At 42.3% G+C, this 72089-nt stretch overlaps 1 protein-coding gene across 2 annotated transcripts; it reads right to left on the reverse strand.

Annotated features, from left to right (window-relative positions):
- Positions 1-18252: 18252 nt before the first annotated feature.
- Positions 18253-56052, reverse strand: tmem231 (transmembrane protein 231). Of its 2 annotated transcripts, XM_072279802.1 has the most exons (7): positions 55830-56052; positions 42079-42245; positions 38737-38865; positions 26864-27007; positions 23973-24054; positions 23763-23868; positions 18253-21879 (listed from the first exon to the last, which is right to left on the reverse strand). In XM_072279802.1, the coding sequence occupies exons 1-7, from the start codon at positions 55966-55968 to the stop codon at positions 21717-21719; spliced, it is 930 nt and encodes a 309-aa protein (XP_072135903.1). In that variant the 5' UTR covers positions 55969-56052; the 3' UTR covers positions 18253-21716. The 2 variants fall into 2 exon arrangements, with proteins under 2 accessions (XP_072135903.1, XP_072135904.1); XM_072279803.1 differs by lacking the exon at positions 38737-38865.
- Positions 56053-72089: the final 16037 nt, after the last annotated feature.

The following is a 72089-nucleotide window of genomic DNA, read 5'->3' on the forward strand; positions in this document are numbered from 1 at the left end:
TATGGCCCTGAGAAACATTCTTGGGTTCTGGGTCACGACATCCTGGACAAGTCCATCATCCCAAACTTCCAGCAGACACAGATCTCTGGCGCCTCAGGAGTTGCACCTGGGGAGGGGGGGGGGGCGCGGTCTGTCACAACCATGGACTCTGCCACAGAGTCTGGGTGCTCTTTATAGGTGGGCAGCTGAATAGGGTTGGCGATCATGCCCGTGAGTATGCACATTCCAGCCAATTAGTGTTTCATTATGATTGTATTTAATTCACTTCCTTTTGTTTTAGTCTTGTCGAGTCTTGACCAAAGCATAGTGATTGCAATGCTCTCTGCTTACCTTAGTCCACCTTCCGGGAAAGATATCAAGTTAGATTGGCGGTGCAAAGGAGCACTATTAATTTACTGAGCCACAGTGATTAGATTTTAGTTTGTGGCCCTGTTGACCTAGCGTTTATTATTTTTCCTTTTAGTCAGTACAGTTCTTAGTGAGCTGTTTATTCTGCTGCCGTGTCTCTGTCTCTGCACCGAACACCGTGTCACTTGACTTCCTCATTTGCAACGGAGAGTGTTTACAAAGTCTCCTCCTCATTGTTCATCAATATAGGTGCACCTCGAGTTGCACACTTAGCTCCCTAATCTACTCTCGGTACACCTATCACTGGCAGGCTGAGCATAGCTCCAAGGCCATCTTCAGATCTGTTGAGAATACTACTGTTGTTGGACGAATTGCAGCTGGCAATGAGTCAGCTGACCAATATGTCACGGACACGACTGATAGCATCTACTGAGACACTGCCTAGAGCAGGCAACATCTATCATCGAAGTTCCCGATACCCAGGCCTCACAACTCCATCAGGCAGGAGGTACAGAAGCCTGAAGTCCCACACCACCAGGTTCAAGAACAGTTAGTTCTATTTAACCATTTGCTTTTCACTGCAGTTCAGCAACGCTATGAACACTTGGCACTAAAATTAATTTTGTAAAGTACAATGTATATTTGCTTTCTTGTGAATATTGCTACATGTTTGGGGTGCTGCTTTCATTTCATGCACCTGTGCAAACATGTACTTATGCACATGACAATAAACTCATCTTTAATTTTAAATATATAAACAGCATTCAAAAGAAGGGGTTGGCGCGTGGCCGAGTGGTTAAGGCGTCCGTCTAGTGATTTGAAGGTCACTAGTTTGAGCCTTGGCTGAGGCAGCGTGTTGTGTCCTTGAGCAAGGCACTTACCACACATTGCTCTGCAGCGACACTGGTGCCAAGCTGCATGGGTCCTAATACCCTTCTCTTGGACAACATCAGTGGCGTGGAGAGGGGAGACTTGCAGCATGGGCAACTGCTGGTCTTCCATACAACCTTGCCCAGGCCTGCACCCTGGAAACCTTCCAAGGCGCAAATCCATGGTCTCATGAGACTAATGGATGCCTATTCAAAAGAAAAACATAATTTTTTACAAAAATAAACACAATTACAACAAAAATACATCCAATTTTAGTACAATGTGTTCAAAGTGGTTTTAGTTCTTTTTGAATATAGGCATTAACATCATTATACATGTAATACCCTGGTTCATATCTTTTACTGTTATGCTGTATGTATTTCATTTCATGCTGTTCTGTGCGAGCTGCTTGTTTTCAGCTTATGTTTGGGTTATTGTTGAAGATAAGAGAGAGGAGAAATGTGTGCCATCCAATTAGGATGGTCGGATTAAGGAGAGGTTTCTCTGGCAAGGGACACTAAGGTTGGGCTTGGAGATTTTGTTCAAGAGGAGATGAAGAGAGAAAACACTGGGGAGAACTGGCCGTGACATACGATCCGATGGGGGACGCGTTTGTTCAAGGTGGATTGCGAGCGACGTTCGGAAGGTGGGGTGTGCTTTCACATTGTCCGAGGGCCCAGTGTGTGAGTGACAGAGAAGTTCAGCATGAGCTCCAACTTGTACACATTTGACTGCTTAATTAGAATGGGGCCTTTTCTTTTTGTTATTCTTTACTAACCCTTTAGTTTAGTTAAGATTCATAAATATAATTCCTTTAATCGTATGCAGTGTAATGTCTGTTATTTTGTGGCATTAACTTGTATCAGGGTAGCAAGTTATACAGCCTCCACACAAGCCGGGGTTTGGGGTGGGCTCACATCTCAATCTCACGAGTTTGGCAGGGCCGGAAATTGCCTTCCCTAGACCTATGCAGCCGAGGAAACCAGAGTGTTTCATTGTGAGGGTTCATCCGGGATCGATTTCGATGGATGCAGTGTGATTGCCTTGAGCATTGATCCAGCGAGTTGTGTGTTAAAGTCTGTGTTGAACTATTGTTCGGTAAAGTGATTATGATACGTGGTTATGGATGCTGCAGGGGTTGAGCGGAGGTTTGATAAAACGGCGGGCAAAGACTTTGTTCTAGTTCAGACTAGCGCTGACGTGACAGCAGTGGAACTGCCTGGTACTATCAAGGCCCCAGGAGAGGAGGGTCCGTGGGCTGTCCGAGAAGAGGGGAGTGAAGGCGAGTGGACCGAATCACAAGCCAAGTCTCCCGTAGCTGGGGGTGGAGACTTTAAAGACAAGTTGCTCTGCGGAACGAGGAGAAAGAGTGGTCTGATGTAGAAGTCTAATGAGTCCCCCAAAGAGGGCTGAGCATTCTGTGTTGATAGCGGCCCTTACCTCCCTGGCTTCAAAGTCCCAACTATTCACAGGAACGAAGCCCACCCCTAAAAGGGAAGAGGAGTATGAGACTTTGGCAGAACAGACCCCTCTGTTGCTGGGTGAGTGGCAGTGCTCTGATGACAAAAAAAGACAGCGATTGGTTGAAAGTTTGAGGGGCCGGCTGCTGATGTAGTGAGATCCATAAAGACACAGAACCCCTTTGCTACCACTACGTGCTACATGAAAGCGCTGGAATAGGTTGCATGTAGCAAGCAGACGAGAAGGCCTTTGGAGCTTATGACAGGGTTTCAGAACATGTTTCAGGAGAAGGGGCAGAAGCTTTCGGCCTACATTTTCCAGCTAGAGAGGTGGCTAAAATGCTTGCGGCGGAGAGGGCCCAAACAAACAGCTGAGGTGATTCAGTTTAGAATGGACCAAGTGGCGAAAGGTGCCCAGTCACCAGACCTGATCGCTTGGGGTCTCCAACTGTCTCGTAAGGTGCGCCCCCTCCCTTGTTTGTCAAGCTGATCAGAGAAGTAAGAGAGGAGGAGAATGCGGTGAAGGCGCGGGAGGCCTCCATCAGCAGGGTATAGTCCTTGGTAGTGGTCCCCTTAGCTGGGACCACTCACCCTGCGGAGTGGTGAAGGAGCTCGTGGCAGAGTTTAGGACTGAGATGACCTGGTTGTTATCGGCGGGTGCAGCCCCCTCCCCGCCCCCCCCGGTATGACAGAGCTGACAGGGAGGTGGACGCCCTGAGGGGATGGACTATGCAGAGGGGTGCAAGTGAATGGGGTCCCACGGGGAGGGAAGCGAATGGTATTGTCTGTTATGACTGTGGTGAAGAGAGACACGTCAGGCAGGAGTGTGAAGGATGGGAAACCCCTCGGAGAGTGAGCCCCAGGTACCTAAATGGAGAGACCCAGTGAGGGAATGGCCTGGCATCTCTGGGGGAACACATTCCCAGCAATACATCAAGGAACACCCTAAAGCAAAATACCCTATTCTTGAAGGCTTAGTGGGGCCAAGCTCCAGTGTATCACTGCGGAGTGAGGGTATTTACGCAAGAGCCATACTTGTCTCCGGCTCTCAGGTTACTCTGCTGTACCGTTTATTTTACAACCGGTATTAGACGCATTTACCTTTGACGCCACTCAGAGATCCTGGCAGGTGGAAGGTGAATCAGGGGATTTGGGGTCTTAGTGCATATGACTATCCATACGACAGTTACTTGTCAATGAAGCTGGAGTTTTTGGAGGCAGGTGTGGGAGTGGCTGAGGTCCTTGATACATTAGTGCTGGTTTGTCAGGACCCGGTCGAGAGGGACGAAGCTTCAGTTCTCCTGGGGACAAATACTCCCATTGTGAGAACACTAGTGGGAACCTGCAAGGAGAAAGTTTGAGAGAGTTTTCTGAAAACATTGTCCATTCACCGTGTTCTGAGCTGCTTTTGAGGAAATGTGTGGCCGCACTGGGCTGGATGATGAGCGTAAACGAGGGACTGTGTGGTTCACCCAATCAGATCCAGTCGTGTTGCGGCCTGGGGAAGCAGCGAGGGTGATGGGAAACCGCAATCTTCCCAGAATGCCTGAGGCCGAGGCCCTCTTGGTGGATGTTCCGGAAGACCACGAAGAGGAGTCAGGCTTACCTGGTGAGGCCCGAACTGCAAAAGCCCTCGGTTGTACAGGTGAACAGGATGACAGTGAGTGTCAGGGTACGTCAGAGCGGGAGGTCACCCTCAGGCGGGGATGGTAATGTCTAGTGTCCCTGTGAGACTAGCCAGGGAGAAACTCACCAAAAAGAGGAAAGTTGACTGCCGAGTCAATCAACTTTGGGGTCTCCCCGGTACCTGGAGGTTGGAAGAAAGGTTGATAGAGAAAACATTGAAGCTGGAAGATGTCTTTTCAACTGACGAGTTTGATGCAGGTTGTTCCAAGAACACTTGCCACACCATCCGGGTGACAGAGGACACCCCGTACAGAGAAAGGTCGCGGTGACTGGCATCTGCAGAGGCCGAAGATGTTTGACAGCATCTGCAGAATTTGAGGGAAGCTGGGATCATCACTGAGTCCAGAAGCCCTCATGCGTCTCCAATAGTGGTGGCCAGGAAGAAGAAGGGGAAGGTATGGACGTGTGTGGACTATCGGACTCTGAACAGGCATACAGTCCCGAGAATCGAGGATGCGCTGGCCTGCCTGAGTGATGCGACGTGGCTCAGTGTGCTGGACTTGACACTGGCCTGCCTGAGTGATGCGACGTGGCTCAGTGTGCTGGACTTGACACTGGCCTGCCTGAGTGATGCGACGTGGCTCAGTGTGCTGGACTTGACACTGGCCTGCCTGAGTGATGCGACGTGGCTCAGTGTGCTGGACTTGACACTGGCCTGCCTGAGTGATGCGACGTGGCTCAGTGTGCTGGACTTGACACTGGCCTGCCTGAGTGATGCAATGTGGCTCAGTGTGCTGGACTTGACACTGGCCTGCCTGAGTGATGCAATGTGGCTCAGTGTGCTGGACTTGAGGAATGGGTATTACCAGATCCCCATGAGTGAGGCTGATAAAGAGAAGATGTAATAGAAGTCTGTGTCTGATACGAGAATGGAGCTGAAAAGGGCTTATGAATTAGCCGAGGTCTTGGCTGTCAAGCAGAATCAAAGAAATAAGAGGAGGTATGTTCAAAAGTTTAGGTTCTCCTAACTCATGCCTGGAGACCGAGTCCTCATAATGAATTTGGAGCTACCTGGGAAGCATAAGTTCGCTGATCACTGGGTGACTCCTCCCTATGTGGTGGAGAGTCAGGTGCCAAATGTACCAGTTTTCTGGGTGAAACCAGAGGATGGGAATGGGACTGTCAAGGTTCTCCATTGGAACCATCTTCTACCTCTGGGACAAGAGGTGAGTATTGACCCTGAGTCTGACCTGGACCTTACACCTAGTCAGAGGACTCGGCGATGTGGAGAGACTGAAGGACCAGCAGCAGGAAAGATTGGACTGGCCCCCGCCCCGAATGGGGTATGGGTTCGGAGGATGAGGAAATGGGGGTGTGGTATATGCTGCCTTTTGCTAGATCCCCACTAATTGAGGAAGAGATTCCCAACCCCCTCTCATGCTGAGGCAGGTGAAATCGGGGGGCGGAGGGGGGGCTATCTGTGCACAGGCAGATTTGCAGCTGGACTACAAAGGGGCGCTGGGCTCGAAAGTAACTGGGAACGAAGCTGAGCTCAGCCCAGTGGCAGAGGGATCTGAGTTGCTGAAAGGCACGAGTAAATACGTAGACAGGGGGAGGCCTCGCTACATAATATGAAACTGAAGGTGTAGATGATGGGATACGGAGGTCTCAAAGAGTCAGGAGACCTTCAGATAGGCTGGCCCATGTAGCTGGCCAGAGTGGTACGTCTATCCCCTCTAGTAAGATATGTTACTACCCTTTACAAATGGATTGGAGATTCAGACATCATAAAATTCCTTGAAAGCAGTGTTATTAATGACGGGATGACAAATTATTTCAAAGTCATGGGGACATAACTATTTTGGTGGAAGAAAAGTGTAATGCCCTGGTTCATATTTTTTACTATTATGCTGTATGTATTTCAATTTGTGCTGTTCTGTGCCAGCTGCTTGTTTTCAGCTTATGTTTGGGTCATTATTGAAGACAAGAGATGAGGAGAAATATGTGCCATCCAATTAGGATGGTCTGATTCAGGGGAGGTTTCTCTGGTGAGGAACACTAAGGTTGAGCTTGGAGCTTTTGTTCGAGAGAAGGTTCAGAAGGTGGTGTGGGCATTCACGTTGACTGAGGGCCCAGCGTGTGAGTGACAGAGAAATTCAAGATGAGCTCCAACTTGTACACATTTGACTGTTTAATTAGAATGGGCCTTTTTCTTTTTGTTATTCTTTACTAACCCTTCAGTTAAGGTTTATAAATATAATTCCTTTAATTGTATTGCAGTCTGTTATTTTGTGGCATTAATTTCTCACAGGGTAGCGAATTACACAGCATCCACACAAACCGGGGTTTGGAGTGGTCTCGCGCCTCAATGTCACAAGTTTGGCGAGGCCAGAGATTGTCTTCCCTAGTCCTATGCAGCCGAGGAAACCAGGGCGTTTCAATTACTTATGCGCTGGAGGAAGAGTAGAGGGAACTAAAACAAACAAGAAATGCCACACAATTTAGAATATCTCTTTTCAAGCAGCTAGGATTTAGAACTGGCATTTCAGGATAGACAGGTGGTGGGAAGAATCATTTAGGAAAGTCTGAAATCAGTATAACAGAGAGATCTGACTTTGGCTTAAATATCAACATGCAGAGAGTAGCAAAAACAGATAAAAAACGTCATTGGATAGATTAAGTGATAGGCTCCCTGCCAGTATCTACACAAAGGACAAACAACAAAGCAAAAAATATTGGGGCTTGTAGGAAAGGACAAAACACCTTGGCAACCTTAATCTTCATACAGAGTAGGACTTGTCAGATTAGCATGGTAGCGTTGTAGCCCTGAGAACATTCCTAGTGTGTTCAAATAAATTTCTTAACATAATATGATTGGAACAGCCTTGGAAATAGCTATTTTAGTTCTGCTGCATACAATGAAGGAGAATTAATCACTGATCTTATAGTAAACAATCCTCTGGAGAAGAATTATATGATAGAATTTCCAATGAGATTTACAGGAAGATCGATTCAGTTTGAAAGTGAGAAAGTTCTGTCTTCAACTGCCATCTTAAATAAAGCTAATTACACAAGCTTGAAGGCAGAATCAGCTAATAATGGACTGGGAAAATAAATTAAAAGGTAAGATGATGTACAATATCACATATTTAAGGACTATTTCATTATTTTTAACAGATAAATTCCATTGGTAAGTAAAAACTACATGAAGAAATTATTCTTCCATGGCTAAGTTAAGGAGAGCATTAAATTATAAGAAAAGTATAACAATATTGTGAACACAGGTCAGAAAATCAGGAATCTTTTTAGAAGCAACAAAGAATGACTAAGCAAAATAGAAAGAGAAAGTAAATTATTAAATTAAGTCAGTAAACATATAGCATATAGACATTAAGAAAGAGGATGTGCTGGAGCTTTTGGAAAGCATCAAGTTGGATAAGTCACCAGGATCGGATGAGATGTACCCCAGGCTACTGTGGGAAGCGAGGGAAGAGATAGCTGAGCCTCTGGCGATGATCTTTGCATCATCAATGTGGATGGTAGAGGTTCTAGAGGATTGGAGGGTTGCAGATGTTGTTCCCTATTCAAGAAAGGGAGTAGAGATAGCCCAGGAAATTATAGACCAGTGAGTCTTACTTCAGTGGTTGGTAAGTTGATGGAGAAGATCCTGAGAGGCAGGATTTATGAACATTTGCAGAGGCATAATATGATTAGGAATAGTCAGCATGGTTTTGTCAAAGGCAGGTCATGCCATTCAAACCTGATTGAATTTTTTGAGGATGTGACTAAACACATTGATGAAAGTAGAGCAGTAGATGTAATGTATATGGTTTCAGCAAGGCATTTGATAAGGTAGCCCATGCAAGGCTTATTGAGAAAGTAAGGAGGCACGGGATCCAAGGGGACCTTGCTTTGTGGATCCATAACTGGCTTGCCCACAGAAGGCAAAGAGTGGTTGTAGACGGGTCATATTCTACATGGAGGTTGGTGACCAGTGGTGTGCCTCAGGAATCTGCTCTGGGACCCCTTCTCTTCATGATTTTCATAAATCACCTGGATGAAGAAGTGGAGGGATAGGTTAGTAAATTTGCTGATGACACAAAGGTTGGGGGTGCTGTGGATAGTGTGGAGGGCTGTCAGATGTTACAACGGGACATTGATAGGATACAAAACTGGGCTGAGAAGTGGCAGATGAAGTTTAACCCAGATAAGTGCGAGGTGGTTCATTTTGGTAGGTCAAATATGATGGCAGAATATAGTATTAATGGTAAGACTCTTGGCAGTGTGGAGGATCAGAGGGATCTTGGGGTCTGAGTCCGTAGGACACTTAAAGCTGCTACGCAGATTGACTCTGAGGTTAAGAAGGCATATGCTGCATTGGCCTTCATCAACCATGAGATTGAATTTAGGAGCCGAGAGGTAATGTTACAGCTATATAGGACTCTGGTCAGACCCCACTTGGAGTACTGTGCTCAGTTCTGGTTGCCTCACTACAGGAAGGATGTGGAAACTATGGAAAGGGTGCAGGGGAGATTTACAAGGATGCTGCCTGAATTGGGGAGCATGCCCTATGAGCATAGGTTGAGTGAACTCGGCCTTTTCTCCTTGGTGCGACGGAGGGTGAGAGGTGATCTGATAGAGGTGTATAAGATGATGAGGTTTTGATCATGTAGATAGTCAGAGGATTGTTCCCAGGGCTGAAATCTGAAATGGCCAACACGAGAGGACACAGTTTTAAGGTGCTTGGAAGCAGGTACAGAGGAGCTATCAGGGGTAAGTTTTTTATGCAGAAGGTGGTGAGTGCACAGAATGGGCTGCGGGCAGAGGCGGATGCGATAGGGTCTTTTAAGAGACTCCTGAATAGGTACATGCTTAGAAAAGTAGGTTTACCCATAGAAAATAAGGCTATGAGTAAACCTGGGTAATTTCTAAAGTAAGTATATGTTCGGCACAGCATTGTAGGCAGATGGGCCTGCATTGTGCTGTAAGTTTTCTATATTTCTATGTTAAACAATGTAAATGGTGTTATAGGTAACTAGGATCATAAAGAGAGTTTTTGGCACATAGGCTTCCATAAACTGAAGTACTGAGCGCAGGAGTTGGGATGTTATTTTGAAGTTGTAGAAACCTTTGCTGGTAGCAAATCTGGAGTATTATGTGCTGTTCTGGTCACCTGTCTACGAGTGTTGGAGCATGAGGCACAGGATTATGAAGGGTATAGACAGGATAAACGCAAGCAGGCTTTTTCCACTGAGGATGGGTGAGACTAGAACTAGAGGTTATATGTTAAAGGTGAAAGGTGAAATATTTAAGGGACATTGAGGGGGAACATCTTCACTTAGAGGGTGCTGCAAATGTGAAATGAGCTGCCAGAGGAACTGGCAGATGCAGGTTCAAATGCAACATTTAAGAGAAGCTTAGGTAAGTACTTAGATAGGAGGGTACGGAGGGCTAGGGTTTAGGTGTGGGACAATGGGAAAGGCAGAATAACTTCAGGGCAAACCTGATGGGCTGAAGGGCCGGTGCTATAGTGCTTTATGACTGTATGACTCGAAACATAGACCATAAGAAAATATGAAAGGTACATAAAAAGGAAGTGGGTGCCTAAAAGAAATGTTGGACATTAAAGGATGACCTTCAGAGAATAGAAATTAATAAAGGGAACTTAGATTAGTAATAACGTTTAGATTCTCTTGTGTTGAGTATGGCAATTACTTTTGTAGTGTCAATATTGCTCTCATGTATCAGCCCACACTTGAATGTTGCCTTAGTCTCACAACTTCTCTTGTTGAGAGCAAGCACCACTTGGTTTGTGTGTGGTATCAGTTCAACCATTCTTTTCAGTTTTACTGGGGCTCCTCAATGCCTACTTGGCACTCTCATCTCATCTCTGGAATTCAGCCTTCTATCCCTCTTTGGTCCAAGACTACGATGAAGTCTAGAGCGACAATAGCAATACCACAGGCACAACAGCAGGAGAAAGGCTGGTTATTCTGTAGCGAGTGACCCACCTCCTGAAATCTCAAAGCCTTTCTGTCATCTTCAAGGTGCGTCAGGAATGTGATGAAATACTAGCCGATCTTTTAGGTACAATATTTATGATTTTCCCAACGGCTAGCTATACCTCCGGCTGATTTATTCCAGAAGAGCATGAACATTAACCTACAAATTGAAACATAACCAGCTATGTCCTATCTACAAAACACAGGTCAAATCCAATCTTGCTCATCCCACCCTATTAGTTTTCTCTCAGTCATGAGCAATACTGCAATCAGGCTGTATTCTCCTCCTCATCTATACAAATCACTTTTTCCAAGACCAGTCAGATTCATATATCATTAGTATTGGTCCACACATAGACAAAATAATTGAATTCCAGAGGTGAGGTGGGACTGACTGGCTGCACTTGTCATCAAGGCGAGGGATTTTGACGCAAGTAGTCATACATTGCATAAAAATGGATCATTGTTGGTCATTTGAAGCCACCTAATTGAATCACAACGCTTCACTGCATGGGCTCAACCATCTTCAGCTTTGCCCATAGGTTAGAAGTGGAATACTCAACTCCATTTGCAAACCTAAGCAGTTTATGAGTATAAGCAACATGGCCCAGATAATATTCAGGATGAATGATACTTGTGCTACAGGAATGCCACACAACAATCATTTCCCCACAGCCTTGATTACTCTATGTTAATTACTCTATCTTTCAAAAATTATCTGCCGCCATTTGAATTATTTCCATTGATGTGGCCTTCAGAACTCTCTTGAGCAGACAATTGCAGAAATTCACTGTTCTCTGTGGTAAGAAAATTCTGTGTGTCTCTTTAATCTTCTTTTGGACAGTATCATGGATCATTTTATTTCCAAAAAAAAAGATACTGTTTGGAATTTGATCATTAATATTCAGAAGACTAGAATATATGTCCATTGCAGTTATAAATGATGTTATGACACAAAAATATTAAAATATAAAGATTATATTTATAAAATAGGGAGTAGCCGGTGGCAGAAAATTTCTCAATTTTTTCAGGAACTGGTGAATCATGGAATTTGAGAATATCCAATTGAAGAGGATGGGTATCTCCAATGACAGCTCCACATAAGCCAGAAAAATGGCTGTTTAGTCATTGAATTTCACCTTGATTGAATGATATATCTTATCTGTGGCCTTACTGATGTCCCTCAAATGTGCCTTGTGGCAGAGGAGCTGGAGTGAGGTAGTTACTCCAGTTTCTGCAGCTTCAGAGCTGTGTCAGAAATGGTTATAAGCAGCACAGGGGACTGTATTGGCTCCCTTCCTGTTTACCCTGTATACCTTGTTTAGGTACAATACTGAGTCATGTCTTCTTCAGAAATTCTCTGATGATTCAGCAATAAATAGGTGTATAAAAGGAGGACGGGAAGATGAATACAGGGCCTTTGTCAAAAGGTGCCAGTTGAATCATCTGCAGCTCAACATCAGTAAGACAATGGAGATGGTGATGGACTTTAGGGAGACTAAGCCTGCATTGCTCCCTTACTCTTGATGGTGAGGATCTACAAGTACCTGGGGGTGCACCTGGATGACAGATTTGAGTGGAGCACCAACACAGAGGCAGTGTGCAAGAACAGCCAGAGTCGCCTCTACTTCCTGAGGAGACTGAGGCTCTTTGGAGTATGCAGGCCTCTCCCTCACATGTTCTACCAGTCTGTTGTCACCAGTATAATCTTCTGTACGTTGTGTGCTGAGGCAATGGCATCAACACGGGTGATACCACAGGCTCAATAAACTGAAAATCCTGGTAGTTCTGGACCTCCGAATGCCTCCTTGGCTGAGCAGAGGAGCAGTTTTAGTAATAGGCTAAGACAACTGCGCTGCTCCAAAAAGTGCTATATGAGGTCATTCTTACCCTTGGCCATTAGGCTCTATAATGATTCAACCTATAGCTGAGGAAGTGATGATCCCCCCTCCTGTCAGACTGTTTGAGATAACTTATTTTTTTATTCTTTCTTACTTCTCTTCTAATATTTGTATATCTGCGCACTTGTAATGCTACTGTGACACTGTAATTTCCTTTGGGATCAATAAAGAATCTCTCTATCTATCTTATGCACCATGAGAAAGATCTAGTAGAAACCAACACTCACTCCCTCCCTTTTGACCTGCTCTACTTGCAGTTCCTGTCATATCCCCTCAGTCTCAGTTGCCTTACCCCCTCCTCATCGATCTTGGCTCCCACTCATTCTTCAGATCCCCTTTACCTTGTGGCTTTCTTCCATGCAAATCCATTCTTTTGCTCACTTAATACTCTTCCTCTCACTATTCCACTTAACTCACTCACCCTTCTCAAGTTTATTCCAATTCTGTTTTCTATGTGGCAAGTAACTTTAAATCCATGTTAACACACTTTCTAAAATACCTTAATTTATGCAGCAGCCTCTTATTTGGAATGATGTCAAATAGTTCTGTCTCCCTAAATGCACTCCATCTGCAAGCTCCCCTCTAGCAATACACCCTGTCACGTTGCCAAAGAATTAAATCAAATTTGACAAATATGATTTCCCTTTCATTAAACCATGTTAACTAAGTTATATTATAATCATCTTTCCAAATTATCAGTTATTTCCCCATTGATTACTGATACTAGCATCTTGCAAAGTGTAGGTGGAAAGAATCACATGGAGTCTGGGGTTTACCTTTATTACAAATAGGGGTGGAGGGGGGTGAGTGAATACTCTTCTGGAACAAATGTTCCCCGATTCAATGTGTTCATAATTCTTGTACTATCTCTTATCTCTTTCCCCACCAGCAATCTCAATCCTGCATGTGCTGTGTTTACAGAGTGGGGTAAGCCTTTTTGTTGTGTCAACCTTCAATTCCTTTACTATTGCACAGGTAGAGCGGTGAGAATGGAACGCAGGGTAATTATGTGCTCCTCTTGTATGGTGTGGGAAGTCAGGGTGACCTCCAGTGTCCTGGATAACTACACCTGAAAGAAGTACACCCAACTGCAACTCCTCGCAGACCACACTAGGGAACTGGAGCTGGAGCTGGAAGACTTTCAGATCGTTCGGGAGAATGAGGAACTGATAAATAAAAACTACAGGGAGGCAGTCACGCCCAAGTTGTAGGAGGCAGGTAGCAGCCCTGTGTGCAGTCTCTTGTCATAGGCTTTTTGAAAATCCAAACCATGCTAACTTCCTCCTATTATATCATATATTTCCAAGTACATGATTGATAAATTGATCCATTTTTGACAGGCATTTCTTTGACTTGGGTTCAGTTCCCACTGCTGTCTGCAAAGAGGACAAAGATGAGGAGGAATTTCTTTAGCCAGGGGAAGTGAATCTGTGGAATTCATTGCCAGACAGCTGTGGAGGCCAAGTTACTGGGAATATTTAAAGTGGAGGTTGATAGATTCGGATTCGTGACTATTAAGGTTATAGGGAAAAGGCAGGTGAATGAGGTTAAGATGAATAAGTTAACGAGGATGGAATGGCAGAGCAGATTTGATAGGCTGTACAGCCTAATTCTGCTCCAATGCCGTACAATATGTTCCTATGGAATCCACAAAAAAAATACACACAACAAAGACCAACAAACGTTCAATGTGCAAAAGAGGACAAATTGTGTAAATAGTAAAGAATAAAAGCAAATAGTACTTAGTCAGTCCACAGCTGCAGAGTCAGTTCTGAGGGTGGCGAGTGAAGCTGGTCAAGGAGTCCGATGGCTGCAGAGCAACAATTGCTCCTGAAACCCACCTGCATTCTCTGCAACTGCCTTGAGTAAGTAAATTGCTCCATGTTAAGGGACTCTGTGGCCAAGCCAAAATCAGTATGTCACCACTGTCACAGACTTTAATTAAAAAGGGTGTTGAGGAGTGTGTACAAAAGAAGATACTCTGTGTGTTACGAAACTGTTAACCACAGATGAACTGGGAGATCCAATCCTTACTGAAGTACAGGACTGTGACATTGAAATTAGTTGACTCTGACCTCACCAAGAGATTGAGATATAACCTCCATAAAGCTATCAAGGAATGCTGATAGACAACACCAGTACAAGGCTTACATGCTATAACAGGCTACAAAAGCCTGGCATCATTGCCAAACACAGCAAATCCCTTCCAGATGGCTTAATACATTTTCTGCATGTTTTGAACAGAAAGGGATTGGAATGTCACCACCCAACCCCAACGCACCTGAACCCACAGTGACCATTTCAGATGAAACTGATAGGACTATTAATTGCCTAGAGAGGGAACCCATGCAAACCACCTGATCTGGATTGTGGCTATGTCCGTGTCCTTAGATCCTGCACATATCAGCTGGTGGTGGTATTTGCATACATCTTTACCCTCACCCTCCTTCAATATGAGGTTCCACCTGCTTTAAGACCACTATCATCCCGGTACCTAAGAAAATACAGGGTAACATGTCTGAACTACCATCCAATAGCCCTGATATTCACCACTATGAAGTGCTTTGAGATACTGCTCGTGACATGCATTAACTCCAGCCTCCCAGACAATGTCAACCACCAGGCAATTTGCCTCCCAGCAGAATAAATCTATGACAACTGCCTTCTCCCTGGCCCTACACTCATCTCTGGAGCATTGGGACAGTAAAGACACCTACACTACACTATTGTTTATTGACTACAGCTCCACCTTTAATACTATAATTCCAAGCAAACTCATCTACAATCTCCTGTACTGAGGACTCAACACCTCGCTTTACACCTGGATCCTTCACTTTCTGACCAGCAGATCACAATCAGTAAGGATAGGCAGCAATATGTCCACCGCAATTATTCTCAACACTGATGCCCCATGACTCTGTATCTTCAACCCCCTATTCTACCCCTTATACACTCACAACTGTGAGACAAGATTCTACTCTAACTCAATCAACAAATGTGCAGATGATACCACTGTAGTAGGTTTTATCTCAAATAATGATGAGTCAGAACAGAGGAAGGAGATAGAGGGCCTAGTGACATGGTGTTAAGATAAACACCTTTCCATCAATGTCAGCAGAAAAAGCTGGTTACTGACTTCCAACGGGGTGGGGGGGGGAGGCAGAGGGTGCGTGGTGGTTAGTGTCCCTGTTTATATCAACAGTGCTGAGGTCGAGAGAGGTTCAAGGTCCTAGGAATATAACCCAGGATATGGCCTATACAGTAAATGGCAGGGTGCTAATGAGTGTCGTGGAACAGAGGGACCTGTGAGTACAAGTGCCCAGTTCACTGAAGATGGCTGTGCAAGTACACAGGGTGGTGAACAAGGTGTTTGGCATGCTGGCCTTCATCAGGCAGGGCACTAGGTTTAGGATTAAATGCATTACGTTGCAGTTTTATAGGCCATTGGTGATACTCTACTTGGAGTATTGTGGACAGTTTTGGTCTTTTTGTTATGGAAAGGCAGCATCAAGCTGGAGAGGGTGCAAAAGAGATTTACAAGGATGTGGCCTAGACTAGAGGGAGAAGTTGGTCACACTGTATCTTTATTCCTTGGAGTGTCTGGAATGAACTACCAAAGGAAATGGTTGAGACAGGTACAATTGCAACATTAAGTAGTATTGTATAGATACACGGATGGGAAGAGCTTAGAGGTTTATGGGCCAAACATGGGCAATTGGGTCGGCGTGGACCAGTTGTGCCAAAGGACTTGTTTCTGTGGTATTACTTTATGGCTCTACAGCATCACCAATGGCCTATCCTGGTCCAACCACATAGATGCACAGCCAAGAAATCGCACCTCTACTTACCTAGGAAACTAATGAAACTAGAACGCGCCTTTGACCCTCATCAACTTTTAATCAAAGCATCTTATCTGGATACCTTTGGTATGCAACTGCTCTGCCCAAGGCTGTAAGACAGTCTGTTGTGAACGCTGCTCAGAACATTACAGTAACCAGCCTCCACTCCATGAACTCTGGCTACATTTCTTACTCGGTAAAGCAGCCAACATAATCAAAGACCCCACCCACTCTGGGCATTTTCTCTTCTCCCCCCCCACCATCAGGCAGAAGATAGAAAGCTTGATGCCACGCATCATCAGGCTCAAAGCCAGCCTCTACCCCTCTCTTACATGACAATTAAACAATCTCCTAGTATGATAAGGATTCTTGACCTCAATCTACCTTATTCTTTACCTGCGAGGCACTCTCTCTGTAATTATATTTTTACAGAGAGTACCTTGCAGGTAGATAATAAGGCCACAATATTATTCTGTATTCTGTTATTGTTTTACTTTGTACTACACAATGCACTGTTTGAATGAAATAGACTGTATGGATGGTATGTAAGACAAGTTCTTCACCTTACATTGGTCCCTGTGGTAATAATAAATCAAATTACCATTACTTCAAAGTTTACTTCTACCATAGTCTGAATTGTTCAATGCTGACAGTACCCAAATTTAGAAGCTGCCAGTTTGCAGTGCTCAATTGTTTATATATTAGTACAAAGTTGACCTACATGTTGACCCTTACAACTGTACCATTTGTCAAAAAAACCTTACTTCACAAATAATTTCACATATAGGATTTATTACACATAGAATAATTAACAACACATAAAAAGAGATACACAGGGTCATGTAATTTCCTATAATATGAAAGCAAAACTTCAGTGATTTGCATCACTATTTAAACCCTCAATTGTGCTTTTACGTATAAAGATATACCAACTTGAAAATCCTAAAAATTTGTCCTTATGCAGAATAGAAATCGATGTATAAAAGCATAAATTTTGCTGAGTTTTGCTATAGTTTGTATTCTTCATAAATACTATACAAATATAGCATTTTCCCTCAATTATTTGCTAAGCATAGTCAGCATCCCAATCCACTGTAATTTTGGCCAGGAGTACATTTTACACGTTCAAACACACTGACAGAATTATGTATCTTGATCAGTACTTTCCTTTGGTTTTTGAACAATGAAGATCAATGTTGCAAAGGTTTATATTTTTTGTAAATTTTTCATTTATAGCACTACAGATCCAAACATGTTCATAAACTGGTGGCAAATTAAATAAAAATTACATTTGTTTACTCTTTTCTCCAGTTACATCTCCTAAGGACCCACAAGTGTGGGGTAATATCCAGGCTGCAAAGATCGCACCATCATTAATTTTCAGCCAGAGGTAAACAACAGTTTAATTTTATATTTCACTATATTTTTCAAGGTGACAATTAAGGGAAATTGGTTTGGGGAGACCATTATGAAGCAACAAAAATGGAAGAAAAGCAAAAATAAGTTACAGTTGTGGATAGGACTACCAGTTAATTCATTACACTTAAAGGATGATATGTGGTAAAGTGAAACCCAAATGGATGATTAGATTTTAATTTGTAAATGCATATTTAAAGAATAAGTTAAAATCAGAAATTATGTTCATATGAACTTAAACTATTATTCTAATCAAGGAAGTAAGAATGAGGATTGGAGAGAGGTGATAGGAGGTCAGAAAGTTCTACATTGTTTATGGTGGAGAATTACGAGGGGTGATTGATAAGTTCGTGACCTAAGATAGAAGGAGTCAATTTTAGAAAACCTAGCACATTTAATTTCAACATAGTCCCCTCCTACATTTACACACAGTCCAGCGGTGGTGGAGCATATGGATCTTGGACCTCCAGAAAGTGCCCACAGCAGGGGTGATTGATGAGATCGTGGCCTAAGGTAGAAGGAGATGAGTTATACAGCGTTCTTTACATGCACGTGCAGTTCAACTCTTTGAGTGATTATGCAGAAAGTTTGAAGTTAATAACTCATCTCGCTCTACCTTAGGCCACGAACTTATCAATCACCCCTAACGAGTTATTAACCTCAAACCTTCTGCATAATCACTCAAAGAGTTGAACTGCATGTGCATGTAACGAGAGCTGTATAACTCATCTCCTTCTACCTTAGGCCACAAACTTATCAATCACCCCTGCTGTGGGCACTTTCTGCAGCTCCAAGATCCGTATGCTCCATGACCGCTGGACTGTGTGTAAATGTAGGAGGGGACTATAAGACCATAAGACAAAGGAGCAGAAGTCTGCTCCGCCATTTTATCATGAGCTGATCCATTCTCCCATTTAGTCCCACTCCCCCGCCTTCTCACCACAACCTTTGATGCCCTGGCTACTCAGGTACCTATCAATCTCTGCCTTAATTACACCCAATGACTTGGCCTCCACTGCCGTCCATGGCAACAAATTCCATAGATTCACTACTCTCTGGCTAAAAAAATTTCTTCGCATCTCTGTTCTGAATGGACGTCCTTCAATCCTTAAGTCATGCCCTCTCGTACTAGACTCCCCCATCATGGGAAACAACTTTGCCACATCCACTCTGTCCATGCCTTTCAACATTCGAAATGTTTCTATGAGGTCCCCCCTCATTCTTCTAAACTCCAAGGAATACAGTCCAAGAGCGGACAAACGTTCCTCATATGTTAACCCTCTCATTCCTGGAATCATTCTAGTGAATCTTCTCTGTACCCTCTCCAACGTCAGCACATCCTTTCTTAAATAAGGAGCCCAAAACTGCCCACAGTACTCCAAGTGAGGTCTTACTAGCACCTTATAGAGCCTCAACATCACATCCCTGCTCCTATACTCTATTCCTCTAGAAATGAATGCCAACATTGCATTCGCCTTCTTCACCACCGACTCAACCTGGAGGTTAACCTTAAGGGTATCCTGCACGAGGACTCCCAAGTCCCGTTGCATCTCAGAACTTTGAATTCTCTCCCCATTTAAGTAATAGTCTGCCTGTTTATTTCTTCTGCCAAAGTGCATAACCATACACTTTCCAACATTGTATTGCATTTGCCACTTCTTTGCCCATTCTTCTAATCTGTCCAAGTCTCTCTGCAGACTCTCTGTTTTCTCAGCACTATCAGCCCCTCCACCTATCTTTGTATCATCAGCAAACTTAGCCACAAAGCCATCTATTCCATAATCCAAATTGTTGATGTACAACGTAAAAAGAAGCGGCCCCAACACGAACCCCTGTGGAACACCGCTGGTAACCGGCAGCCAACCAGAATAGGATCCCTAAATTCCCACTCTCTGTTTCCTGCCAATCAGCCAACGCCCTATCCACGTATGTAACTTTCCTGTAATTCCATGGGCTCTTATCTTGTTAAGCAGCCTCATGTGTGGCACCTTGCCAAAGGCCTTTTGAAAATCCAAATATACAACATCCACTGCATCTCCCTTGTCTAGCCTACTTGTAATTTCCTCAAAAAATTATAATAGGTTTGTCAGGCAGGATTTTCCTTTAAGGAAACCATGCTGAGTTCTGCCTATCTTGTCATATGCCTCCAGGTATTCCATAACCTCATCCTTGACAATCGACTCCAACAACTTCCCAACCACCAATGTCAAGCTAACAGGTCTATGATTTCCTTTTTGCTTCCTTGCCGCCTTCTTAAATAGCAGAGTGACATTTGCAATCTTCCAGTCCTCTGGAACCATGACTATATTGAAAAATAAATGTGCTAGGTTTTCTAAAATTGACTCCTTCTACCTTAGGCCATGAACTTATCAATCACCCCTCGTATAATACAACTAAGACTTTTAAAAGGATACTTTTTATATGGTGTCATTATTGAAAGTGATTCTAAATTGTCAGTGGCAAATGAGAGAAAATTAAATCCTGAAGAATTAACAAATTATATCCGGATACAGACTGAGAGAAAAGCTCATCACATTGATAGGAAATATTGTATCAAATAGATATTTTTGTAGCCTTTCTCATTACTATGCAGAAACTGTAACTGTGCAACACTCATCTATTTTTTCATCATCTGTAAACCAGGTCAATTAGACAAGCTACAGAGCCACAGCTGAGCAGGAAGCCATCAGTTCTTCATTTTCACATTTCTTTCAATCAAATGTCACTGTGTAACAATCTTGGTGCTGAGATCAGTTGTAGTATAATCAATGTGACTCTGACAGAGATCCATTAAGTAAAGATAGATCACAAATCAAAGCTCAGATTACCTCATAGTAATAGTAAAATGCATAATTGTATAGAAAAATAGAAACCAATAAAATTATTAATATTAATGATGCACATTTCCATTGCTGTAACACTTCCTACAATAAGTTTATCATTTTTGTAATTTGAATCATTCTTTATACTTTTACTGCATTTGTTGTTTACAAAATTGAAATAATTTTGACACAAGGCTTATTGATTTTTTTTATTTCCTTCAAGATGATCACCAAACACAATTGAAGAATGTTGGTAGGCTATGAAGACCAGTCTTCTAGCTTGATCAAAATTCCTATCCCTGCTGTACCACTTTAAACAATGCTCAATGTCTCATCTCAATTTCAATAAACAAGAGAACATATTGCCAAATTCCATTCTAGGATTCCTTGACTTTAAGCCCAAATTGTTTAGTTATTTAAAACATCAAATACAGTTGTAACTAATAAAATGGAACCACTGGGAAGAGTTAGCTCACATCTCAATTTTGCAAAACTCTAAAAGAAATCAATATGCAGGGACTTAAATGACTCCATAAAACAGGAAATCCTTCTCTAGCATTTCCAGAGACGCAAGAACTTATGAAAGAGAAAAAAAAACTGAATAGCCCATTACTTTGCCATTCAATTAAACAATGGCTGTTTCTTTACCTCACATCCACCTTTCCACCCAGTTATGCATGGTTTGATTATCCCTTGTGCTCAAAATCTATTCACATGCTCAGTTACTGAGCATCAACCTCTCAATGGAATTCTTGATTAGAATTTTGGAATTATGTACCCCTTGATGGTACAGAATTCCAGAAATTTTCAACTCTTATCCCAGTACCTGGCCCTGTTGTTCTATGTTCTCTACCTTCTTGTAATATTTCTGTGCATCTCTGCCTTAAAAGCTAAGGATAAACATATACCAAAAAAAATATGAATCGTTCAGTTAAAGTATTATACAAAGTATCATCAAACTCTTCTGCTCTGCCCATTTTTTTAATAATCTAATCAATTCCGATAATAAAATGTGGAATTACTCTCCAATCATGTAACTTATATACAAAAAGGTATCATAATTGTGAAACATTATTGCTGCGATAAGTGGAACCATAGCAGTGCAAAAACAATTATTTGTCAGTGTTGTTTGCCATCATTGCTCTGTGTAGGATGTTAACAATTTTCAAACATGGATGCAATCAATAAAAAGATAGAGAACTATTCTATACTAGAACATGTTAATAATATGCGATGAAATAAAGGGGGAGAAGCCTCCTGTGGGAGACTAGCACCAAATGTTTGATGCAGATTGCAAGATTAATTAATCTTCAATTCACACTGGTATGCAAGTAATAAGTTAGAATTTGCACTCATCAGGTGGCAAGATGTAACAGTACTGTTGTTGACTACTTTTTATGGTTTTAGAACTCCTTACCAGCTTTTTAATTGATTATGACTGGTGCTGCTTAAATGGCGGTATCATTATTGTAGTTAATACTTTATTTTCAAAGACAAATATCTTGATCTTTTCAAAGACCCACAAGAAAATAAGAAGAATACTGACATACTGGATCCACGCAGTCTTAATCAATTCCCAGAAACCAGGTCGATAAGTAAAAACACTATTAAGGAATATAAAATAGCAAGAAAATAACAGCCGACTCGTGAAATATTAACCACATAAGAATCCGTATTATTGATCAGTATGAATCAAAAACAAATTTAACTTAATAGTATCTAGGGCAGTTTACTAAAGGTACAAAGTTCACCATAATTTTTATTAATTATCTTACTCATATACAGCCAGAAATTGTCCCAGGGCAGATAAACATTTAAGTTGTTTCACAGAAAGCATAGGGGGAATGTCACAGGTAGTCTGTCTTTTTTTTTTACATAGAGAGTGATAAGTCCGTGGAGTGTGCTGCTAGGCACAACATCATGAGCTGAAGTCCTGTACTGTTCTATGTTCAAGGAACAAGTTATCTGGTTGACAATAGAGCAGAAATGATTCTAAATCCATAAATGATCATGACAGATGCTAAATAAATTTGAAATGCTCTGTAAAGGGGTACAGTAATAGGGACATTTCAAGTTTCTTTAGCATATTTTCCTACTATATTTTGTGTCACTGGTATGCAAAGTTTATCACATGCTTATTTTTATACGTGGACATCTGGTAATGTAAGGGTGCATGAACATGTAATGTGAATGCACCTGATTAATTTGTTCTGATAAAAAGAAACATTAACATTAATGTTTATATGTTTGTATCAACCCCAATCCTTAACAGCTTTACCTTCCTTACTGTTTTTGACAGTTTTTTTTTGATTTGTGGGAAAAGTACTAGAGCTATGGAAAACAACTACAATTCAAGTAAAATGTAGTTTAAAGATGGATTTATTCTGTCCATAGGCGATAAGGTAATTCATCACATGGTTCCACTGACAATTTTAAGAATGAACTTGTGTTTGCAGAGGCAGCAGAATTTAAAAAAAATATTCATGGTAACACTTGCAGGAAGGGTTAACAGCACTGTACTGCTGCCAAAATAACAAATTTCATGATAGGAGTAATAATTAATGATTCTGAACAGCAATTGACAATTTAGCCCATGATTCCTGTTTTATCATACAATTATTTATGATTGAACTGTTCTTCACCTTCCTTTAAGTGCATTTTGCTTTATACTTTTGTAAATAAATGTGTTGGAATCAGGCTTATTCTATACATCTGAAACTTTTTAAGACAGAATTCCAGACATCTATATTTGTTTCTAATCACTTACATAACCCTTGCTTATTACAATACAAAATTTGTGCAAGAAAATGCTATCCAGTCTTCCCTAGCAAATTGTCCACCCTTATTTTCTAAATAACACCCTTCTAAGGGAAACACATTATTATATCTACCTTTTAAAATACCATTTACACCTTAAAACAAATTTAAGAAATTACCCAATAAATTCTTTAGATACAAGAGTATACATTCACCCTCCAAATCCCCAGAACCTTCTAGCAAACCAGTGCCTTATCCCCCTCAATGTTACTAAATACTTCGTAAAGTGCGGCGACTAAACTGAATGCAATGATCTGGGTATAGTTTTACAAAATGTTTTTTAAACAATCCATCATAACCTCTGGCTCAGCAAACATTCATTACAATGAATATTACAACAATTTCATCACCTTTGTTTTGCCTCTCCCAGATGACTATATAAACATATTGGTTGATGAAGAGGATAGATGGGTTTCTAATAATGTACGTCAAACCATCATGAATGTGGAGCAGGCCTGAGGAAGCAGCTAATCCTTTCTTACCCTTCACTTTTCTGTGTTGTTAACTGGAGTGCTAATAAACCTAATAAAATTACATGCAACATAAATTTCACTGAAACAAACATTGCCATTATAATCTAATGCTTTGGGTTTTAATGTAAGCTCAGATTTAATTTACTTAACATCAATTTTCAGTGTTTGCATTTACAAAAAAAGGATATGTGATAATTTCCACCGGATATTTCACAACAGCCTTAATAATAAATGGTACATTAGCAGCTCTCACTGGAGTCCACACAGCATACTGATTGGCAAGAATAGTCGTTACTGAAAGCAAGAGAAAGTTAGAAATAAAGTTGGATTCAGAGGGCAAAAATGATCATTTTGTTTTGATTATTCGAAGAATAATGCTATAGTAATAAGAATCTCACCATTTCTATCTTGATATGATGCAGTGATAGCTGCCAAGTCAAAGGAACTTGCAAATGGGCTGTCATCATTAACTACTGAAAGCTGTGAAGTAAAGATAACCTACTTTTTAATTTTTAATTTGTTTTTTTTCCATCCATGCTTGATATCTTTTATGGCTCTATACAACTAATCTGCAGTAATAAAAATAGGTTGGTCATTGGTTCAGTCTTCCTTCAATCCCCCTATCCCTCATGTTGGATTTGAGATCCATTTACTTAATCACTTTTATTTTAAGATTCAGTTCTCTAAACACCTTAACTTCCGGCTTTAAAGGCAGGAATAAAAAATATTAAGTAGAACACAAATAACCAGCTCTGTTGACACTGAAAGTTAGGTTGGAATGTAAGCCACGAGGATATAGAAATTTGGAAAGGTTAATTAGTGGTGACACAGAAAATCTGGAGTTAGCTTTGATAGAATAATACAAACCTTCTTTTAAAATTGCCAACATAAGAAATAGAAGCATGGGTTAGACCCTATTCCCAGCTAAAGAAATGTTCCTCAAGAAATCCACCCTATCAGTTTCTTTCAGAATCTCACTTAGCTCCCCCATAAGTGTAAGGCAACCTATTCAGCCCAAATTGCTGGGTTTTTTTAAAGTTATCCAGTTAGCCTCTCTCACTCATTCTACAGTCCTAGCTCCAATAATGCCATCCAAATTTAAAAAAAAACATTTTCAGATCCACATCATTCAATTCCAACCTCAGGATCACTTTATGAACTCCCAGTTTTGTTCACTAGCTGTCTTCAACTAACTTTGGGTGCCAGTTTAGAGCGTATACTGTATTTTGTCTCTAATTTGTAAGTCAATGTTAAACCTCACAGCTGGAACAAAAGATGAACAAACTTTACCTAATCAAATTCTAATTGAACACCAAATTAAAATCTTCCCAAATGAGCGTACAGCACAACATGTACGTACTTGTCTTCATACAGTCTTCATGCAGAATTCAGTGAAGAAGTACATACAAATCTGCTTCATAAGACTGCCTAGATGGGATCTGTTTATGCAGTCAGAATAAAAGGACAGTTTTGGGCATCAGTACTTTTAACTAGAGTACATAACACTGATTGCTATTGATTGCTATCTTAAGATTGGAATAGCATTTAAATATACCAATTTACAATTCAAAAACAACTTCATTGTGCTACTATTTTGTCTACAATTTGAAATCAGTAAAAAAAAAGAGTAAATTCCTGGAGGAAAATCAGGGATTTGTTGCAGGTTATGATTTTCATTTTATGACTTCCTTGCATTTGATGCGTAAGTGCATAGACAGTAACTTCCAAAAATAATACACATCTGGATACTTCTTCGGGGATTTTCATTGATCACACACACCATTCATGGAGAAGGCGGCTTTCATAGCAGTCATAAGGTATGCTTCGTTGTCAGTGAAAGAGGCTGTGCCTGAATAGGTTGTTGCTGTTGAACCTATCACATTGAATGTAGGATTGGTCCCTTTTAAGTAATACACTTAAGTGTCATAATAACTCCCCCTCAGACTTTCCCCTTCTCAACAAGCTTGTGATATTTTCTTCTCATACCCCATACACTAACCACCCCACGACACAAGTGACCCACAGGCTACCAGTCTGATGACCTCATCCACCTTCTTCAAAATACGGTGGATTCCAGTTAATTGGGCCAACAGTTAATTGGGGCAGACACTTTTATGGGACAACTCTTAAAGAACAAAACCAAATAGACAAAATGACTGAGATTTCCTTCATTTATTTGGGACACCATGCTGCTTAACTGGGACAAGAGATTGTTGGTGAACAGTTTCTAAGTAACATCAGATGCATGTATGTAAGTGGCCATTAGACACTACAATATGCTTGGAGCAAACAACTTTTGAATGGTGTCACTTGCATATGTTTGGGTTCAAAAAGCAGTGATTTTTGTCACTGATTGCTGGCAAATAATAAGCAGTAAGACAATTTAGAACTCACTGTTCACTGCAGTTTCAAACATTCAGGCTTGGAGATGTCACAAATGGCCAGGAGTGAAAATGAAATTATTTCTCCATTTCAAAAAGTTAGTAACTATGAAGAATTAGAAGGATGCAATTGTTAAAAGCTTTAGTCGAAGGCAGTCCATTATCTGCACTAGGTATCTGTGTTGATTTTGTTCATTTACAATCAATAAAAAGAACATGGCAGCATACACTGGATTAATTCTTCTGTCGATAACTATTAGGAACTAATACAGTTTTATAGTACTGTAGCAGTATTGGTAGTGTTCTAATTTGTTCTGTATTTCATTTAAATACATAATTTGTTATTCAGTTAAGCAGTACTTCCATGAAACTTCAGCTAATTAGGACAGTCTAAATGGGCCAAAATGAACTGGTCCCAATGTACCCCAATTTAACCAGAATCTATTGTGCATACATTAATCCTATTCCCAACTATTGATCTGTTAGCCCTAGCCCTGCCCTCCCAACTTCCCAATATAGGAAACTAACCTTCATGCCACTACTATCCACTGACCTCCTTGCGTGACTCAAAGCAAACTCTCCATCAATAGTTTTACTCTTATTATCCATCCTACTTCTCTCTGATGTCCACACTTAAAAGTCCAGGCCTCTCTCTGCCATAATCCAAACCTAGACACTCAACTAATTACCCTTCTATGCCCCATAAAAATTAAACTTGCAAGGGAGGACCATCCTTGTGTAAAGTCTGCTCATTAGTGCGCAATGTTTTGGATTTTGGGCGCTACTAAATTTTGCATGGACAGGTTATCAAACATAACATTTATTTGCTCACTAAACTCTATCTCATTAAAGCACTTTTACTGCTTTAATAAAACCTTTTTGGACAATTTTTTGTTAAAAAGACTTACGTTGTAGCGTGTGTCAAGTCCTCTGTGTTTAAGTGGCTCTCGTTGATGTAGCTTTAAGTCACCAATCACAGAAAGCTGAGCCCCAGATATGGGAGATGAGAAGTGAACATATGCCATACTCTGCATAATGAATGTCGACATCCTCTGAAACCAAAAGGTTAAAAGATTTAAGCTACCATGATGTTATTATAGTACTCAGTTACGCTGCTTTGTGCAAGGGGAAGACTTGTTCAGATGTGGACCAATTGGACTGGGTCACAATTGCACTGTGCTATTTGAGTGAGGGAAATTAATACTTCTTAACTTTAGCTGCTCTGTCTGAAGGAAAGCAGGTGGAGAAATATTAGCAAGGGCAGTTAGAGAGATTAAAAAAATAGTGTTTCAATGCAAACTATCACATTTTGAAAGAAAAGAGAATGAGCTGAAAGAGATGTACTAAAATGTTCTGCTGTATGTTTATGGATGCAAGTTTTCAATGAAATGTCCAGGACAGGAAAGGAAGGTTTTTCTTATTACTTCCTGAAAGTAAAAGATGACAAACTTTGGCTCCATTAGGTGCCACTGAGATCAATCACCTTTGAATTTTCTGTGCTTATACACACAGGCACATTCATGGCACAGTTCACACCAACTGCCACATTAAAAAGCACATGGATTGAAAATATGCAGAGTACAACTACATGGATCTAACGAATGTGTATTGCCCACTTAGCACCAGTGTACGATACTGACGTGACAAACTACACCCCAATAATGCAGCTAATGGACCGCTCAACTTGTTTGGAAGGTGCACATTTTAGCTACAGAAAGAACCCTTGAGGCTGCTATTCAAATGGGCCATCAATTACTGCAGATTTGCAGATAACTGATTTGAAGTTGAGTTGATTATCAAAAAATACAAATTACACCCATAGATCTCAACACATTTCCAAAATTATCTGGTGAATGGTGTTGTATAATATTGTCCTGATTTCTAGGCTATTAAAAAATCACTTTGCACCCAGTCATCAAACATTTTGGTGAGTGTTCCTCTCCTTGAATGATAGATGACACAGAACAAAGTGACCTGCAACAAAAAGGTGAGGACAGCCCTCAGCGCGAGGTCTTAAATACCAAGTGATATCAGGAAACATTTCTCACCTGAGTATCACAAGTAGAAATGTTTCAGAGACTCCAATATGGTTCCAATGGATAAATATCTCACATTCCAGCCATATTTACAATTGCAGAATACAGCTTGATTCAACAGTTGCAATGTTCACTCACTAATACCCTTGGGTACTGGCAAGCTAATACATGAAATATTTTTGATATTCCATCATTTCCAACACATAACTGAAATTGGATAGACCTGGGGGATTTCAATATACAGCCAGATTGAGAAAACCAGGTTGTTGCAGGATCCCAAAAGAGGAAATTTGTAGAATGCCTACGAGATGGCTTTCTAGAGCAGCTCATGGTTGAGCCCACTAGGATGATCAGCTATTCTGGATTGGGTATTGTGCAATGAGCTGGAATTGATTGGAGAGCTTAACGTAAAGGAACCCATAGGGGAAGGTGATCACAAGATGATCGAATTCACCCTTCAATTTGAGAGGGAGAAACTAAAGTTAGTGTATCAGTAACAGTGGAGAAAAGGGAATTACAGAGGGATGAGAGAGGAGCTAGCCTAAGTTGATTGGAAGAGGACACCAGCAGAGATGACAGAAGAGTAGCATGGCTGGAATTTCTGGGAGCAATTTGGAAAACTCAGGATAGGTACATCCTAAAGAAATATTCTAAAGGCAGGATGACACAACCGTGGTTGACAAGAGAAGTCAAAGCCAAAGTGAAAGCGTATAACAGAGCAAAAGTTGGTGGGAAGTTAAGAGGATTGGGAAGCTTTTAAAGACCACAGAAGGCAACTTAAAAAGTAAAAACAAAAGGAAAAAGATGGAATACAAAGGTAAGCTAGCCAATAATATTAAAGAGAATACCAAAAGTTTTTTCAGATATATAAAGAATAGAAGAGAGGCATGAGTAGATATCAGACTGCTAGAAAATGAAGCAGAAGACGTAATAAGGGGGGACAAGGAAATGGCAGACTAACTGAATAAGTATTTTGCATTAGTTTTCACTGTGGAAAACACTAACGGTATGCTGGAAGTTCGAAAGTGTCAGGGGACAGAGTGGGTGAAATTGCCATTACTAGGGAAGAGGTAATTGGGAAACAGAAAGGTCTCACCTGAACAAGATGGTCTACAGCCCAGGGTTCTGAAAGAGGCGGCTGAAGAGATTGTGGAGGTATTATTAATGATCTTTTAAGAATCTTTAGATTCTGGCATGGTTCCTGAGGACTGGAAAACTGCAAATATTCCACACTTCAAGAAGAGAGAGAGGCAGAAGAAAGGAAATTATAGGCCAGTTAGTCTGACCTCAGTGGTTGGGAAGATGTTGGAGTTGATTGTTAAGGATGTGGCTTCAGGGTACTTGGAGGCACATGATAAAATAGGCTAGTCAGTATGGTTTCCTTCAGGGAAAATCCTGCTTGATAAGTCTGTTGGAATTCTTTAAAGAAATAACAAGCAGGATAGACAAAGGAGAATTGGTGGATCTTATGTACTTGGATTTTCAAAAGGCCTTTGACAAGCTGCCACACATGAGACTATTTAATAAGTTAAGGGCCCATGATAGTACAGGAAAGATTGCATTGGCCAATTGGCATGGGGCAAAGAGTGGGAATAAAGGGAGCCTTATCTGACTGACTGCCAGTCACTAGTGGGGTTCCATAGGGATCTCTGTTGGGACTGCTTCTTTTTACATTATTCATCAGTGATTTAGATGATGGAATAGATGGCTTTGTGGCTCAGTTTGCAGATGATATGAAGACAGATGGAGGGGCAGGTGGTGTTGAGGAAGCAGGGATCTGCAGAAGTACTTCGACAAATTAGAAGAATGGGCAAAGTGGCAGATGGAATACTGTGTCAGGATGTGTATAATCATGCACTTTGGTGGAAGAATTAAAAATGTAGATTATTTTCTAAATTGGGAGTAAATTCAAAAATCCATGGTGCAAAGGAACTTTGAAGTTCTCATGCAGGATTCCCTAAAGGGTAATTTGTAGGTTGAATCAGTTGTGAGGAGGCAAATGCAATGTTTGCAAGAGGACTAGAATGTAAAAGTTGTAATGTTGAGGCTTTATAAAGCACTGAGAAGGCCTTGTTTGGAGTTTTGTGCCCCTTATCTACAAACGTAAGAAAGAATATGCTGACATTGGAGAGAGTTCAGAGAATGTTTACCAGAATGATGCTGGGAATGAAAAGGTTACCATATGAGGACTGATTGATTGTTTTGGGCCTGTATTCACTGGAATTCAGAAGAATAAGGTGGGATCTCATTGAAATCTTTTGAATGTTGAAAGGCCTTGATAGAGTGGATGTGGAGAGGATGTTTCCTATGGTAGGGCAGTCTAGGATCAGGGGGCACAGCCTCAGAAAAAAGGGAAATGAGGAGGAATTTCTTTAGACAGAGAGTGGTGAATCTGTGGAATTCATTGTCACAGGTGGCTGTGGAGGCCAAAGTCATTGAATATATTTAAGACAGAGGTTGATAGGTTCATGATTAGTCAGGGCATGAAGGGTTACGGGAAGAAGGCAGCAGATTGGGGCTGACAGGGAAATGGATCAGCCATGATGGATTGGCAGAGCAGTGTTGATGAGCCAAATGACCTAATTTTGCTCCTAAATCTTATGGTCACCACAGATTCCCTTGTATTCTAGAAGTATTGAATTCTAGGGGAGTTGAATTCATTCCCTTCTCTCTGAAAGAGAGCAGTATATAAAAATTCAACATAGATTTTCCAGGTATGTGAGCTGTCTAATGATATAGGGTTTCATGAATGAATGGAAATCAAGCTGAGAGCATCAGACTGAATCCTGAGATCTTGTGCAATCATTATTTAACTGATATGTTTATAAGTACTTGAAGAATCATAACCGGCAAGGTTATGGTCTAAAAGCAGGGAAAGCTAAGGTCAGCTTTAGCTAACACGAACATGATGAGCTGAATGGTTTCTTTCATACCATCAGTTTCTGAATATGCACTTTATGCACAATCATACTGAGAAAATCAGGATGATTCCTGATTGATACTTAGGTAGAAATCGTAACACATTTTTCGTGTGACAATTCAATGAGCCTCCATCATTTAGGTGATCAAAACAATTTATGGGTTATTTTTCTTTCTTACATGAGGCAGACAATACAAGAGCAGGATTAAACTAAGGATTCACATAATTGTAGTCAGGCCACAGCTGAAGTACTGTATACAGTTCAGATCACCACATTACAGAAAATATGACACAGAGACTGGAAAACACAGAGCTATGAAGGAACACAACATAAATTAGTTGTTTTTTTTGGAGAAGGCAAATTTTCACCAGTTGAGTATGAAACTCGCCACCCAAATGTTAGTCCTGACAGAAACCCTCATCATACTTGGATATGCACATGAAAATCTATGACTTGCAGGGCTACGGACCTTGTTATGGAAGCTGGGATTAAGTCGGTAGCCCTTTTGAAAGCAGCATTGGTACAAAAGGCTGAGTACCTTCAAAAAGTGCCACCACTTTTTTTTAAAATGAATCTTTGACCTTTGAGTTCATTAAAGGGTGGCTTCTTATAACAGCTATTATTTCACCAAACCCTCCTGATTTTTTTGAAAACTATCCAAAAGACCAGAATGAGAATCATCCTGTCACCTGCAGCCAAATCATATATTGCATTGCTAAATCTCTGCCAAAATTACAAATTCCCCAACATGAGCTTCTAAGCAATGGGCAGAATCATCTGACCCATATCTCTCTGCCATTCCTCGCTGCATTCCTTAGTTTCTGATTGCCTCTTGCTCACTATCACTATGTTTGGTTGTTCTTGGAGCTTATCATCCTCCCACCTATCTCACCTGTTTCTGCAGCAGGCTCTAAAAACTAATATTTTAAATAAGGAAATTGCAGATATAGTAAACATTTATTTCATACAGAGAGGGAAGGAACATTATGGCATTTATACAGGATAAAATGATAAAGAAAGTAACATTACTAAGCATGACATTCAAAAGGAACAGATCATTTTCACCCCAAGGCATTAAAGGAAATAACAGAGGTTACTGCAACTACACTAGCTTTCCACAATTCAGGAATTTTTCCTTTAGAATTGCTTCACTACTTAAGAAAGGTGAGAGAGGACATAAAGACACTTATAAATCAATTAGGCAAGATTTATTGCCAGGAAATGAGTAGAGTATGAACTAAAGATAGAGTGACTGAATGCTCAAGTTTCATCTAATTTGAGAGGGCCAGTCTGATTTGTAAAGATAGGTCACACTATGAATATTGATTTTGTTTTGATTTGATGACTCAAGTAATGGTCAGGGGAAGATAGATAGATAGACATACTTTATTGATCCTGAGGGAAATTGGGTTTCGTTACAGCTGCACCAATCAAGAATAGAGCATAAATATTGCAATACAAAAACCACAAACAATCAAACAACAGTATGCAAACTATGCCAGATGGAAATAAGTCCAGGACCAGCCTACTGGCTCAGGGTGTCTGACCCTCCACGGGAGGGGCTGCAAAGTTCGATGGCCACAGGCAGGAACAACCTCCCATGACGCCCAGTGTTGTATCTCAGTGTTGTATCTTGAAGTCAGTGCTCGTCACTTATATGAACATTTAGAAAACATTTCATGAGGTCTTGCTCAAGGAATTACTGCCAAAACCAAAGTACAATTGAAGACTAACTATTTACATGATCAGAGTTTGATAGAGCAGCAGGAAATGCAAAACATGGAAAATATCAGAATCAGGTTTAATATCACTGGCATATGTCGTGAAATTTGTTGTTCTGAGGCAGCAGTACATTGCAATAATAATAAAAAACTATAAATTATGGCAAGTATATATAAAAATAAATTAAATAAATAGTGCAAAAAGAGAGGGAAAAATAGTGAGATAATGTTCATGGATTTATTGTCCATTCAGAAATATGATGGCAGAGAAGAAGCTGTGCTTGAAATGTTGAGTGTATGTCTTCAGGCTCCTGTTTCACCTCCTTGATGGTAGCAATGAGAAGGGGGCATTCCTGGGTGATGGGGATCCTTAATTATGGCTGTTGCCTTCTTAAGACATCATCTTTCAAAGGTATCCTCAATGCTGGGGAGGCTAATGCCCATATTTGGACCTGGCTGAGTTTACAACTTTCTGCAGCTTTTTCCAATCCTGCACAATGGTCCCTAAATCCCAGATGATGATGCAACCAGTTAGAATGCTCTCCGTGATACAGCTATAGAAATTTGCAAGAGTCTTTGGTGATATTCCAAGTCTCCTCAAATTCCTAATGAAATTTAGCTGCTATTCTGCCTTCTTTGTAATTGCATTAATATATTAAACTTGACAGATTTTTAGAGATGTTGACACCCAGGAACTTGAAACTGCTCAGCCCTTCCACTGCTGATCCCTCAGCGAGGACTGGTGTGTCAACTTCCCTTCCTGAAGTCCACAATCAAGTCCTTGGTCAGAGTGACATTGAGTGCAAGGTTATTATTACTGCAATACCACTTGACCAGCTGATCTATCTCACTCCTGTATGCCAGTCAGGTACTCCATGTTTAAATCATTTAAGTTCATTGGCCACATACAGAAAACAAATAAAGGCTAATTTAAGACTTGCCTTAATATTTGGATAACTAGAAACCTGAGAAAATGGCCTCAAGTTGGAGGTAATCGTTCAAACATGAAAATAAGATGCACTATTTCATGTACAGAATGATAGAAATACTGAACTCTTCTGCAAATGGCAGTCAAAACTATGTTAATATTAAATCCAAGATTTCTGATCTCTGAAAGAATTACAGAATGTGAGCAAAGGCATATATATTGTAGGATTTTAAAATATGGTTTAGAATGATGTTTTGGCTTTAGAATTTGTAATTGTTTCACATGGATGTTAATGATAATCAGCAAATCAATCTAAACTGGAATTTATAATGTAACATGATCAGTGAAATTGTGATACATAAAAATGGTCATAGCTAGCCAGGCAGAAGAGTCCTGTTGAATTTGCCATCATCCCTCCTTCTCAACATGCTCCACAGCTGTTAGAAAGGACTGGACTAATGTGATAGCCAGATTGTGGAATGCTCAATAACATCCACTATTAAGAAAATCATCTCTACTGTGCATTGTCTGATGCCAGCAGAGTATTCCACTCTGTGAAAGTATTACTTAACCATGCCAAATCAACAGCCCAATCTGAATTATCAGATAAACGTAAAATAGCTGGCATCAGTACTCACTATAAAGCTATCTAATCCCACGGACTTTGCTGCATTCAATGCCCTTAGTTATTGTTTTATTCACATCGAGTGATCGGAATTAATTTTAGAATGATTTAGCTACGTGCCATCAGATTCGGAAAAATCCAACATGCCCTTCCTTATGCCTCAATAAAGCAGTGTTGTTAAGATGGTAATGATGAAGAGAAGGATATCCAAGTCCATTAGATTGCTCTTCCATGCAACTCTGCTGATGATCATCATCCACAGAGACTCATGACTCATTACAGGAAGACTGCTTACAGTGACATGCAAAAGTTTGGGCACCCCTGGTCAAAATTTCTGTTTCTGTGAATAACTAAGCGAGTAAAAGATAAACTGATTTCCAAAAGGCATAAAGTTAAAGATGACACATTTCTTTAATATTTTAAGCAAGAAAACTTTTTTATTTCCATCTTTTACAGTTTCAAAGTAATAAAAAAAAAGGGCCCAAAGGAAAAGTTTGGGCACCCTACATGGCAGTGCTTAGTAACACCCCCTTTGGCAAGTATCACAGCTTGTAAGCGCTTTTTGTAGCCAGCTAACAGTCTTTCAATTCTTGTTTGGGGGATTTTCATCCATTCTTCCTTGCAAAAGGCTTCTAGTTCTGTGAGATTCTTGGGTCGTTTTGCATACACTGCTCTCTTGAGGTCTATCCACAGATTCTCGATAATGTTTAGGTCAGGGGACTGAGAGAGCCATGGCAAAACCTTCAGCTTGCGCCTCTTGAGGTAGTCCATTGTGGATTTTGAGGTGTTTAGGATCATTATCCTGTTGTAGAAGCCATCCTCTTTTCATCTTCAGCTTTTTAACAGACAGTGTGATGTTTGTGCCACTGGCTGCAACACAAGCCCAAAGCATGATCAATCCACCCCCATGCTTAACAGTTGACGAGGGGTTCTTTTCAGGAAATTCTACACCCTTTTTTCTCCAAACATTCCTTTGCTTATTGCAGTCAAAAAGTTCTATTCAAAAGGTTCAAAGGAACATCAGAACAAGCCTGATGCATTTTGGAAACAAGTCCTGTGGACTGATGAAGTTAAAATAGAACTTTTTGGCCGCAATGAGCAAAGGTATGTTTGGAGAAAAAAGGGTGCAGAATTTCATGACAAGAACCCCTCTCTAATTGTTAAGCACGGGGGTGGATCGTTCATGTTTTGGGCTTGTGTTGCAGCCAGTGGCACGAGGAACATTTACTGGTAGAGGGATAAATGAATTCAATTAAATACCAGCAAATTCTGGAAGCAAACATCACACCATCTGTAAAAAAGCCGAAGATGAAAAGAAGATAGCTTCTACAACAGGATAATGAACCTAAACACACCTCAAAATCCACAATGGACTACCTCAAGAGGTGCAAGCTGAAGGTTTTGCCATGGCCCTCACAGTCCCCTGACCTAAACATTACCGAGAATCTGTGGATAGACCTCAAGAGAGCAGTGCATGCAAGATGGCCCAAGAATCTCACAGAACTAGAAGCCTTTTGCAAGGAAGAATGGGCAAAAATCTCCCAAACAAGAATTGAAAGACTCTTAGCTGGCTACAAAAAGCATTTACAAGCCGTGACACTTGCCAAAGGGGGTGTTACTAAGTACTAACCATGCAGGGTGCCCAAACTTTTGCTTCAGGCCCTTTACCTTTTTTGTTATTTTGAAACAGTAAAAGATGGAAATTAAAAAAGCTACCTTGCTTAAAATATTAAAGAAATATTAAACCTTTAGCAATTACTATCCGTGACTCGCCCAACATTTTTGATATTACCCGCAGAAATGAAATACATAAATTATCACTATATGCAGATGATTTGTTATTATATATCTCTAATCTGGAGAAATCAATTCCTGTTATTTTAGCTTTGTTGGCTCAATTTAGTAATTTTTCTGGTTATAAATTAAACCTTAATGAGAGTGAATTATTTCCCCTAAATAAGCAGGTTCCTATTTATGAATGTTTACCATTTAAATTGGTTACTGACTCTTTTATATATTTAGGGATTATAATCACAAAAAAGCATAAAGATTTATTTAAAGCTAATTTTTTTACCTTTAATTGATCGGATTAAACTTTTGTTTACTAAATGGTCACCAATGTCTTTGTCTCTGATCGGCCGGATCAATGCTATTAAGGTGATTATTTTGCCTAAATTTCTATATGTATTTCAATGGGTTCCAATTTTTATTCCAAAATCTTTTTTTGATAATGTTGATTCAAAAATTTCTTCATATATATGGCAGAACAAAAACCCTAGGCTAGGTAAAAGGCATTTACAAAAATCTAAAAAAGAGGGGGGGGGGGGTTAGCTCTCCCGAATTTTAGATTTTATTATTGGGCAATTAACATTCGATATTTAAAATTTTGGTTACGGGACTTGGATGTAATTTCAAGTCCACTTTGGGTAAATCTTGAATGTAATTCATTACAAGGGTTTTCATTGGGTTCTGTTTTAGGGACTTCGCTTCCTTTCATTCTTTCTAAATTGTATAAACAAATGAATAATCCAATAGTTAAACATAGTTTACATATATGGTTTCAATTTCAAAAATTTTTTGGGTTGAGCCAATTTATTTTAGCAAGCCCTACTATATCTAATTTCTTTTTTCAACCTTCCACTATGGATCAAGCTTAATTAGATTGGAAAATCAAAGGTGTAGTACGATTTTGTGATTTATTTTTGGATAATTGTTTTATGTCCTTTGATCAACTAGCTAATAAATATAATTTACCTAGATCTCACTTTTTTAGATATCTACAGGTTAGAAACTTTTTAATTACTGTTTCTCCTAATTTTCCTCACTTACATCCAATGGATATTTTGGAAAAAAATTTAGATTTAAATCTTTCTCAGAAAGGTGTTGTAGCAATTAATTGTAATATAATTATGAATTTATGTCCTGATGTATCTAATAAAATTAAAACTGATTGGGAAAGAAAACTTAAGATTACTGTACCGATTGAAAAATGGGAGAAAATTCTTCAATTAGTTAATTCATCCTCTATATGTGCTAAACATGCGTTGATACAGTTTAAAGTAGTGCACAGGGCTCGTATGTCCAAAGATAAATTATCTTGTTATTACTCTTACATAAATCCTATATGTGATAGATGTCACTCTGAGATAGCTTATTTAACTCATATGTTTTGGTCATGTCCTTTGTTGAAAAAAATATTGGAAAGATATTTTGATATTATTTCAACGGTCTTGAATATAGACTTACAACCTCACCCAATTACTGCTATTTTTGGGTTACCAATGGTAGAATCAAATCATTTAACCTCTTTGGCTCGCCGGATGATTGCATTTCTTACTTTAATGGCTAGAAGATCCATTTTGCTGAATTGGAAAGAGATTAATCCTCCTACCATATTTCATTGGTTTTCACAAACTATGTTGTGTTTAAATTTGGAAAAGATTAGAAGTGTTGTTTATGACCCCTCCATTAAATTCGAAAAGACTTGGAGGCCATTTATTCGGCATTTTCATATGATGTAATTTGACCATTTCCAAACTTATTTTACTTCTCTGTAATGTTGGTTGAGAGCAACAGAGTCGTCAACACTAAGATTTTCTTTTCTCTCATTTTTTACGATGTTAAAAACAGCCCAGGTCTTTTTTTCAGTTTAGTTGATTAATTCTGTTTAGATTAGTTTTTTTTTGGGGGGGGGGTTATTATTTTTTTCCCTTTTTCATGATTTTTATTTAGATATTTTTCTTTGTTTTATATTATTCATTGGTATCCTGTATGATTGGGAGTTTTATCATTTAAGTATTATTTGGCTTTATAATCACACATGTTAATTATAACAATGTATTCTCAATAACTTTGTACTACTACCATGTCATGTTTATATCTTTATGAAACTAATAAAAAGATTGAAAAAGAAAAGAAAAAAGAGAAAAAAATTAAAGAAATGTGTCATCTTTAACTTTATGCCTTTTGGAAATCAGTTAATCTTTTACTCGCTTAGCTATTCACAGTAACAGAAATTTTGACCAGGGTGCCCAAAATTTGCATGCCACTGTACCAGACAAACAAAGAAGTTGGAGGACATCTGTAGTGCAAAAGGCAGCATCAAGGGTTGAGAAGCATTTACTCGTCCAACTTTTGTTCATAAGAAGCACCTGTATGAAGTGGTCTTTGAAGAGTCAAAGCTATCAAAGACAAGTTTACAATAAATGGCAGGAAGGAGATAATTTTTTTCCAAACTATTGATACAATTTATATAAAGGATTTTCATAGGGATAGATGAATCCAAGGCACAAGGATATATAAAAAGGTCACTAAAGGCGGTATACTTAGGTAATAAATCAGTGAAAGATCTTGCTCGTTTCAATTGATTTGTAATCTAGAATATCCAGAACTATACAATGAAAATTGCCTTTTTAGAATTCAAAATTAATTTATTACCAAATATATCACTAAAAACATTTCACATCAGGATATCTAACAATACCATTTCCGAACAGAATGCATATAGTTCCATTTCTCTTACACTGAAGTCCACTTTATCATACACTTACAAATAGTTGGTATGAAAAGGTCAAAAGAAGTTGTACACTGTACACATGCTCTGATGATTGCAGTGGAAGCTCTAGGTGGAAATTCAGAAGATCCATCTTCCCATCTTGATTTATGTCTTCTTCTAAAGCCTATAAAAATGTCATGTAAAATGACTTAAAATTCATCTTACTATATTTTTGAGTATGCAGAAGCAAATAAAATATCAGTCTAAAACAGCGTAACATAGCATTATAGAACAGATCTGTAGAGCACAGAAACGGGCCCTTCAGCCTATAATGTCTGAGTCAAACATGATGCCAAATTAAACTAGCTCCAGTCAAGATAGCACCAAGCAGTGGTCTCTATCTAGATCATGGCTTGGATTTAATTGTTTTTAAGTTCATAGTGATGGCTTTGGGGACAGAGAGGGGAGTTTGAGGTCAGATAAGAGTTTGTGGACATGGATGTGGAAGAGTTAGCGGTAAGGCCTCTGCTCCACTCTCAAAATCCAGCGACGTAGATAGGTGATGAAGGATTCCAGAGTCCAGGCCTCTACTCTGCTCAAAGGCCAGTGACTTGGACAGGTGATGAGAGACATACGTGGATGTCAAGCTGTCCCAGGTTGATAGGTTCCAGGATCAAAAGTCCGTGCATGCAAGGGCCACAAGGGCTGGTCAGTCAGTGAGCCAATTGGGGTCCTGTCATTGGCTAGTCTGGAGGTTGATACCGAAGACAGGAACCTGAAGATCAAATGGAAAATCGAGAAATTTAAGCCTGATGCCAAAGACTTGAGACTGGAGACTTATCCTGTAGTTGGAGGACTATCAGTGTGTGTGGGTGGGTGTGAAGGATGAAAAGGGCGAATTTTGCTGTTCTTTTGTTGTGTTCTGTGCTGTTCTGCTGAGCACTGTGGAAATGTTACATTGGCACTGGAACATGTGGTGACACTTACGGGCTGCCCCCAGCAGATGTGCTGGTTGTTAACACAAACAACACATTTTGCTATTTGTTTCCATGTGCACACAATAAATACATCTGAATCTGAAACTAATTCTCTTGTGTGTCCACATGATCCATGCATGAGTCCATCTAACAGCCTCTTAAATGCAATTATTGTATCTGAATCCACCACTCTCCCTGGCAACCCATTCCAGGCTCCTACCACCCTCTGTGTTAAAAAACTCACTCTGCGCATCTCCCTTGAACTAGCTTCTAATACTTGACATTTCTACCCTGAGAAAAACCCTACCTCAATAAAAAAGCTTAAACATAGACAAACATACAAATTGCACAATGTCTGACATTTTCATAGTGGTCCTTTATTCATCTGGTACATGGCTTACACATTTATGCAAAGTGATTTGCTGCACGCCATTGAGGAATCGCTCTATTGTTTATGTGTGGCCCATACCAATGAAATATAATTTTGCCCTACTTAAACGAAACCTGCAAGCAGGTTGCCACTGTAAGCCAATTCACGTAGGTCTCCCTTTTAGAAGTTTACTGCCCATTTTTGCTTCAGGCAAGCCTTTATATATGAACAGGCTTTGGGGCGACCAGCCAGGATGGATCTATCAACTGCCACGGGGCAACAGGCATCTTCACTCACCTGCGAACTCGGATGGTAGCCACGTTTCTGACTCACATACTGCTCGTTACAAACAGTTCACAGGATCAAAACATTGACATAATCTTGGGAGGCAGGGCATGTACAGGGTTTTGGTGCCGTTTCCTGTACTGGTGTCCCCTGCTTTTCGAACGTTCACTTTACGAAACCTCACTGTTACAAAAGACCTACATTAGTTCCCTGTTTTCGCTAACAGAAGGTGTTTTCACTGTTACGAAAAAAGGCAGCACGCGCCCTGAGCAGTTGCTCCTCCCCTGGATTCGGAACTGCATTCTAGCCGGCATTGCTTAAACACGTGTCTGTGAGCACCCGTTAGCAAGATGCGTTCTAAGGTATCGGAAGAGCTTGTAAGGGTGTTACACTTAGCGTAAAACTAGACATAATTAAGCGTTTCAATCGTGGTGAACGAAGCAAGGACAACATGAGTTTGGCTTGTGGAAGTTGATGAAGATAATGTTGAAGAGGTTTTGGCATCCCATGACCAAGAACTGATAGATGAAGAGCTGATGCAATTGGAAGAGGAAAGGATAACAATCAAAACCGAATGTAGCAGCGAATGGACCAAAAGTGAAGTTGTCCAGGAACTGAACATGAAGCAACTGCATGAGATTTTCGCTGCAATGATAAAGTACGACTTTAATTTTGAAAGGGCACATCAGTTTAGGGCATATTTGCAATATGGTTTGAGTGCTTAGAAAGAACTGCATGATAGAAAAATGCACGAGGCTAAGCAGTCAAGCAAGCCTTCCACATCAGTCACAGCAGACGACGAACCTCGACCTTCGACATTGAGGCAGGCAGACATAGAAGAAGATGACCTGCCTGCCCTAATGGAAAGAGACGACGATGAGATGACACCCCAGTGTCCCCCCCCACCCCAACCCCTGGGCTGCGGACCAATACACTACAGCGGTAGCCCGGACGCACCCAGCACATTTTTAAGAAAAAAGCCGAAATAAACAAGCTAATTAATTAGGTACCACTTGGCACATAAATGTCAGCCCAGATCAGAGGCAATTTGCGTCGCCTCTGATCTGGGCCTACATTTACATGCCGGGCTGCACCTAATTAATCCCGTAAGTGACACTACACCATACATCCATCGTTTCTACTTTATATAGGCTGTGTATTTTTATGCATTATTTGGTATGATTTGGCAGCTTCATAGCTTAAAGGTTACTGGAGAGAGTGTTTCTGCCGAGAGTGCTTGCGTGAGATTTTCGCTACCGAGAACAGTGCAGCAATGATTGTAGAGAAGTATTTCTATTTTATATAGGCTGTGTATTTATCATATCATTCCTGTTTTTACTATATGTTACTGTTATTTTAGGTTTTGTGTTATTTGGCATGATTTGGTAGTTATTTTTGGGTCTGCAAACGCTCACAAATTTTTCCCATATAAATAAATGGTAATTGCTTCTTCGCTTTACGACATTCCGGCTTACGAACCGTTTCATAGGAACGCTCTACCTTTGGATGGCGGGGTAAACCTGTATTACCCACGTGGACAACAAAGTTCATGTCCATTGTTTTTCAAAATAAACTGAATCCATACTTCTGGAAACGCTTCCATAGCCCCCAGGAAGTGATGGGGAATAGTACTTCTGTGGTAACCATGGTTAGATCTGTTTCTGTTCTTGTGATTATGGTGTCTTTGAGATCACCTAGCATGCCTTTCCTCTTCCCAGTGAATTTGCTTAGATTAATGACATAAATATCACATTGAATGACTTACTGTCACTAATGGAACTCGAAGATGGTCCCCTTGTAGATTATTGAAATTATCAAATGTACTCCATGCCACAAAGTCACCACTTGTACTGGTTGCAGCAATCATTAAAACTTGGTACTGGAACCTAACATTTGGCTGCTCTTCATATGTGTTTACCTTTAACCAAAATCCTGCAGGAACAAAATCAGGTTTAATCAATGGCATGTACATATCACACACTAACTTAAACTAGAATTAAAATCTTACAAACATCCCATTAAACTCCAATGTGTCCCTTAAATATGTAGCACAATATTTATTACAATTACTACAATGGTCTCAGATAATCATGAAGCAAAAAATTGTTAACTAAATAAAGCAGAATGCCTAAGAAATAATACCTAGAGAGCCTAGCAGCGAAGAAGCAATAACTTGGCACACAAATAAAGAATTAGACTCTAATATATGATCAAATAAAAAGGAAAAGCAAATTGAAATTGTTCACTGTAATTTCTGAAAATACTTCAGATTTCTGATTCATTTATCACATTCCACCAAAGCATACATTGAAATGCGTTGTTTGAGTTAACAACCACCAAACCCACAAATGCCACCACACACCCTGGTGCCTAGAATTTTTTTACCCAGAAATTGAAGTATAACTTGTTATACAAATTTGTGAAGTAACAAACTACAGGTAACCTTATATAGTTCACTAGTTTTTACTTACGAGTAAATATATTTGCTTGGAAAACTAAGTAACTTTTTCAACAGACACATACTCTCTAAGAGAAGTCTGGATAGGTGCATGAATGAGGGGAGCATGGAGGGCTAAGGTCCAGGTACAGGTCGATGATGATGATGACGTCAACTCAGGCCTGAGGCGCCAGAGGCAGGCATTTTCATGCCTTACAAGGCGCGGATCGGAAGACTGTCTGGGGCGCCATTCCTCGCACAGACACTTCGCAGTATTTTTCTTTATTTTATGAGGTCGAGTTGCGAGCTCAACACTCAACCCAGCACGGATGGAAAGCATACTCGGGAACGGCCCGACTGGATTTGAACCTGGGTACCTCCATTCCGGAGTCCAGCGCTGATGTCACTGCGCCACCAGCCGTTGAGATTAGGCAAATTAAATGATTTGGCATGGACGAGATGGGCTGAAGGGCCTGCTTCTATGCTGTACTTTTCTATCACTCTATGACTCTTGTAGAGGCTCACATTTTATTCTCATTGCCCATTTAACATCCATTTTCTATCTTCTGTTGTAATTTGTAGACCAGATCTTTACTACTGTTTGGGGATATGTATATAACTCCCATCAGGGTCTTTTTACCCTTGCAGTTTCTTAGCTCTACCCACAATAATTCTACACCTTCCAATCTTATGTCACCTCTTTCTAATGACTTGATTACATTTTTTAACAACAAAGCCACTCCACCACCTTGGCCTACCTGCCTGCCCTTTCGATACAATATGTATCCTTGGACATTAAGCTCTCAGCTATAATCTTCTTTCAGCCACGATTCACTGATGCCCACAACGTCATACATGCCAATCTGTAACTGTGCTACAAACTGACTCACTTTATTTTGTATTCTAGTATGATATGGCATACCATGCAGGAGTCGAAAGGGTTGAGAAGAAATCTGGCTGTAGTTTGGCTTGATCTTGCAAATGCGTATGGTTCTGCTCCCCATGTCCTGATTGAGTTTGCGATGGAATTCCTATGGATTCCTGCTAAGGTGAGGAACTTTGTTATGCAGTACTACAACGATTTCCGGATGAGGTTTTCCCCTCAGCAGTTTACAACTAGGTGGAAGAACTTAGATGTTGGAATCCCAATGGGATGTGCGATTTCACCCATCCTTTTTGTGTTAGCCATGGAGGTCATTGTGAGGGCTGCAGAATCAGTGGGACCAGGTGTCGCACTTGATGGCGGAGAGGAGTTACCACCAATACGAGCGTTCATGGACGATCTCACCCTTTTGGGTCCCAGCACGGAGGCAGTGGAAAATGTACCATCTAGACTCGAGGAGCTAGTGGATTGGGGAAGAATGAAGTTCAAGACCAAGAAGTCAAGGAGCCTTGTTCTTAGGAGAGGAAAGCTAGTTGGCTTTCATTTCACCCTTTGTGGAGAGGAGATTCCATCCATTCAGGACCAACCAGTTAAGGGCCTCGGGTGGTGGTACACAGAGGAGCTGAGAGGCACCAAGAGGGTTCAAGAGACAGGAGAACAGATCAGCAGAGGTCTGATGTCTGTTGACAAGTGTGGCTTGCCTGGCAAGTTGAAGTTGTGGTGCTTGCAGTACGGACTGATGCCATGGATAATGTGGCCGCTAACTGTCTATGAAGTGGCAATGTCCCACGTTGAGGCAATGGAACGGAAGATCAACAAGTATGTGAAGAAGTGGCTTGGAGTACCGAGCAGCCTCACCAATGTTGCAATCCACAGTAGCCAGACAAAGCTTACCATCCCAGTGCAATCCCTTGTTGAAGAGGTCAAGGTAGCCAAGGTAAGATCATTCTTGATGCTTCGAGACTCAAAGGACCCTGTCATCAAGAACACCCAGCCAGATGTGAGATCAGGCAGGAAGTGGTGCCCGTGTAGCAGCTGATGAGGCAGAGTCTAGATTGAAGCACAAGGAGACAGTTAGGGCTATCCAGCTAGGCCGCCAGGGACTTGGATGGACAACCCACAAGTTGTGGTCATCTTCTACAGGTAAGGAGCGCCGTGAGCTTGTAACACAAGAAATACGAGAGGTAGAAGAGGAGAAGAGGTTAGCTAAAACAGCTGGCCTGGCCAAACAAGGGGCTTGGACCCGGTGGGAAAGTGTTGAACAACGACATCTATCTTGGAATGTTCTGTGGCAGATGGAACCGCTCCGCATTTCTTTTCTATGCAGAGCAGTGTACGATCTGCTCCCAACACCTGCCAACCTCAGAACCTGGTGTGAAGATAAGACAGACAGGTGTGCTGCTTGTGGCGAGAAGGGAACACTTCAACATATTTTGAGTGCATGCGGAGTCAATCTTTCCAGCGGCATGTACACTTGGAGACATAACAACGTTCTCAAAGTTATAACAGAAGCGGTTGAGCAGAGGGTACTGCAGCACAACTTAACTCATGCCCCATGCTGCACAGAACATCGCATATTATTTGTGAAAGGAGGCTCCAAGTCAAGGGTGTACAGCGCAGGCTCACGATCAAGCATACTTTCTTCAGCCAATGATTGGTGTGTCAAAGCCGACCTGGACGGGAAAGGCAGTTTCCCGGAGCAAATAGCTTTCACCACATTGCATCCAGATATAATCGTATGGTCTGACACCAGTAGAGAAGTGGTTATTGGTGAACTCACAGTCCCTTGGGAAAACAACATCGATGAAGCCCATGAGTGCAAGTTAACCAAGTATGCAGAATTAAGATCAGAGTGCAGAGACAGAGGGTGGAAGGTCTCATGCTATCCATTCGAAGTAGGTTGCCCTGGGTTTATTGCGTTCACTTTCCAGAAGTGGCTGTGTGACCTTAGTTTCACTAGAAGAGAGATCATGTCAACCAGCAGGGCTGTAGCTGAGGCAGCAGACAAAGGATCAGCATGGGTGTGGACCAAGTATGTCCAGAGGGGCAGATAGTCGAACAGTGTATAAATCTTTTGCAAACCCTTTAGTAGTTGCATAGACAGATAAAGAGTAGACTATCTGTTGGATGGAAGCGACCAACAGCTCTGATAGAGGCAGATGCCAAGTTTTTAAGCTCACCAGTGGGAGGTGGTGCTTTAGCACTGCTGGCCCACCACCTCGAGGGAGTCTTGATCATAAGTGGGCCGAAACTCCTGAAGACAGGTGGCAGATCAACTGATGATCCCACTGGTTATAGCACAGGACAGTTAACACATTAGTCCACGTGTATTTTCAATTCAATTCAATTCTGTATTCTGCGTGTATTCAAATATAACACCTTCAGTCCTGTATTCACCCTTTTTGATTTTGTCCACCTTTTATACTGCAACTCATCACATTGACAGCAATTTTGCCTTTTCATCAGACTCTTCCTGCTGGCAGTCTCACTACATACTACAACATCCTTGGTCCTATCACTCCAGTTCCCATCCCCCTGCCAAATTAGTTTAAACCCTCCCCGACAGCTCAAGCAAACCTGCCCCTAGGATATTGATCTCCCTCGGGTTCAGGTGTAACCTGTCCATTTCGTACAGCCCATACCTTCCCCTGAAGAGATCTTAATAATCCACAGATTTTAAACCCTGCCCTCTGCAGTGCATTCAAAGGATCAAAGATTCATTTTATTGTCAAAATATGCATGTCCAATACAACGCTAATATTTGTCTACTCTAGATAGCCATTAAATACAGAAAGACCATGGGTGTTGATGAAAGAAAACACATCAACTCCCCCCAACCGGCATGAAAAAGAAACCCACAGACCCCAAAATCACCCCCTCGCCTGCAGCAAAAAAACAGCCACAACAACAATGAACCACCCCCTACACACAATTCCCAACCCTCTCACTCACAACAACAGCAACAGTAGCATCAAATCACCAACCCCCTGCACACAAAAAATTAACAGAAAACACACCCTCCATAAGAAAGAAAGCAATGTCAAACTGGAGGAAACCAATGTAAAGTACAGACCAATAATCATATAAATCTCAAAATATGGGAAATGTCTTTTTGTTTGCATACAAGGAGAACAGCTGCACGAACTCAGTTCTTCCATAAAGAGTGACTGCCGATCTGGGTCTGAGCACCACCGATCCAGCTGCTATTGGAACCCATCGCTGACCCCTCTGCTTCAATCTTCCTTGCCGCTTCGAGATGGAATTGTTCATGACCCAGCGCCTCGTCTATGGTATTTTCCATAAGTCAGCTTGTGTTCACAGACCTTTTCAGCACATCTCTGATCTCCACAAGGCAGCTCTCCAGACACAGCATAGCTCTGGATCCTTCAATTGAGATCCAAACTGTATGTCACAGCCTCCAACAGTTTCCATAACACAATCAAGACAAATAAAAAAACAAGCAGAAGGTGTAGAAAAAGTGAAATAATTGGAAAGATTTGTTATCCGAAAGATGTCGCCCCAGTAATCATTGTTCACTGGCACTACATTGACTGGATCATATTGCTAAATCACCCTATTCTTGCCCTCACTGGTGCATGGCCACTAGCACTCCTGTTTTGGAATGAGGATATGTTTCAAGACATCACTATTCTCTTCCCTAGCTTTCATGAACTTCTCCACACTGTTAAATGCTCAAGGAGATCTGTTTTTTTTTGAGAATGCTGTAATGGTCTTTTGGAGGTCACCTGATGTGATTTTCCCGCCGATGTGAGGTCAGGAGATGACGTGCCCTGTGACTATATAAGGGTTGACTCAGGTGACGCAGTGGGTTTTTGAGTTTGTAGATTTCCAGGTAGAACGTGTTGTGCCTCCATTTCTGTTGCGTGTTTGTTTTTGTGACGCAGTTTCATTTTTAAAACGGAAGGTGCGTTCTCTTACAAGATTTGTATTATTGAACTGGAAATTTGTGGCTGGAAGTGCCAATTCACTCAATTCCGACAGTTTTGAAGGGAGAGTGAAGAATTCATCAAAGTGAAGGATCGAGAGAAGTCGGCATCGGTTGGCAGTTTAATAAAGGATCGACCTTATTGAGTCTTCATTGGAGAGAAGCTGCATCGAGATAACTCCTGCAATAGCGCAATGAGTTCATGCACAAAGGCTCTCTCTCTCTCTAAAAGGAATTTAAGGTCAGTCGATTTAAACTGTTTATTTTCAGCATCGGGAATCCTGTGGACAGAACTGGCAGTAAAGGTGCGTCAGTGAAGAAATCGTTCTCCAGAGAAGTCTTTCCCAATTGAATGTGTGAAAATGTTGGACTTTTGAAGTTATCGCTTTAAGAACTATATCTGACTGTATCGCTTTAAGAACTGTTTTCGCATTTAACGCTTTAAGAACCAGAGCCGAGTGGAGTTGATGAACGGCTGCGTACCTTTTTTCCTTTGTTTTTTTTTCCCTTATAAGTGTCTAATAAACGTTTGGTTATTTTTATAAAACCTGTCTCGGTTAATATTCATTGTTGCCGGTTACGTAACAATACTAACTACAGATGGGAAATATTAATTTAAGAGCTCAACCACCTCCACATATGGAGACCACATTGATCCTCAAAAGCCTTTATTCTCTCCCTAGTTACCCTTTTGCTCTTAATATACTAGTAGATTCTCTTAGAGCTCTCCTTTACCTTATCTTCCAAAGCTATCTCATGACCCCTTTTGCCCTCCTTATTTCACTCTTGAGTTCTCTACATTTATAGAAACATAGAAAACCTATAGCACAATACAGGCCCTTCAGCCCACAATGCTGTGCCAAACATGTACTTATTTTAGAAATTACCTAGGTTTACCCATAGCCCTCCATTTTTCTAAGCCCCATGTACCTGTCCAGGAGTCTCTTAAAAGACCCTATTCTATCCGCCTCCACTACCGTCGCTGGCAGCCCATTCCACACACTCACCCCTCTCTGCATAAAGAACTTACCCCAACAGCTCCTCTGTACCAACTTCCAAGCACCCTAAAACTGTGCCCTCTCGTGTTGGCCATTTCAGTCCTGGGAAAAAGCCTCTGACTATCCACATGATCAATGCCTCTCATCATATTATACACCTCTAATAGGTCATCTCTCATCCTCCATCCGAGTGCATTCAACCTATTCTCATAAGGCATGGGCCCCAATCCAGGCAACATCCTTGTAAATCTCCTCTGCACCCTTTCCACAGTTTCCACATCCTTCCTGTAGTGAGGTGACCAGAACTGAGCACAGTACTCCAAGTGGGGTCTGACCAGGGTCCTATATAGCTGCAACATTACCTCTCAGCTCTTAAACTCAATCCCACAGTTGATGAAGGCCAATGCACCGTATGCCGCCTTAACCACAGAGTCAACCTGTGCAGCAGCTTTGAGTGTCTTATGGACTCGGACTGCAAGAACCCTCTGATCTTCCACACTGCCAAGAGTCTTACCATTAATACTATATTCTGCCATCATATTTGACCTACCAAAATGAACCACTTCACACTTATCTGAGTTGTACTCCATCTGCCACTTCTCAGCCCAGTTTTGCATCCTATCGACGTCCCGCTATAGCCTCTGACAGTCCTCCACACTATCCACAACACTCCCAACCTTTGTGTCATCAGCATATTTACTAACTCATCCCTTCACTTCCTCATCCAGGTCATTTATAAAAATCATGAAGAGAAGGGGTCCCAGAACTGATCCCTGAGGCACACCACTGGTCACCGACCTCCATACAAAATATGACCTGCCTACAACCACTCTTTGCCTTCTGTGGGCAAGCCAATTCTGGATCCACAAAGCAATGTCCCCTTGGATCCCATGCCTCCTTACTTTCTCAATAAGCCTTGCATGGAGTACCTTATCAAATGCCTTGCTGAAATCCATATATACTACATCTACTGCTTTTCCTTCATCAACGCATTTAGTCACATCCTCAAGAAATTCAATCAGGCTTGTAAGGTACGACTTGCCTTTGACAAAGCCATGCTGACTATTCCTAATCATATTATGCCTCTCCAAATATTCATAGATTCTGCCTCTCAGGATCTTCTCCATCAACTTACCAACCACTGAAGTAAGACCCACTGGGCTATCTCTACTCCCTTTCTTGAATAAGGGAACAACATCTGCAACCCTCCAGTCCTCCGGAACCTCTCCCGTCCCGATTGATGATGCAAAGATCATTGCCAGAGGCTCAGCACTCTCCTCCCTCACCTCCCACAGTGTCCTGGGGTACATCTCATCCGGTCCCAGTGACATATCCAACTTGATGCTTTCCAAAAGCTCCAGCACATACTCTTTCTTAATGTCCATATGCTCAAGCTGTTCAGTCTGCTGTAAGTCATCCCTGCAATAGCCAAGATCCTTTTCCGTAGTGAATACTGAAGCAAAGTATTCATTAAGTACCTCAGCTATCTCCTCCAGTTCCATAAACACCTTTCCACTGTCACACTGATTGGTCCTATTCTCTCGTGTCTAATCCTTTTGCTCTTCACATACTTGTAGAATGCCTTGGGGTTTTCCTTAATCCTGTCCGCCAAGGCCTTCTCATGGCTCCTTCTGGCTCTCCTAATTTCATTCTTATGCTCCTTCCTGCTAGCCTTCTATCATCAGCTAGTTTTTTTAAGCTTTCGTAAGCTTTTCTTTGCTTCTTGACTAGATTTTCAATAACCTTTGTACACCACGGTTCCTGTACCCTACCATCCTTTCCCTGTCTCATTGGAACGTACCTATGCAGAACTCCACACAAATATTCCCTGAACATTTGCCACATTTCTGCCGTACGTTTCCCTGTTCCCAATTTATGCTTCCAAGTTTCTGTCTGATAGTTTCATATTTCCCCTTACTCCAATTAAACACTTTCCTAACTTGTCTGTTCCTATTCCTCTCCTGAGAGAATTGACACCTGACCAGTTTCATTCCCCAGTACCAGATCAAGTACAGCCTCTCCTCTTGTCAGCTTATCTACATAGTAAGTCGAGAAACCTTCCTGAACACACCTAACAAACTCCACCCCATCTAAACCTCTCACTCTAGGGAGATGCCAATCAACATTTGGGAAATTAAAATCTCCCACCACAACAACCCTGTTATTATTACACCTTTCCAGAATCTGTCTCCCTATCTGCTCCTTGATGTCCCTGTTACTATTGGATACTCTATAAAAAACACCCAATAGAGTTATTGACCGCTTCCTGTTTCTAACTTTCACCCACAGAGACTCAGTAGACAATCCCTCCATGTCTTCCTCCTTTTCTGCAGCCGAGACACTATCTCTGATCAACAGTGCCACACCCCCACCTCTTTTGCCTCCCTCCCTGTCCTTTCTGAAACATCTAAAGCCTGGCACTCTAAGTAACCATTTCTGCCTCTGAGCCATCCAAGTCTCTGTAATGGCCACAACATCATAGCTCCCAGTGCTGATCCGCGCTCTATGCTCAACTGCTTTGTTCACGATACTCCTTGTATTAAAATACGCACATCTCAAACCACTGATTTGAGCATATCCCTTCTCTATCACCAGCCTATCCTCCCTCTCACACTGTCTACAAGCTTTTTCCATTTGTGAGCCAACCGCCCCTTCCTCCACCTCTTCGGTTTGGTTCCCAACCCCCAGCAATTCTAGTTTAAACTCTCCCCAATAGCCTTCACAGACCTCCCCACCAGGATATTGGTCTCCCACGGATTCAAGTGCAACCCGTCCTTTTTATACAGGTCACACCTGCCCCAAAAGAGGTCCCAATGATCCAGAAATCTGAATCCCTGCCCCTGCTCCAATCCCTCAGCCATGCATTTATCCTCCACCTTACACCAGATTACTACCTTTGAGGTCCTGCTTCTCAACTTCCTTCCTAACTTCCCATAGTCTGTTTTCAGGACCTCCTCCCCTTTCCTACCTACATCGTTGGTACCAATATGTACCATGACCTCTGGCTGTTCACCTTCCCACTTCAGGATATTGTGGACGTGATCAGAAACATCCTGGATCCTAGCACCTGGCAGGCAAACTGCCATCCGTGCTATTTTCCTGCATCCACAGAATCACCTGACTGACCCCCTAACTATAGAGTCCCCTATTACTGCTGCCTTCTTCCTTACCCTACCCTTCTCAGCCACAGGGCCGGACTCTTGCTTCTCCCAGGTAGGTTGTCCCCCCAACAGTACTCAAACAGGAGTACTTACTGTTAAGGGGGTCAGTCACAGGAGTACTCTCTAGTATCTAACTCTTGCCCTTCCTTCTCCTGACTGTTACCCACTTACCTGTCTCCTGAGACCCTGGTATAACTACTTGCCTATAGCTCCTCTCCATCACCTCCTCACTTTCCTTGACCAGACGAAGGTCATCGAGCTGCATTTCCAGTCCCCTAACCCAGTCCCTAAAGAGCTGTAGCCCAATACACCTGGCGCAGATGTGGCTGTCTGGGAGGCTGCGAGTCTCCTGGACATCCCACATCTGATACCCAGTACAGAACACTGGCCTCACAGACATACTTCTTGTTTCTATTCTTCACAAGTAACTTACCTCGCCTCGACCAGTTATTGCCGAAGCCCCGTTGAGCCAAAGCCCTCCCACTCCAACTCCCTCCATTCCGACGCCTGCTTCTCTGACACCCACTCTATAAATCTGTCTTCTTTTTAAACTCTTCCCGCTGGTCTAACTCGCTGATGTCCACGCACTTGCGCAGCCATGCCTCGATCAAACCGCTGAAGAGAAAACTGTGTCGTTTTAAATCCTTCCCACTGGGCTTAACTTGCTGACATCCATGCACTTGCACAGACGTGCCTTGATTCCTACATCTCTACACCTCAAGGGATTCACTTCACCCTAGCTGGCATTCATTGGCTCCCTCTCTAACCTCCCTCCCCACCCCCCCACCAATCCAATCCAGGACATATACCAGAAGCAGTACATTTACAGAGTCCTCGGCATTGACAAGGACTCCTTCCATCCATCCCACAGTCTTTTTGACCTCCTACCTCAGGCAGAAGCTAATGCAAAATAGAACAAGGATTGTTGGGCTGGGTGACAGCTTCTTCCCCAGTCTGTGAGACTTCTGAACACCCTGCTACCACCCAATAAACATTAATTATGGGAGTGGCAGTAGCATTGCACTGCTGTCAACTTAACTATATGTTGTACATGCATTTTATGTCAACTAGTACATCTACAAAATTTGTTATCTGTTAATATCATTGTTATGATTATTTTATGTGCTGTATATATGTATTGTGGTTTTACACCTTGGTCCCAGAGGAACATCGTTTTATTCAGTTGTATGCATGTGTGGGTTGAATGCCAATAAACTTGAACTTCACCTGATGTATGTCTCCTTTTCTGGGATCAAAAGCTTCAATATCTCTGATGAACCAGAGTTCTTTAATCCTCCCAGCCATGCTAACAAAAATTTCCCTTGGCCAATTTAGGAATTTAATTTCTGCACCAGTCCCAACTTTTTCCATAACAATTTTAAAACTAATTGAATTATGGAGGGTGGTGGGTATATGGAATGGACTGCCAGGGGAAGCTGTAGAGAAGGGTACAATTATAACATTTAAAAGACGTTAAGGTAGATACATGGATTAAAAAAGTGTAAAGGGAGATGGCTAGCTTGAACAGACATCTTAACGCAAACACGAGGAAATCTGCAGATGCTGGAATTTCAAACAACACACATAAAAGTTGCTGGTGATCGCAGCAGGTCAGGCAGCATCTCTAGGAAGAGGTACAGTCGACGTTTCAGGCCGAGACCCTTCGTCAGGACTAACTGAAAGAAAAGATAGTAAGAGATTTGAAAGTGGGAGGGGGAGGGGGAGATCCGAAATGATAGGAGAAGACAGGAGGGGGAGGGATGAAGCCAAGAGCTGGACAGTTCCAACGGGATCCCACCACTAAGCACATCTTTCCCTCCCCCTCTCTCTGCTTTCCGCAGGGATCGCTCCCTACGCAACTCCCTTGTCCGTTCGTCCCCCCCATCCCTCCCCACCGATCTCCTTCCTGGCACTTATCCTTGTAAGCGGAGCAAGTGCTACACATGCCCTTACACTTCCTCCCTTACCACCATTCAGGGCCCCAAACAGTCCTTCCAGGTGAGGCGACACTTCACCTGTGAGTCAGCTGGGGTGATATACTGCGTCCAGTGCTCCCGATGTGGCCTTCTACATATTGGCGAGACCCAACGCAGACTGGGAGATCGTTTCGCTGAACACCTACGCTCTGTCCGCGAAAGAAAGCAGGATCTCCCAGTGGCCACATATTTTATTCCACGTCCCATTCCCATTCTGATATGTCTATCCATGGCCTCCTCTACTGTAAAGATGAAGCCACACTCAGGTTGGAGGAACAACACCTTATATTCTGTCTGGGTAGCCTCCAACCTGATGGCATGAACATTGACTTCTCGAACTTCTGCTAATGCCCCACCTCCCCCTCGTACCCCATCCGTTATTTATATACACACATTCTTTTTCTCTCTCTCCTTTTTCTCCCTCTGTCCCTCTGACTATACCCCTTGCCCATCCTCTGGACTTCCCCCCTCCCCCTTTCTTTCTCCCTAGGCCTCCTGTCCCATGATCCTCTCATATCCCTTTTGCCAATCAACTGTCCAGCTCTTGGCTCCATCCCTCCCCCTCCTGTCTTCTCCTATCATTTCGGATCTCCCCCGCCCCTCCCACTTTCAAATCTCTTACTAACTTTTCTTTCAGTTAGTCCTGACGAAGGGTCTCGGCCCGAAACGTCAACTGTACCTCTTCCTAGAGATGCTGCCTGACCTGCTGCGTTCACCAGCAACTTTTATGTGTGTTGCTTGAACAGACATCTTGTTCAGCATGGACGAGTTGGGCCATAGGGCATATTTCCATGCTGTAGAACTGTTATTCTTATAACTGTCTGCGATCTCCCGACACTTTGGTTCCTCTAATTCCTGCTGACATTTGGGGAACCTATTGTACAATCCTATCAAATTGATCCCTCCCTTTTTCTGAGTTCCTCCAATATAGCTTCACATGATGATTCACTAGGAATACCTTCTCTAAGAATGGCTGTATTTTCCCTAATCAGAAATGCAACTCCTCCCTCTCTCTAATCTTCACCTCTACTAGCCTTGTAACATCTGTACCCCAGAACAGAGCTGCCAGCCCTATCCATCCCTGAGTTATGTTTCTGCTCTAGCAATAATCAGTCCTACGTAGCTATTCATGCCTTGAGTTTGTCTACCATAGCTGTCATGCTTCCTGCATTAAATAAATGCAGTTTTGTCTATCAGAACTTATCCTGCCTACTGAAATTGCTCGCTTTAGCTTCTACACTTACCTCAGCTTTTTCATTCTGCCTCACTTTGGGTCCCACCCCCCTACCCAGAATATTAACCCTCTTGAGTAACACTGCAAATCTCCCTGCCACAATATTAGTCCTCCTCTAGTTGAAATCCAACTCATTCCTCCATATAGGTCACCTCCTCCCCCAGAAGAGATCCCAATGGTCCAAGAACCTGAATTTCTCCCTCCTGCTCCAGTTCTTCAGCCACACATTCATTTGCCCCATCCTCTTCTCTCATCACATTGTCTATCAATATGTACAATGACTTCTGGCTGCTATTCTTCTCCCTGGAGAATGTTCTACAGCCACTGGATATCCTTGACCCTAACACCTGGGAGGGAACTTATCATTCAGAAGTTTCATTTGTAACTACAGAATCACCTGACCATCTCCCTGACTATCGAATCTCCTGTTAACACAGCTCTTAACTCCACTCTCACTCTTATGTTCAAAGTAAATCAGACAGCAGTGCACAGTCAAACGGGCCCACAAAGGTGGTCGTTTCCGATCTACTTCTGTAGAATTAATAGGTCACTGCAGCTTCTATATAGAATTCCACTTTTCACAATTGAACTAGTTCAAATATCTTGGCCAGGTTCTTTTCAAAGGAGTGAGGCAACTGCTGGGCCACAATGAAACAAGCCATGGAGGCATACAATTAATTCTGATTCTCATTTTGTCCACCTTCATATATAAAATACGGGGATTTCAAGGCCTTCTATTGTACTTCCTTGCTTGGACCAATAATAATGAACGTAAAATGAAATAATAATCAGAACAATTTAAGGTAATTATTTTCAGTCACAACATCTTGCTATTCACCCTTCTGCTCTTTAGACATGAGCAAAAGCGGCATATCACTCACCGTGACTCCTGTAGGCAACCAAAAGTGGGGAGATGTACGTAAGCGCCAAAACTATCAATAAAAACAGCGTTGCTTTAGTGAAAATGCTTGTCCTGTACCGGATTAGCGAGGGGTGCGAAAAGACTTCATAAATGGCCATCTTTTACCAGGGCTTTCAATAAAGTTTTTTTTAAGATTGGTGTGTGCGGGTGACCATAGCTTCCCTGGGCAACCGATGCCGGCGTGAGCGGGAAGGTGGGATTATCATGATTGACAACAATAATGACCAATGACAGGGCGCGACGCCTCCGTCATCACGACCATCCAATCAGATCACGGGAAAGGCGGGTAACGTTGTTCAGCGCTCTGTACCATTTTGCGCGCTTTTTATGTTACTGGGTGGCGTTAAAGTTTGTTAATGTTTCTTATTTGAGGGAAGAAAATTTGTTTTATAAATTTTAGATGTTGGATTAGTTAATCCGGTGGCAATAAGAAAACGTTTCATGAGCCATATACAATGTCGGGTACTAGTAGAGCATTGTTAATTAGGTTAAAATAATTTATCCTTATAGTGCTCTCGTACATTTTTGGAAGTTCAGCAAGAGTCAAGTAGACATAAGGATTATTGTCACTCTGACTGAACCTGCAGTGATGGCTAAAGAGTGGACAGAATCAATGAACAAAATAAGTAGTATCCTTCTATCAGTGGAGAGGGTTAGCAACTTTAAATTCCTGGGTGTTCTTGTTTCATACGGCCTGTCCTGGACTCAGCATGTAAATGTATTTGCGAAGACAGCACGGCGGCTCTTCTACTTTCTGAGGAGTCTGCGGAAATTCAGCATGACATTAAAAACTTCATCATTGGAGATCCTTGCCAGCCAGGTCATGCTCTTGTTGCTGCCGTCCGGTAGAAGGCACAAGAGCCTGGTGGCACAAGACTTGCACCACCAGGTTAATGAAGTTACTACCCCTCAACCATCAGGCTCTTGAACAAAAGGGAATAACTACACTCACTTGCCCATCCATTGAGATGTTCCCACAACCAATGATCTCACTTTAAGGTGTCTATCTCGTTATTTCATGTTCCCCTTATTTATTTATATTTGTATTTGCACTGTTTGTTGTCTTCTGGGTGATCTTTCATTGATCCTGTTATAGTTACTATTCTAGAGATCTGCTGAGTATGCCCACAGGAAAATGAATCTCAGGGGTTTATTGGGTGACATATATGTACTCTGATAATATAAAACTTTGAATTTTGATGTCACCAAGTGGTAGATAACATGAGCATGAGAAAAAGGAAAGAAATAATAGATCCTAACAGCGAAGAAAATAACTTAGCAGGAAGATAAAACTTTATTGCTGAAGATAATGAGTAGATAACATTAAAACCAAGTGAAAGCAAACCCTATTTAATGAGGCGCTAGAGGATGTGTGGCAGACCACTTGTGGTAGAGAAAGACAGGAAGTGAGATTATACATCTTAACCATGTTCATTGAAGATATCATGTACTGGGGCTTTCTCTGTGAGGTATGGCAGGCTTGGAGAAATTCGGACATGAAGATACAAGATCGATGGACCTACCTGAAGGCAATGACAAGGGGAGACAATGTGTTGTAAAACTAAAGGGCCCTTAAAAGGCAGGTTGTCAGTCATTTAGTCAGTAAATAGTCAATTGAGCAAGATTTAGGCTGTGGAGATAAAATGAGTTCAAAAAATGAATAGCTGAGACAGGAATCAGACCAGGGAAAGATTTAGGTTTAAGGATATGATAGAAAAAAAACCCCGATGAAGCTTGCTTTGATGATAAGGGAAGAGAAAATGGAACTGATTAGATATCAGCTTGACTATCAATCCCCTCAGTATCAAGCTTCTAAACCTGGGCACCTATTCCTCCTCTAGCTAGTGCTTCGACTTCCTCATCAAGACACCACAGTCAGGCAGGACCAACGATGTCTCCTCTTAATGACAATCCACACAGGTACACCTCAGGGACGTGTTCTTAGCCCACTGTTGTTCCCCTTCACAGCTCAAGCACCCATTTATAAATTCACAGATTACTTCAGTCGACAGAATCTCAGACATGGCGATGAGGAGGCGTACAGGAGTAAAATAGACTGGCTGGTTGAGTGGTGTCGCAACAACAGCCTTGCACTCAACATCAGTAAGACCAGGGAATTGATTGTGGACTCCAGGAAGGTGAAGTCAGCAGAAGATGCACAAGTCCTCACTGAAAAGTCAGTGGTGGAAAGGCTGAGCTGTCTTTAGTTCCTGGTTGTCAATATCTCCAAGGATACGTTCTTGGCCCAACATATTGATGCAATCATGAAGAAGGCATGCCAGAAATTCTACTTCATTAGGTGATTGAGGAGATTTAATATGTCACCAAAGACTCTTGCAGGTCACTATAGATGTATGGTAGAACGTTCTGACTGGTTGCATCACAACCTGGATGGGATCACGAGAGGTTGCCAAGGGTTATAGACTCGTCCAGTTCTATCACAAGCACATCCCAACAGATAATGTTAATGGGCAGGGGAACTACATGAGATAATTCTTAAAAATTAGGCTGTGCATTAAATAATAAATCTATGATCAGAATGGTGAATCAGGGAGTATAAGGCTGGGCTCAAGATTAGCTAGAATTTGCTCGACAGAGCATCTGCCATGACCTAGTCCAACCTTTTGATCTCCATTTTAGAGCAATGGAATTCTGTTCCAGTAACCTATTTGACATGTAGTTGTATTTCTACTGTAAAGTAAGCAAATGTCTGGTCAATAAAGTTGAAGTCAATACCCACTTAGTAGGGTTTGCGGGCATCTTGTATAAAATGGTCTTGGACGTGCAATTTATTATGCTTTACTCCTACCACTTAGCCCTTCATGCCTGTCCCACCTATGTAGTTTACCAAACTTCAATGTTGCAATCAAACTCCCATCCACCACGTCCACTGGCAGCTCTTTCCACACTCATTCCACCCTCTGAATGAAAAAGTTCCCGAAGTTTCCCTCAACTATTTCTCCTTTCACACTTAACCTGTGACCTCCAGCTTTAGTCAATGGGAAAAATTTCTTCTGGTTTAAAAAGAAACTTCCCTCCTCCTCCCCTCTTTTTCTATTCCCACTCTGGCCCTTTACCTCCTCTCACCTGCCTATCACCTCCCCCTGGGTCCCCTCATCGTTCCATTTCTCCTGTGGTCCACTCTCCTCTTCTGTCAGAATCTTTCTCCAGCCCTTCACCATTCCCACCCAACAGGCCTCACCTGTCCATACATGGCCTCCTCTACTGCCATGATGAGGCTAAACTCAGGTTGGAGGAGCAACACCTCATATACCGTCTAGGTAGTCTCCAGCCCCTTGGTATGAACATAGAATTCTCCAACTTCCGGTAATTCCCTCCCCCTCCCTTCCCCTATCCCTATGTCACTCTGCCCCCTCACCCAGCTGTCTACCATCTCCCTCATGGTCCCGCCTCCTTCTACTACCCATTGTGTTTTCCCCTATTCTTTCTTCACCTTTCCTGCCTATCACCTCCCTGCCTCCCTTCCCCCACCCCTTTATCTTTCCCCTTACTGGTTTTTCACCTGGAACCTACCAGCCTTCTCCTTCCCACCCTCCCCCCACCTTCTTTATAGGGCCTCTGCCCCTTCCCCCTACAGTCCTGATGGAGGGTTCCGGCCCAAAACGTTGACTCATCGTTTCCATGGATGCTGCCCGACCTGCTGAGTTCCTCCAGCATGTTGTGAGTGAGGCTTCACCTGTCACCTCCTTCCCCTTCCCCAACCTCTTTATTCTGTCATCTTCCCCCTTTCTTTCTAGTCCTGAAGAAAGGTTTTCACCCGAAATGTCAACAGCTTATTCATTTCCATTGATGCTGCTTGACCTGCCGAGTTCCTCTAGCATTTTGTGTGTTTTGCTTTGGATTTCCAGCATCTGCAGAATTTCTTGTGTTTACGTTTCCCTGAGACTAATTTTCTTGCAGGTATTCACAGTAGAACAAAGACGTATGATAGAATCAATGAAAAAGAACTACATACAAAGAAAGATCAACAAACAACCAGTGGACAAAAGAAGACAATCTGTTCAAATATAAAATAATAATAATTAATAAATAAACATTACTGAGCATATGATTTGTAGTGTCCTTGAAAGTGAGTTCATAGGTTGCGGAAGCAGTTCAGAGCTGAGGTGAGTGAAGTTGTAAAAATATGCAAAAAGACGGGTCTGGATTGTGGGTTTAGATTCTGACTTGGAGAAAGGCCAGTTCTGATGGTATCAGGATGAAGTGTGGACTGGGACAGGCTGTTTTCTGGCAAAGGTGTGCTTGGTAAGTGGGAGGCCTTCAAAAGTGAAATTTTGAGAGTACAAAGCTTGTTTGTGTGTCATGGTCTGGTCTATGAAATCCGCATTCCAGTTCACGGTCAGGTCCACCATTCCTTATTCCAGGTTTTCCGCTTTTCCCTTGAACTGTTGGGTGCTCTAATTGAGGCACCTGATTCTCATTTTGGGCTGGCTACATAAATAGCTCCTGGGTTCAGCTTCATTGGCTAGACTGTTCCTTCCCCTTCCTTCTGAAGCCTCACTTGCAACCTTACCTGCGTCCTCGCCTGTAATGCCATCAAGTTCAACTGCTAGAGCAAGACCGGGGCCTTGCTGTGTCAAGATAAGGAACAGTCTGTCGTTTGTTGGAATTGTCTCTTTGTGTCCTTGCCTTCACTAGGTAGGTCTGGCCATTTGCCACTACCTTGAGTTGAGAAATGTCTCTGTGTCCATGCCTTTGCTAAGTAGGTCCGGCCGTTTGCTGCTACCTTGTGTTCGGAACCGTCTCTTTGTGCTCTCGCCTCCACTGGGTAGGTCTGGCCGTTTGCCGCTACCTTGAGTGGAGATCTGTCTTTCTGTGTTCTGTGTATGGATCCCAGCCCTATATCCTGCTCCCTAGGAAGGATCCTGACTCTGTGTAGAGCCCTGGCCCCAAGTCCTGTTCCCAAGGAGGGGTCCTGGCTCTGTGTTCTGTGTTCCTGTTCTCCCAAGTCCAAGTCAAGTCTTTGGGTTCTCATCCAGTGCTGTAGCCACGTCTTGCCCTTGCCTAGATTTGGGGTCCAAGCCAGAGTCAAGACCCAGGTTCCGGGTTCCTGTACAGTCTCTGGCTCAGAGTCCTAGCCCAGGTTCCTAGTTCCTTGTCCTGGTTCCGCTTTCCTAGTCAAGTCCTAGCCCAGGCCCTGTATCCTAGTCTTATCCAGGGACTGTGTTGATGTCCAGCATCATTTCTTCCCCACTTCCCTTGCTTTCTTGACAAACATAGTCCTGTTTCTTGTACTTCAGTGTTTGTGTCTTGCATTTGGGTCTGCTCCCAATGCTCCCCATATGACAATGTGCCTGTCAGAATAAAAGGTAAAGATAACAAGTGTGGGGAACCTTGGCTTTCAATAGATATTGAGGCTCTGGTTAAAAGAAAAAAGGAGGTGCATAGTAGGTGTAGACAAGTAGGAACAAATGAGGTGCTTATGGAGTATAAGAAATGCAAGAGAATACTTAAGAAAGGAAATCAGGCAAGATAAAAGAAGGCATGAGGTTGCTCCAGCAGACAAGGTGAAGCAGAATCCTAAGAGATTCTGCAAGGGATAAAATTGGTTCTCTGGGAGATCAGAATGGTAATCCATGTGTGGAGCCAAAACAGGTGGGGGAGATCTTAAATAATTTTTTTGCATCTGTATTTACCCGGGAAACAGACACAGGATCTACAGAAGTGAGGCAAAGCAGCATCAACTTCATGGACCCTGTACTGAATATAGAGGAGAGGTGTTTGATGTCTTGAGGCAAATTAGGGTGGATAAATCCCCCAAGTCTGACAAGGTGCTCCTATGGGAGGCAAGTGCAGAAATTGCCAGAGCCCTAGCAGAGATATTTAAATTGTCCTGAGCAACCAGAGAGATACTAGAGGATTGGAGGATAGCCAATATTGTTCTGCTGTTTAAAAAAGGCTGTAAACATAAACCAGGAAACTATAGGCCAGTGAGCCTGACATCACTTGTGGGAAAGTTATCTAGATAGATGTGGGCTGATTAAGGATAGTCAGCATGGCTTTGTGTGTAGTAGGTCATATCTAACCAATCTTATAGAGTTTTTTTGAGGAAGTGAAGTTACCAGGAAAGTAGATGAAGGCAAGGTAGTGGTTATTGGCAACATGGACTTTAGCAAGGCATTTGACAAGGTCCTGCACAGAAGGTTGGACAAGAAGGTTCAGTCACTTGGCAGTCAAGATGTATAGTAAATTGGATTGCACATTGGCTTTGTGGAAGAAGCCAGAGGGTTGCAGTAGATGGTTGCCTCTTTGACTGGAGGCCGATGACTAGTGATGTGTCACCGGATCGGTGGGTCTTTTGGTGATTGTCATCTATATCAATGATCTGAATGATAATGTGGTTAACTGGATAAGCAAATTTGTGGTTGACTCCAAGACTGGGAGTGTAGTGGACAGCGAGGAAGGCTATCATGGCTTGCAGAGGATTCTGCATCAGCTGGAAAAATGGGCTGTAAGATGACAGATGGAATTTAATGCAGACAACTGCATTTCAGTAGGACCAATGAGAGTGGTACACTGAGGAGTGCAGGAGAACAAAGGAATCTGGGAGAGCAGGTCCATAATTTGTTGTAAGTTGTGTCATAGGTAGATAGGGTCATAAAGAAATCTTTTGGCACATTGGCCTTCATAAATGGATGCATTGAGTGCAGGAGATGGGATGTTATCTTGAAATTGCATAAGACATTGATGAGGCCCAACTTGGAGTATTGTGTGCAGTTTTGGGCATCTACCTACAGAAAACTTCAAAGTAAGGTTGAAGAGTACAGACAAAATTTACAAGGATGTTGCCGGGCCTGGAGGACCTGAGTTATAAGGAAAGATTGAATAGGTTAGGAAACACAAAATAATCTGTAGATGCTGGGGTCAAAGCAACACTCACAACACACTGGAGGAACTCAGCAGGTCGGGCAGCATCCGTGGAAAAGATCGGTTGACGTTTCGGGCCAGAACCCTTCGTAAGGACTGAAGAGGGAAGGGGCAGAGGCCCTATAAAGAAGGTGGGGGGAGGGTGGGAAGGAGAAGGCTGGTAGGTTCCAGGTGAAAAACCAGTAAGGGGAAAGATAAAGGGGTGGGGGAAGGGAGGCAGGGAGGTGATAGGCAGGAAAGGTGAAGAAAGAATAGGGGAAAACACAATGGGTAGTAGAAGGAGGTGGGACCATGAGGGAGGTGGTAGACAGCTGGGGGAGAGGGCAGAGTGACATAGGGATAGGGGAAGGGAGGGGGAGGGAATTACTGGAAGTTGGAGAATTCTATGTTCATACCAAGGGGCTGAAGACTACCTAGATGATATATAAGGTGTTGCTCCTCCAACCTGAGTTTAGCCTCATCATGGCAGTATAGGAGGCCATGTATGGACATATCTGAATGGGAGTGGGAAGCAGAGTTGAAGTGGGTGGCTACTGGGAGATCCTGTCTGTTTCGGCAGACGGAGCGGAGGTGCTCGACGAAGCAGTCCCCCAATCTGCGTCGGGTTTCACCGATGTAGAGGAGGCCACACCGGGAGCACCGGATGCAATAGATGACCCCAACAGACTCACAAGTGAGGTGTTGCCTCACTTGGAAGTACTGTTTGGGGCCCTGATTGGTGGCAAGAGAGGAGGTGTAGGGACAGGTGTAGCACTTGCGCTTACAGGGATAAGTGCCAGGTGGGAGAACCGTGGAAAGAGACGTGTGGACCAGGGAGTCGCGGAAGGACCGATCCCTGCGGAAGGCGGAGAGGGGTGGAGAGGGAAAGATGTGCTTAGTGGTGGGGTTCTGTTGAAGGTGACGGAAGTTGCAGAGGATAATGTGTTGGATCCGGAGGCTAGTGGGGTGGTAGGTGAAGACAAGGGGAACTCTGTCCCTGTTGTGGTGGCGGGAGGATGGGGTGAGAGCCGAAGTGCGGAAAATGGTGGAGATGCAGGTGAGGGCATCATTGATGACAGCAGAAGGGAAACCATGATCCTTAATGAAAGAGGACATTTGAGATGTCCTGGAATGGAAAACCTCATCCTCGGAGCAGATGCGGCGGAGACGGAGGAACTGGGAATAGGGAATGGCATTTTTGCATGTGACGGGGTGGGAAGAGGTATAGTTGGGGTAGTTATGAGAGTCAGTGGGCTTGTAGAAAATGTCAGTGGACAGTCTGTCTCCAGAGATGGAGACCGAGAGATCAGGAAAGGGGGGAGAAGTGTCTGAGATAGACCAAGTGAATTTGAGGGCTGGGTGGAAGTTAGAAGTAAAGTCAATGAAATTGACAAGCTCAGCATGGGTGCAGGAAGCAGCACCAATGTAGTCGTCAATGTACCGAAGGAAAAGTTGGGGAGCAGTACCAGAATAGGTTTGGAGCACAGACTGTTCCACATAACCAACGAAGAGGCAGTCATAGCTAGGGCCCATGCGAGTTCCCATAGCTACACCCTTGGTCTGAAGAAAGTGGGAAGAGCCAAAAGAGAAGTTATTGAGTGTGAGAACCAGTTCCGCCAACCGAAGGAGGGTAGTGGTGGTGGGGAACTGGTGAGGTCTATTATCCAGAAAGTAGCAGAGGGCTTTGAGGCCTTCTTCATGGGGAATGGAGGTGTATAGGGATTGGACATCCAAGTGCTACACCCTACCCTACACCTCCTCTCTTGCCACCACTCAGGGCTGCAAACAGTACTTCTAAGTGAAGCAACACTTCACTTGTGAGTCTGTTGGGGTCATCTATTGCATCCAGTGCTCCCGGTGCGGCCTCCTCTACATCGGTGAAACCCGACGCAGATTGGGAGACTGCTTCGTCGAGCACCTCCGCTCCGTCCGCCAAAACAGACAGGATCTCCCAGTAGCCACCCACTTCAACTCTGCTTCCCACTCCCATTCAGATATGTCCATACATGGCCTCCTCAACTGCCATGATGAAGCTAAACTCAGGTTGGAGGAGCAACACCTCATATACCGTCTAGGTAGTATCCAGCCCCGTGGTATGAACATAGAATTCTCCAACTTCTGGTAATTCCCTCCCCCTCCCTTCCCCTATCCCTATGTCACTCTGCCCCCTCCCCCAGCTGCCTACCACCTTCCTCATGGTTCCGCCTCCTTCTACTACCCATTGTGTTTTCCCCTATTCTTTCTTCACCTTTCCTGCCTATCACTTCCCTGCTTCCCCTCCCCCACCTTTATCTTTCCCCTTACTGGTTTTTCACCTGGAACCTACCAGCCTTCTCCTTCCCACCCTCCCCCCCCCAGCTTCTTTATAGGGCCCCTGCCCCTTCCCTCTTCAGTCCTGACGAAGGGTTCCAGCCCGAAACGTCGACTCGTTGTTTCCACGGATGCTGCCCGACCTGCTGAGTTCCTCCAGCGTGTTGTGGGTGTTGAATAGGTTAGGACATCGAAGATTGAGAGGAGATTTGATAGGTATACAAAATTGAGGGGTACAGATACGGTAAATGCAAGCAGGCTGTTTTCACTGAGGTTTGGTTGGACTACAACCAAAGGTTATGGATTAAAGGTGAACAGCTAAAAATTTAAGGGGAACATGAGGGGAAACCTCTTCACTCAGAGGGTTGTGAGAGTGTGGAATGAGCTGCCAGCACAAGTAGTGCATGTGAGCTCGATTTCAATGTTTAAGAGAAGTTTGAATAAGTACATGGATAGTAGAGGTATGGAGGGCTTTGGTCCAGGTGCAGGTTGAAGTAGACAGTTTCAATGGTTTTGGCATGGACTAGATGGGCCAAAGAGCCTGTTTCAGTGCTGGACTTCTCGTCAACTCTATGACTCTTAAGGTATCCGCACTGGTTCAGGAAAGTGAGGGTTGAAGGTAATAGGTGTTCCTGAACTTATGGTGTGGTACCTAAGGCTCCTGTATTACCTTGCCGATGGCAGCAGTGAGAAGAGAGCATGACCTGGATGGCGGGTGTCCTTGATGATAGATACTGCTTATGGCAATGCTATGTGTAATGTGCTCAGTTGGGGGGGGGAGCGAATACAAATGACAGTAATAAACTAATTTACCACAATACTCCTAATCCATTGCAGTGTATGCATTGATCTCAATCCTGTCCTTGCCAGTGTTATTGAGATAGATAGACATAAGACCATAAGATACAGAACCTTTAAAAAGTATTCATCCCCCTTGGAAGTTTTCATGTTTTATTGTTTCACAACATTGAATCACAATGATTTAATTTGGCTTTTTTGACACTGACCAGCAGAAAAAGACTCTTTCATGTCAAAGTGAAAACAGATCTCTACGAAGTGATCAAAATTAATTTCAAATATAAAACACAAAATAATCATGTAAGTATTCACCCCCTTTAAAATGAAACACTAAATCATCACTGGTTCAGCCAATTAGCTTTAGAAGTCACATAATTAGTTAAATGCAGATCTGTTTTTGGAGACCTGTGTGTAGTTAAGGTGTTTCAATTGATTGCAGTGAAAATATACCTGTATCATTTGGAAAGTCTGACTGCTAGTGAGTCAGTATCCTGGCAAAAACTACATCATGAAGACAAAAGAACACTTCAGCAACTTGGTGAGAGGGCTATTGAAAAGCCCAAGACAGGAGACGGATAAAGAAAATTTCCAAGTCACTTAGTATCCCTTGGGAGTATAGTTAAGTCAATCATCAAGAAATGGAAAGAATATGGCACAGCTGTAAATCTGCCTAGAGCTGGCAGTCCTCAAAAACTGAGTGTCCATCCAAGAAGGGGACTAGTGAGGGAGGTCTCCAAAAGACCTATGATAACCCTGGAGGAGTTACAAGTTTCAGTGGCTGAGAAGGGAGAGACTGTGCACACAACAGCTGTTGCCCGGATACTTCACCAGTTGCAGCTTTATATGAGAGTGGCAAAGAGAAAGTCACTGTTGGAAAAAAAAACTCACATGGAATCTTGGCTAGAGTTTGCCAGAAGGCATGTGGGAGACTCTGAAGTCAGCTGGAAGAAGGTTCTATGGTCTGATGAAACCAAAATTGAGCTTTCAGCCATCAGACTAAATGCTATTTTTTGCGTAAGTCAAACACCACACATCATCAAAAACATACCATCCCTACCGTGAAGCATGGTGATGGCTGCATCATGCTGTGGGGATGTTTCACTGCAGCAGGCCCTGGAAGGCTTGTGAAGGCAGAGGGTAAAATGAATGCAGCAAAATACAAGGAAATCCCAGAGGAAAACCTGATGTAGTCTGCAACCTGCAAGAAGATTTTGTTTTCCAGCAAGACAATGACCCCAAGCATAAAGCCAAAGCTACACAGGGATGTCTTAATAACAACAAAGTTAGTGTCCTGGAGTGGCCAAATCAGAGTCCAGATCTCAATCCAACTGAAAATTTGTGGCTGGACTTGAAAAGGGCTGTTCACTCATGATCCCCATGGAATCTGACAGAGCTTAATCAGTTTTATAAAGAAGAATGTGGAGATATTGCAGTGTCCAGATGTGCAAAGCTGATAGAGACCTATCCACACAGCCTCAGGGCTGTAATTGCTGCCAAAGGTGCATCTACTAAATACTTAAAGGGGTGAATACTAATTCAATCAATTATTTTGTGGTTTATATTTGTAATTAATTTGAATCACTTGGTAGAAATTTGTTTTCACTTTGACAGAAGAGTCTTTTCTGTTGATCAGGTCAAAAAAGCCAAATGAAGTCCATTGTGATTCAATTTTGTAAAACAATATAATATGAAACTTCTGGGGGGGGTATGAATACTTTTTATAGGCACTGTATAGGAGCAGAATTAAGCCCATTTGGCCCATCAAGTATGCTCTGCCATTTCATCATAGCTGATCCTCTCAGCCCCAATCTCTTGCCTTCTCCCCATATCCCTTCATGCCCTGAACAATTAAGAATCTATCAACCTCTGCCTTAAATATACATAAAGACTTGGCCTCCACAGCTGCATGTGGCAATGAATTACGCAGATTCACCACTCCCTGGCTAAAGAAATTTCTTCTCATTTCTATCCTAAAAGGACACCCCTCTATTGACGCTGTGTCCTCTGGTCTTAGACTCTCCCACCATAGGAACCATCCGCTGCACTCTATCAAGGCCCTTCACCATTCCATGGGTTTCAGTGAGGTCACACAGCATTCTTCTGAATTCTAGTGAATACAGGCCCAGAACCATTAAATATTCTTCATATGACAAGTCATTCAATCCTGGAATTGTTTTCATGAATTTCCTTTGAACCCTCTGTGGTTTCAGCACATCCTTTCTAAGATAGGGGACCAAAACTGCTCACAATACTCCAAGTGAGGCCTCACCAGTTCTTTATAAAGTTTCACCATTACACCTTTGCTTTTATATTCTAGTCGTCTTAAAATGAATGCCAACATTGCATTTGCCTTCCTCACCACAGACTCTACCTGCAAATTAACATTTAAGGAATCCTGCACAAGAACTCCCAACTCCCTTCGCACTTTTTTTTGTATTTTCTCTCCATTTAGAAAATAGTCAACCCTTTCATTTCATCTACCGAAGAGCATGACCATACACTTGCCAACACCTGCCATTTCTTTGCCCATTCCCCTAATCTGTCTATGTCCTTCAATAGCCTCTCTACTTCCTCAAAACTATCTGCCCTCCACCTATCTTCATATCATCTGCAAATATTGCAACAACGCCATCAATTCCATCATACCAATCATTGACATATAATGTAAAAAGAATTGGATCCAGTGCACCCCTATGGAACATAACTAGTCGCTGACAGACAGCCAGAACAGGCCCCCTTTACTCCCACCTTTTGCCTCCTGCTAATGAGCCACTGCTTTGTCCATGCTGGAATCTTTAATGTGATACCATGAGCTTGTAGCTTGTTAAGCAGCCTCTTGTGTGTCACCTTGTCAAAGGCCTTCTGAAAATCCAAGTGCAAAACATCAACCGATTCTCTTGTGTCTATCCTACTTGTTATTTTTCAAAGAGTTCCAACAGATTGGTCGGGCAAAATTTTCCTTTGAGGAAACCATGCTAACTACAGCCTATTTTATCATGTGCCTCCAAGTACCCTGAGATCCCATCCTTAATAATCAACTCCAATATCTGCCCAACCACTGAGGTCAGACTAACTGGCCTATAGTTTCCTTTCTTCTCCCTCTCTCCCTTCTTGAAGAGCGGAGTGATATTTGCAATTTCCCAGCCACCTGGAACCATTCCAAAATCTAGTGATTCTTGAAAGATCATTACTAATACCTCCATGATCTCTTCAGCCACCTCTTTCAGAAGGCTGGGGTGTACACCATCTGGTCCAGGTGACCTATCTATCTACAGACCTTTCAGTTTACCAAGAACTTTCTCTCTAGCTACGGTAACTTCACACACTTCATGACCCCTGACACCTGGAACTTCCACCGTACTGCTCGTGTCTTCCACAGTGAAGAATGGTGCAAAATATGTACTCAGTTCGTCCCCCATTACTACTACTCCAGCATCATTTTCCAGCAGTCCAATATCCACTCTCGCCTCTCTTTTTACAATTTATGTCCCTGAAGAAACTTTTGGTGTCTTCTTTAATATCACAGGCTAGCTTACTTTCATATCCTATCTTTACCTTCTTAATGATTTTAGTTGCCTTCTGTTGTATTTGAAAGCTTCCCAATCCTCTAACTTCCCACTAATTTTTGCTCTGTTGTATGCCCACTCTTTTGCTTTTATGTTGGCTCTGACTTCTCTTATTAGCACGGTTATGTCATCTTTCCTTTGGAATATCTCTTTCTCTTTGGGATGTATATATCTTGTGCCTTACAACTTGCTTTCAGAAATTCCAGCTGTTGCTGCTCTGCCGTCATCCCTGCCAGTGTTCTTTTCCAATCAATTCTGGCCAACTCCTCTCTCATGCCTCTGTAATTCCCTTCACTTCACTGTAATACTGATACATCTGACTCTAGCTTCTCCTTCTCAAATTTCAGGGTGAATTCGATCATCTTGTGATCATTTGCCCCTAAGGGTTCTTTTACCTTGAACTCTCTCTGATTCATGGCACAACACCCAACCTAGTATAGCCAATCCTCGAGTGGACTCAACCATGAGCTGCTCTAAAAAGCCATCTCGCAGGCACTCTAGAAATACCCCCTACTGGAATCCAGCAGCAACCTGATTTTCCCAATCGACCTGCAAATTGAAGTCCCCCATGACTATTGCAACATGTCTATTTGGCATACATTTGCTATCTTTCATTGTAATTTGTAGGCCACATCCTTATTACTGATCGGAGGTCTGTGTACAACTCCCATCAGGGTCTTTCTACCCTTGTATTTCCTTAGCTGATTCAACACACCCTGACCCTATGTCACCTCTTTCTAATGATTTGCTTTTATTTTTTAAGAAAAGAGCAACACAGCCCCCTCTGCCTTCCTGCCTATCCTTGGATATTAAGCTCCCAGTTATAATCTTTCAGCCATGATTCAGTGATGCCTACAAGATTATACCTGCCAATCTGCAACTGTGTTGCAAGTTCATCTACCTTATTCCATATACTGTGCGCATTCAGATACAACACCTTCAATTCTGGATTCACCCTTTTTGATTTTGTCCACCTTTTATGTTGCAGTTTATCCTGTTGACTACCTTTTGCCCTATAAACAGCCACTCTTCACTGCACATTGTCTCTGCTTGTAAACCAGCTACCTCATCTTTACCGCTATTATCCACATTTTCCTTTAATACTTCTTGCATTGGGATATAGGCAGCTCAGGACACTAGTCGCACCATGTTCGACCTCTTTATTCCTAACTTTGTCTGCGGTCTTACCAACATCTGCCTCCACAACCTGTCCATTAACTGTTCTGGCAGTCTAGTTCCCATCCCCTTGCAACCCTAGTTTAAACTCCTCTGTGCAGCATTAACAAACCTTCCTGCTAGGATATTAGTCCCTCTCCAGTTGAGGTGCACACCATCCCTTCTGTACAGGTCCCACCTTCCCTGGAAGAGAGCTCAATGATCCAAAAATCTTATGTCCTCCCTCCTACACCAACTCCTTAGCCATGTGTTAAACTGTAATTTTCCTAATTCTAGTCTTGCTCACACATGGCTACAGGTAGCAATTCTGAGACCACAACCCTAGAGCTCCTGCACTTTAACTTAGCACCTCGCTCCCTGAACTCCCTATGCAGAGCCTTATCACTCATCCTACCCATGTCATTGGTACTGACATGGACCACAACTTCTGGCTGTTCACCCTCCCACTTAAGAATGCTGATGACTCAATCCGAGATATCCGAGGCAATATGCAATCTGGGAATCTCATTCTCGCCCTCAGAACCTTCTGTTCATTCTCCTAGCTCACGAATCCCCAACCACCACAGCGTGCCTCTTCTCTCCACTTGCTTTCTGAGTCTCAGAGGCAGACTCGGTGCCAGAGACCCGACCACTGTGACTTTCCTCTGTTAGGTCATCCCCCCCCAACAGTATCCAAAGTGATACACCTGTTGTTGAGGGAGATGACCACAGGGGTACTCTGCACTGGTTCTTTAACCCTTTTCCCCTTCCTGACTCACCCATTTTCCTGTGTCCTGCGCCTTGGGTGTAATTACCTCTCTTTACAGTATGTCCTATCTATCACCCCTTCAGCCTCCCGAATGCTCCGGAATTCATCCAGTTCCAGCTCCAACTCCTTAACACGGTTTGTTAGAAGCTGCAGCTGGGTGCACTTCTTGCAGAAGTGGTTGTCAGGGACACTGAAGGTCTCCCTGCCTTCCCACAATTCGCAAGAAGAGCATTTCACTATCCTGCCTGTCATCCCTACTGTCCCTAGCTGAGCAGATATAAAGAGGACAAAAGAAACATGAGCTTTTCTTTCCTCTGCTTTCTCTGAGTGAAGCCTCGAGGAGCTAAAGCCTCAAGATCAAGCCCCTGGCTCTGTCCACTCCTACAGCATGCTTGCCCTTGCCTACCCTGCAGTTTTGTTCAATGCCAAATTGACACCAGCCTGAGCTAAAATTCACTATTACAGGACATAAGGAATATAGCTGCATAGAAATTAGTCATAAATAATGGAAGAGAATATCAGAGTGGAGCATAATGTGCAGCAATGACGTTGCATGCCTACTGATCAGGGATTCATGGCAAAGCAAATATGAATAAATGTCCAGAAGTAAACATTGAAAATGGCATTTGTTAAAATGTGCACACTATAACTTCCTTCCAAAAAGTAATGGAAAATAGAGATTGAATTGTCTTTACGTACAGGGTTTTTAGTTCAATTTGTAAATTGTCAATTATGATTGTATTGAGGTAGATGT

This window comes from Mobula birostris, chromosome 15 (genome assembly GCF_030028105.1).
Source record: "Mobula birostris isolate sMobBir1 chromosome 15, sMobBir1.hap1, whole genome shotgun sequence".
NCBI classification, from domain to species: domain Eukaryota; kingdom Metazoa; phylum Chordata; class Chondrichthyes; order Myliobatiformes; family Myliobatidae; genus Mobula; species Mobula birostris.

Bases quoted from the DNA above. Each gene is read 5' to 3' on its own strand.
- tmem231 (XM_072279802.1), bottom strand. From the start codon at position 55,968: ATGGCCATTTATGAAGTCTTTTCGCACCCCTCGCTAATCCGGTACAGG. The intron at 38,866-42,078 runs GTAAGTCATTCA...ACATTTTTATAG, and splicing joins TTCGAGTTCCATTAGTGACA to GCTTTAGAAGAAGACATAAA. The intron at 27,008-38,736 runs GTAAGTGTATGA...TTTTGGTTTCAG, and splicing joins CCTTTTCATACCAACTATTT to AGGATGTCGACATTCATTAT.